The sequence below is a fragment of the Manihot esculenta genome, chromosome 5, assembly GCF_001659605.2.
Source record: "Manihot esculenta cultivar AM560-2 chromosome 5, M.esculenta_v8, whole genome shotgun sequence".
NCBI classification, from domain to species: domain Eukaryota; kingdom Viridiplantae; phylum Streptophyta; class Magnoliopsida; order Malpighiales; family Euphorbiaceae; genus Manihot; species Manihot esculenta.
Window position 1 is genome coordinate 14,717,798 of NC_035165.2, and position 72,089 is coordinate 14,789,886.

The 72,089-nt window shown below is 38.1% G+C and overlaps 2 protein-coding genes across 2 annotated transcripts; one reads left to right on the forward strand and one right to left on the reverse strand.

The window, feature by feature from the left end:
* Positions 1-15,601: 15,601 nt before the first annotated feature.
* On the reverse strand, positions 15,602-17,613 carry LOC110607570 (ethylene-responsive transcription factor WIN1). Its single transcript, XM_021746706.2, has 3 exons — positions 17,510-17,613; positions 17,087-17,303; positions 15,602-17,002 (listed from the first exon to the last, which is right to left on the reverse strand). Exon 3 carries the CDS (start codon positions 16,796-16,798, stop codon positions 15,839-15,841), a length of 960 nt encoding a protein of 319 aa, XP_021602398.1. The 5' UTR covers positions 16,799-17,002; positions 17,087-17,303; positions 17,510-17,613; the 3' UTR covers positions 15,602-15,838.
* Positions 17,614-18,914: 1,301 nt separating this feature from the next.
* Positions 18,915-22,334, forward strand: LOC110607572 (AP-3 complex subunit delta). Its single transcript, XM_021746708.2, has 2 exons — positions 18,915-21,640; positions 21,755-22,334. The coding sequence occupies exons 1-2, from the start codon at positions 19,123-19,125 to the stop codon at positions 21,991-21,993; spliced, it is 2,757 nt and encodes a 918-aa protein (XP_021602400.1). The 5' UTR covers positions 18,915-19,122; the 3' UTR covers positions 21,994-22,334.
* The last annotated feature ends 49,755 nt before the right edge of the window (positions 22,335-72,089 follow it).

Genomic DNA, 72,089 nt, shown 5'->3' on the forward strand with positions numbered 1-72,089 from the left:
TCTGAACGAACCTCCTGTAGTAACCTGCCAGTCCCAGAAAGCTTTTAATCTCAGTCACTGTCGTGGGTCTGGGCCAGTTAGCTACAGCCTCTATCTTCTTGGGGTCTACCTCAATACCCTCTGCTGATACCACATGTCCCAAGAAGGCAATGCTCCGTAACCAAAACTCACACTTCGAGAACTTGGCATACAAACCATGCTCTCTCAGTGTCTGCAGAACAATCCTCAGATGCTGGGCATGCTCCTCTGCATCTCTGGAATACACTAAGATATCATCGATAAACACAATGACAAAGTGATCCAGAAACTCACTGAATACCCTGTTCATGAGATCCATAAATGCTGCAGGGGCGTTAGTCAACCCGAACGGCATCACTAAGAACTCATAATGCCCATATCTGGTCCGGAAAGCTGTCTTAGGCACATCTGCCTCTCTGACTCTCAACTGATGATACCCAGATCTCAGATCTATTTTCGAGAAACAACCTGCTCCAGCTAGCTGGTCAAATAGATCATCAATCCGAGGTAAGGGATATCTATTCTTGATAGTGACCTTGTTCAACTGTCTGTAGTCGATACAAAGTCTGAGGGATCCATCCTTCTTTCTGACAAAGAGCACTGGAGCACCCCAAGGTGAGGTACTAGGGCGGATGAAACCCTTATCTACCAAGTCCTGCAACTGTGCTTTCAACTCTGTTAACTCTGCTGGCGCCATCCTGTAGGGAGGAATAGAGATAGGTCTAGTACCTGGTAGTAATTCAATTTCAAACCCTATCTCCCTATCAGGTGGTAGTCCTGGCAAATTGTCTGGAAACACATCGAGAAACTCTCGGACTACTGGTACTGTGGCTGGTTCCCTCACCTGACTGTCTAGCTCTCTCACATGAGCTAGAAACCCCTGACAACCCCTCCTAAGCAAACGACGAGCCTGAAGGGCTGAAATCATACCTCTGGGTGTACCTCTCCTGTCTCCTCTGAAGACACACTCTGACCCATCCTGGTCTCTGAGACTCACTAGCTTCTCTCTACAGTCCAACGTAGCACTATATGCAGATAGCCAATCCATCCCTAGAATGACATCAAAATCTGTCAAATCTAGAACCACAAGGTCAGCTGGAAGGCATCTACCCTCAATAAACACTGGACTGAAATGACAGACTGACACTGCCACTGATGGGTCACATCTAGGTCCACTGACCCAGAGAGGATACTCTAACTCAGAACTGATCAAACCCAATCGCTCTATGGCTCTCGAAGCAATAAAGGAATGAGAAGCACCGGGGTCCATCAAAGCATACACATCTGAACACCCAATGATGAGATTACCTGACACCACTGTGTTCGACGTGTTAGCCTCCTCCTGTGTCACTGTGAAAATCCGTGCTGGGGCTACCGGATTTCCACCTCGGGAACCTGCTGCTGAAGTAGAGGCTACCCCTCTCCCTCTACCTCTGCCACTAGTCTGAGGCATGACTGGAGCTGCTGGCCGTACAACTGGCTGTACCACACTGCCTGAACTCATCTGCTGGGATGGTGCAAAAGTCATCTGCGGACAATCCCGAGCAATATGCCCTTCCTGTCCACATCGAAAACAAGCTGTAGATCCCAACCGACAAACTCCTCCATGTGGTTTTCCGCATCGTCTGCAGACTGGAGCTGTGCCAGAGCTTGAGCCACTACCTATTCCCAGACCTGACTTGACTTTATTCCAGAACCCTTTCCTTGTTCCTCTCGCTCTATCCCATCTCTTACTGCCTGTAGACCCTGAACTGGGGGCCTTAGAACCCGAAGCTTGTGCCTTTGACTGTTTCTGAATATTTGCACTAGCTTCCATTTTCCTGGCTGCGTCTACTATCGTATGGAAACTCTCCTTTTCTGCTGGAAGAATCAAGGAAGCATACCTGGGATGCAATCTCATCGTATATCTCCTTGCTTTCTTCTGATCAGTATCATAGGCTTGACCCACGTACTGAAGCAGATCCAGGAACTTATCTGTGAATTCATCAACACTCATCTCATCTGTCTGTCGCAACTGTTCAAATTCAATTACTTTCATCTCCCTCGAACTGTCAGGAAAAGCCCACCCTGCAAACTCATTGGCAAACTCTTCCCATGACATGCTGTCCATTCTAGGCTCCACATAATTCTTAAACCAGTCTCTGGCCTTCTTGCATTTTATTGTGAAACCTGCCATCTCAATGGCTCTCCTATCATCTGCTCCCAATTCACTGGTGATCATCCTAACTGCTCTGAGGTAATCAAATGGATCATCTCCCGTATTGTATTTAGGAGCATCCAATTTCAAGTACTCCGTCATTTGGACTTTACCTCCAGATGAGCTAGGTTCATGTCTATCAACAACAGGGGCTACTGGTTCTGGTGGTAGTACTGGTTCAGTTAGTTCATTTGGCTCTAGGTGTGCTGCACTTGGATGTATAGGGGAAGAGGGATACATAGGATATGGTGGATATGATGGGTAATAATGAGGATATGGCATATATGGCATGTATGTAGGATATGGGTCAAAGCGAGAGTACTCCGACATACCCTCCATCGGATACTCTGGATCCTGAAACAAGGATGGATAGCCAAAACCTGAGGCCTGAGCACCTCCCTGCGACTCTCCCATACCTTCCTCAAAACTGCCTATACCCATGCTATCATCTCTAGACTGATCAATCTCCATCGCTTCCCTCCTTTCCTCTGATCTTCCTCCCCTAACTGTTCCTCTTCTGCTCTCGTCTACAGACCTTCTAGGGTCTATCGACGTACCTTCCCTGCTAGATCTCTGAGACCTTGCCCTTGGCAATGCAGGAGGACGAGCAGCTGGTCTCTCATTCTCTGGTGGGACTCCAGTCAATCGAGCTGATCGACGAGTTCCTCGCATCTTACTCTGGCAACACAACATATAACATACCACTTAGCACATAAACATCACATATCAAACATACACATACATTACTCATGGCATATCATAGCAGATAGGACTCAAGAACTTATCCTAGTGGACATGATATTTCCTATTGTGCTTGACCACTTCTAACCTGTCTGAGCCCAACACTGTCTCTATAGGTCCGATCATGTGAACCTAGGGCTCTGATACCAATCTGTAACGACCCCAAAATGGACCGTCACCGGCGCTAGGATTCAGGTCGGCTTAAGGCCGCCAGAACCCGTAGCAAGCCTGCTATACTCTCTGTGTACCTGTAAACCTCATACATGATCATACATAGTCTGTGAAAATAAAACTCTTTTCTGAACCAAGGCTTAACCTGTGCATGCACTATCTCTGTACTCTGTACTCATGTACTCTGTACTCTGTATCCCTGACTAGAGCTTGCTCTAGATGGGCTATCTCATACCTGTTAAGCCTGGTTTTCACATACAGGAAAACATATATACATATACAGATCATGTACAAAACATACATCACTAGGTCACTAGGTCAAGCAACAACTATTACATCTCTTTCATATTACACGTCCACTCTAAGCTATTACAGATCTCTTTACTTTTTCTGTACTCTGCTGGACTGTCCCTGTACACTGTACACTGAACCTGCAAAACTGGGGTAAGGGAGTGGGATGAGCTCTATAGCCCAGTGAGTAGAACAGTAAAACATCTCAGTAAAATATGATCTCATGGAATGCACCATATCACAGACAAGCCACATCACGAGTAAACCTGTCACCACATAGTCCCAGTAACTCTGTGCCAGGGCGTAGAATCGAGCACCTGGTCTTCCTGTCATATATGTATATGTGTATATAACACCTGTGAACTTACATTGCCAGGGCGTAGTCAAAGGCTCCTGGACTTTGCTATATACCTGCCAGGGCGTAGTCAAAGGCTCCTGGACTTCCTGTCTGAGACTATTGGATCATTCAGCATTTACTCACATCATCAAATAACAATGCAATGCAACAAAGTCGTGGCTACTAATGCAATCACCCTATGACATAAACATGATGCATGAGATATGCTAAAAGCAGTTTGTGGTTCAAGTAAAAGTCATAAGTTTAGTTCCACTCACCTCTGGCTCTGGACTGACTCACTCTGCAGGCTCTGAAACTCTGGAGCAGTACTCACTGCTGCTCTCTCTGGTTCCTCTGGTCTATACCTATACAGATAGACTCAAATGAGGGACCAAACTACTGTATCAATACCTCTATAAAACTACCCAAGAAACCCCTTCATCTCACTCTAAAACTCATGCAAACATGCAAAAGAAAAGCTGGACAGAACACTTTCGGCGGCAGGTTCGGCGGCCGAATGTCCTCTCCAGAGACGAAACTCAAGCACCTTCGGCGGCACCTTCGGCGGCCGAATCCCCCAAACAGAGCCGAACATGCAAAAACACTCGGGGGCAAGCTGTGGCAACCAAGTCACCATGCAAGAGGTTCGGCGGCCGAATAAACCTTCGGCTGCCGAACCTGAGTTCATCCAGAACTCAGCTTCAACGGCAAACCATCTCCTTCTTTCTTTCAACTTCTCCAAACATGCATACTTCAACTAGTCAACACACATATACTCCAGTATATGAGCACAGGGGTCCAAAACTAGCTAATAACCCCAAACAACAAATCAAACATAACACATAAACATGTATACATGCATAAATCATCAAAAACTACCATGACTTCCCTAAGCATGCTTCTCCTTCCTTCAACCCTTCAGAAAACATATACACAGGGTCTAAAACTGCCCTTACCTCTGGAAACAGGAAGATACACACACTGAACAAGGGAAACGGACCAACTCTTCTTTACCCTCACAAACTCTCTCTCAAAGTCACTTTTTGCTTCAAACCCTTCAAAACTTGGTGAATGAGCAAACTCCTGCATGAGCTGCTCAAAACACTTGCAGATGAGTCATAGAAGACGTGGCTAATTCATGGCAAGAATCTGAAGCCAACATCTGTCAAAACACATGACTCAGCTCACTAGCCAACTCAACTTCGGCTGCCCACTCACAGGCACAGGCATGCAACCTTCGGGGGCCGAACTTCCCTTCGGAAGCCAAACACTTTCGGCGGCCGAACTTACTTTCGGCGGCCGAACTTGGCTCAACTGCCTTAGGTCATTTCAACTCAAAACTCAAAACTAAAGAACGGTAAAAACCATAAAACACCTCATAACACATAGAAACCATAACTCCTACCCTTATATAGAATCCCAACACCCCGGAGTCCACCAAACAATAGGAATTCCGGTGCCGGATTCTAGCCGGGTATTACACCAGCAGCAGACCCTGATCGAGCAGCAGAGACAGATTTTGCACTTCCTTCAGCAGTCATCTGGAGTGCCACCTCCCCAGCCTCCTCAGTGATCTTTTTATTTATATAGTTGCTCTTATTTTTTTTTCTCCTCTTTTGGTATTGTGATGTTTTTTGTTTTTGATGATGTCAAAAGGGGGAGAATGGTATAATGGTACTCTTTTGGTTTTATGAATGTTGATACATTGATATGTATAATGGTAGTACTCTTTTGGTTTTATGGATGTTGATGCATTGATATCTATTTGACTCATCATTATTGTGCATAATTATAGCTCTTCTTGAGATGCATTTTTTGTTGGAACTTATTCATTCATATAGGATCCATTGCATCTCATTGCATTGAGTCAAAACCTCCCTTATGTGCCTTCTCACATTTTAAATATGGCATAAAGTATTTTTTGACAGGGGGAGCACATTAAAGGGGGAGTAATTTTTTTTAAAATGCACACACTACACTTATGATTATTATTTCATTGTTTACCAATTGTTTGTCATCATCAAAAAGGGGGAGATTGTTGAACCTAAATGTTCTAATCCTTATTTTGATAATTAATAAACAATTGGTGTGCTACTAATCATCCTCAAAGTGTTTGTGTTGAGCTTGTAGGTCCCTTACTAACAAGTATGAAATTGCTTCAATCTCAAAAGAGAAAAGTGCCTATTTTGGAAGCATACCACAAGAAAGGGATAAGAAAGTATTTTTGTTTATGCTTTGTTAAATTCTATTCATTGTGAATTTCAATTAATTAGGTGTGATGGCTCAAGGTTTCTTTCATTTCTAAAAGTTTTTTAGATATGGCCAAATCTTTAAATACTTGACTTTCGGGGACTAAAATGATATTTTCCAAAAGAAGTGTTTTTGAAATTATTCTTTATCAAAATCAAAGGTCTAAAAATATGGGTTACAAAAATTCGAACGGATTGAAAAATAGATTTTTATAGCCTAAGTTATGATTTTTCAAAGAATTTAATGAAATATTTTTTGCCCCCTAAAGCCAACTTTCGGCTTCCGAAAGTCAGGGACAGAGACAAAAGTCCCACATGTTCGGCCGCCGAAAGTGTGTTTTCAGCTAGCCCCCTAAAGTGCATCCTTCGGCTTCCGAAAGTGAGGAACAGAGACGAAAGTCCTGTATGTTCGGCCGCCGAACATTGGCTTTCGGCCGCCGAAGGTAGTTTGCTCCCTAAGCAAAATGTTTGGCTTCCGAAAGTGAAGGACAGAGGCAAAAGTCACCTATGTTCGGCCGCCGAACATTACCTTCGGCCGCCGAAAGTGTGCTTTTAAGTCTGCCTCCGAAGCCTAATGTTCGGCTTCCGAAAGAGAGGGACAGAGACGAAAGTCCCACAAGTTCGGCCGCCGAACTATGACTTTAGGCCGCCGAAAGTTCTTTTTTAAAGAGTGATGTTCTTCACCTTAATTGGTTCGGCCGCCGAACTTTAGCTTAGGCCGCCGAACCTGAATTTTTCTGAGAAAGATATAACGGTTATTTCTGAACATAAACGGCTCTATTTGCATTTAATGCACCTCCAACGGCCATATTTATGACTGAACTATAAATACAATGAGTTTTTGATATGAAAAGGTTACAACAACCATCTAAGCAAATATTTATTGAGATTACAGCATTTTTCATTCTCTCTCTCTCAAAACCTTGAGCCAAAGCATTAATTTCTTGAAAGCCTGTTTTGAGTTGTAATTGGTTGGCTTTTCAGAGTGAGTAAAGGTTGTTGAGAGATTCTGTTGTTGTGAGTGTGGCATTGAGCAAAGAATTGCTCTTGAGTGAAAAAGAGATTTGTAAAGAGCAAAGGCTTGCTCTAAGATTGTAAGGGTTTTATTCTTCACCCAAAGAAGATTTGATAGTGGAGTTGAACTCTCAAGGTGGACCTTGAGGAGAGGACGTAGGTTTGGGATAGCTGAACCTCTATAAATTCTTGTGTTGATTATCTTCTTCCTTATTGCCTTCTAATTTGTGCTTTTCCCTTTAAATTTTTTATAAACCCAATTCACCCCTCCTCTTGGGTTGCTTCAAGGGACAACACCCCTGAAGTTCCTGAATTTTAAAGGGATTTGTTCATCCCATTCCCCAGCTATAGCGTTCCTTATAGAGACTAAAAACAACTCTAAGGTGGTGAAGAAGTTTTTGCAACGTTGTGACAGTTAGAACATGGATTTTATTGAATCTCAAAGTACTGCAGGGGTCTGTGTGTTGCTTACAATCTACTTTTAATGTTTCTATTTTGTATAAAGGGTCTTTCTTTCTTTTTTTTTTATGCAAGGGTTAAAGATCACGTAAGGCATATGAGTGTGTCAAATGGTCCTATTTATGCCATATGCTTCATAATTTTGGCTTTGATCAGCAATGGATATTTTGGGTAATGGAATGTGTCAATTCAGTATCCTACAAATTTCAAATTAATAAACACAAATATAAAGTGCTTCACCCGAGTAGGAGTTTACGATTACTTTTGCCCTATCTTTTTCTACTTTGCATTGAATGTGATGATCTGAGATCAAATAGAATAGGGTTTTACAAGGGTTTTGTATTACTGAATAAGGCCTTAGCTTTCTGAGGAGGGGACTCCTCTTTTATACATTGTCTTGCTCGCTGGTGACGTGTAAAGGTCTCTCCAGGATTGGACCACGCGTCTCTGCCATGCAGATTCGGAGGTACTAGGGTATCAGCCGCCTGCTCCATGCGTAACGGCTTCTGATTCTCCTCGTGCGTACGTTCGAGCGGATCTGCCAGGCTGTCTAGTGAATACTTTTCTGGATCCTGGGCTGGGCCGAGAGTTGGGCCGGACGCTAAGCCTGAGTGAAGAGGATGGGTCGAGCCCGGCCTTGAGGGTTGGATGAGCCAGGCTTGTTATGTACATCAGGTGTGTGGGCCTCTACGTCATGGGCTTTGGGCTGTGGTCAAGCCCCTGGCCCGGGAAGAAGGAATCCAGCGGTCATCAGAATGATTTGCTCATATAATTAAATTCTCTCAAATTCAAGGATTATATGTATCTAGATATGGTCCTAACATCACCCATCTTTTATTTGCAGATGATTCTATTATGTTCTTTAAAGTTTCAGTCTCATATGCTAATCAGATAAAATAAATCCTTTATAGTTATGCCTAAGTGAGTGGACAGCTTATCAATTTTGAAAAATCAGCAATTGTCTTTAGCAAAAATACCTCAAGGGCTGTGAGGCAATAAATTTCAGCAATTCTTCATATTAGCAATATAAATGAGCAAGATAAGTTCCTTAGCCTTCCTTCATCCATCCCTATAGCTAAAAGCCAAATATTTGCAATGATTAATGATCAAATTATGAGCAAAACAACAAGATGGAAGGAATTGCTTCTATCTAAAGGGGGGAGGGGAGGGGTAAATAAACCCTCGTCAAAGCTATCCCTACCTATACTATGTCATGCTTCAAAATTTCTTTCTCTTTGTTGTAAGATCAACAACTTGCTATCTAATTTTTGGTGGGACTAGCAATAGAGTAAACGTCGAGTGCATTGGGTTAGTTGGAACATATTCTGTGCTCCAAAAACTCAAGGAGGATTGGATTTTCGAGACTTATAAGTTTTGAATATGGCGTTGTTGGCCATGTAAGGGTGGAGAATTCTTTCTAACCCAGATTCACTGTTAGCTAAAGTGCTCAAAGATAAGTATTTTCCTAATACCTCCTTTTTACAGGCTGGCAGAGGCAATAATCCATCTTGGGGCTGGCATAGTATTTTTAAGGGAGACAAATCCTAGAGAAAGGAACCAGGTGGAAGATTGTTAAAGGAGACCTAGTGATGTGCAAAATAGATTATTGGATCCCTGCTCCTTTCTCTCATAAGCCAAGAATTAAAATTGATCACAATCCTTCGATGAATTAGGTAATAGAACTCATTGACTAGGAGAATAATTGTTGAAATGAGCAGAGTGTAAGGGAAAACTTTGAACCACAAGAGGCAACCAACATCCTTTCTATTACAATCTGTTATACAAGAGGAGATGATCGCCAAGTTTGGCAATGTTGATAGGTTTGGAAGGTATACAGTTAAATCTGAATACTATCTAGCTCGAATTATCCAAAAAGAAAGGATCCAATCCACCATTGGAGGTCCATATTCTGATTTCAGAAGCTTAAACCCATCCTTTTGGAAAGGTGTTTGGAGACTGTCCCTATCGAGTAAGCTCTTGGTCTTTCTTTGGAGTACTCTTACTAAAACTTTGCCTATGAATAGGGTAATTAACAAAAGATAACCACACTTTAGTCCATTTTGTTATCTTTGTAGTCAATATGAATATGCTTTTCATACTCTTTTTAAATGCCTGAAATTTGTAGCCATTTGGATCCATTCTCTATTAAGAATGTGTTTTTCTCTCTTTCAAGATGCCCCTATGATGGATATTTGATCCAATATTTCCGCCTATTTGCAACAACAACATCAAGGACAAAATCTCCTTATTCAGGTAGTGTTTCTTCTATGGCATATATGGAAGTGAAGTAATGATCTTGTGTTCAACCAAAAAGACATGCCATATCAAAAGGTCATCTCGACTTTTTCAAGACATTATGAGAATTTTTCCCAAGCTCAAGAGCAATTTTCTACTCTATCAGCATGACATCTAGATGTTCATTTTTGAATTGCATCTACAATTGATACAATCAAGATCAATTTTGATGCAGGGGTGGATAAAAACAATAATAAATGTTCAATTGTTGTTATTGGTAGAAATTATCATAACATACTAATCATTTAGTCCTAAAAAACCTTTATTGATATCAAAGATCCTTTAATCCCGGAAACATTAGCATGTCGTGAAACTGTTTTTCTTTCTAAAGTTAAAGACTTAACTAGAATTACTTTGAAAGGAGATTCTAGCATTGTGATTGAAGCTTTAAAGGGTGGTACTTATTGATTCAAATCCAATAGGGTAAATTTCCAACAATAGTATGAAGCAACCTTATATTATTCAAATAGATCTAAAAGGAGTTTAAAATGATATTCATATAATTCAAATACACTTGAGGCATATTTCAATTTATATGGGGCATGTTTCAATTCATATGGGGGAATTTTGATGCAACACTTGCAATCATAGATTTAGGGAGTCTAATCAAGCCTATGGGCTAAAGCTACACAAAGGAAAACCTAAAGTAAAGATCAAGAAAATATTTTATGAAGATTTAGTTTAGTCATAATGGGCTTGCTATTTTTTATTATTTAAACACTTGCTTTATTTTGGTTTTGTTTGGACTTGTATTCTGGTCATATTTTATCTTTTAAGTTTTAGAGTGTTGGGTCATATTTTAGGTTTATATTTTAATACTTATGAGTTTTGATATGTTATTTTGATGTGTAATTTGGTTTAGACCTTGTGTGTGATTTGACCAAATTTAAGAACAATATCTTAGTATTTTAATTTTCACCTTACTATATAAGGATAAAAAACACTTGTAAGAGAGAACTTTTGAATCAAAATTTTCATAATCTTCTTCATGCCTTTGGCATGTACTGCTTGAGTGAGAGTGAGGATTTGTTTTCATCAATTGTATCAAGAATCTTGGCTAATTTATCAATTATTCATTGTGGCGTTTTTCGGATTCTCATCTAAATCCTTCGATCATTAGTGTTTCAGCTTCTCTAAGTGTGGGGTACCATAGGAGGCGGGTTTATCAAATCTTTGGATTCTATATCTACTTATGCGTGTAGGTTTGAGACTTGTGCCTTAAGGTTCCATGTCAGTTGATAACACATCAAACTCATAAGTATTAAAACATAAACCCAAAATATGACCCAATACTTTAAAACTTAAAAGATAAAATATAGGTAGAATACAAGCCCAAATAAAACAATTGTTTAAATAATAAAACATAGTAAGCCCATCACGAGAAAGTTGAATATTTACAAAAGTCTTTCTTGATCTTCACTTTAGACTTCCCTTTGTATAGTTTTGACCTATAGGCTTGATCAGACTCCTTAAGCCTATGATTACAAGTGTTGCACCAAATTTGCCTCATATGAATTGAAACATGCCCCAAGTGTAACATAGCAAGCCCAACATGAAAAGCTGAATTTTCACAAAAGTCTTTTTTGATCTTCACTTTATACTTCCTTTTGTATAGTTTTGACCTATAAGCTTGATTAGACTCCTTAAGCCTACGATTGCAAGTGTTGCATATAAAATTGCTCCATATAAATTGAAACATGCTCCAAGTATATTTAGATCATGTGAATATCATTTTGAACTCCTTTTAAACCCATTTGAATGATATAAGATTGCTCCACACCGTTGTTGAAAATTTGTCCTATTGAATCTATATCACTTGTCCCCTTTCTATTCAAGGAATAATCTATAATGTTTATCTTTAGCAAATGTCTTATATTCTTGTAGTTTCTCTCATGTTAACAGGATTTGCAATGTGTTTGCCCATGGAATTGCCTTTAGGATGTTTCTTTTAGATGCAATCCCATGGCAACTGTCCAATTACGTACTCACATATTTCTATTCCTAATGATCAATAAAATTCTTCTTTCGATAGAAAAAAAAAAATTATATTGACACATAATTTTCAAATTCCAAATATGATATTTATATAAAAGCAACTTAATTGAAATTAAATACAATTAATCTTAAAAAAAGGCTTGAATATTTCTTGTGTAAAATCAAATGACTTGCCATGGTAGAGAGGTTGCAGTTTGCATGAAATGAAGATAATGGAGATGTTGGGACATGAAAAGCACATTTAACCAACACCTTTGAAACATAAAAATATTTAAAAGTCTTAAGTATTACTTGTAAAAAAATTATAAGGTATAAAGAAAAAAAATTCACAACGATGTAATTATTTCATAATATTCTAAAGAATACATTAATTCAGTAATTTCCTTTCAAATTATAATTCATTGAATTTAGTTTTTTAATAGTTAATTAATATATAATGATTGTTTTAATTTTAATTGTTTTAAAAAATATATATTACTTAATAGTAAAATTTAAATTTGAATGGGATATGAATCTAACTAATTCAAAATTTAAAATTTTAATATTATTATTATTTTTCGGCCAATCAAAATAAAAGTCAATTTATATTAAATTCAACTAAGAATAATTTAGGGAATTTCATTTTTCTCACTTTCTATTTTTAAATATACCAGTGTTATATAAGTAATTTAAAAATAAATGAATTTGAGATTAGTTATTTAAAATTTTAAGTAATTTATTAAAAATCTTAATCAATCAACAATACCCAAACAGAGTTTGAAATCGTTGGACTAATGTTTTTTGAATTGAATTATACAACTTAATTAAAAAGTATTTAAATAGAAATATGATTAAAAATTTTAAATTTATAAATTCTATCATTAACATAAAATTTAAATTTAAATTAATTTAATTTTAACAACCTATTAAAATTCAATATTTTTTTTTAATGATAATATAGTTATTAGGACTATTTGGTTTTGATTCTTATTAAGAATGAGAACCATAATCAAATTTTTAATTTTTTATTTTTAAAAATTGATATAAACTAACCATCGTTTAAAATAAATTATGAGCTGTCGTCTAATATAGCTAGGCCTGTGCAATCGGTCGGTTCAGTTTCGAACTGAACCGAACCGAAAAAACCGAAAACCGAAGTGTTAAAATTTCAAAAACCGAAAAAACCGATTATGATGATATAACCGAACCGAACCGAACCGATAAAATCGGTTCGGTTCGGTTCGGTTCGATTCAAACCGAAATCTGCAATTTTTTAAAAAGTGATGAAATGCAACTATGAGATTGGAAGCAGAGGAGAATTACTCAAAAGTATTAAAATTCACAATAAAACAAAATTAACGAACCAGTGGATGAGGATAAGCCCTTCTCTCTCTCTCTTTAATCATCAAAACTGATTTTTAATTATTTTATTTTATTTTCTCTCTCTAACAACCTCCATATTTATCAGAAGAAATCTACAAATGGGATCTCCATTTCTGTTTCTTCTGTAATCTGTAATCTGTAATCCATTTCTTGAAGAACCCCATCTCTCAAATTCTTTATCTTTGCCTTCTTGTTTCAAATCTCAATGTCTGCAGCTTTAGACAGTAGTAGAGGGATGAGAGAGATCCAATCTTCTGGATATGTCCGCGGAGGGATCGTCTGCGTCGCCACGCCCGGGATCTTCGACTCGTTGCCGGAGAGTAGATTGGTAGATAAGGAGGAGGAGGAGGAGGCAGAGGCGGAAGTGAATGAATGTAGCTCATCGGCGTCCTCAACGACGTCGTCCATCGGAAAGAATAGCGATCTGTCGGGGAGAGAGTCATTAGATGGTCATGGTCGACGAGAAAGAGAAAGAGAATAATGGGTTTAGAGGATTCGTCGTCGTTAGGATTCGTCGTCGTTGGGTTTGGGGTGCTGGCCTGGGTTGGGTATCAGAGGGGGAGGGGGAGGGCTAGGCTCACGAAATCGGTTATTTCGGTTTGATCGGTTATTTAACACGTTTAAATCGAACCGAACCAAAAACCGAATAATTTTAAATATATTAACCGAACTAAACCGATCATCCCGATTAACCGAACCGAAAAACCGAAATTAATCGGTTCGGTTCGGTTTTTCGGTTTAAACCGAAATATGCACAGGCCTAAATATAGCTAGGTGATAATATTATAATAAATTGAAATAATATTATAATAAACTGATATACAGTCTTATTCGGAGAAAGGAAAATCTCTTATACCATAAAATTCGATCCTTTATTAAGATTCACTCTCTTTTAAAAATGTTGAATTTTTACATAAAATTACTGTTAGCAGGAACAATCCGGCAAATACTCATTATACTTGTAATCACGAGATCTTCGATTAATTAACCGGTTGAATTCCTTATTAATTGGTCTACACTAATCAAATTTTTAGTAAATACTATAATTAATTTCATTTTCTTCCTGTATAAAAATTAATGATCGTAGAAATAAAAATATGCATTCTCACACAATTACTCTTGAATTATAAATAATTTTTACATTTATTCTTTTTTTTTTCAATTTACTGATTTAAACGTTGGAGTGACTGTCTTAGATGTCAACTATCTCACACTCTCTTTTTTGCAATAGGTGGAGTGATTCGGTACGGTTTCGATTCAATATGGTTTTGATAAAATCCTAAACAATTTTGATACGGTTCAATTCAATTTTGATTATTACTTTAATTCTTTTTAAACTTTGATTTTAATTTTAATTCAAATCTTAAATTTTACAAATAAAATTATAATATTTATACCTTCATTTGAAAATAATAAACTAATATCAAAATAATAATAATAATTGATAATACTAACATTTAAACAATAATAATATCCATATTAATATATATTCTATACGATTTTCAGTTAAAATATTACATTATTTTATTATAATTATTAATTATATATTTTTAATGAAAAATACATGTATAATTAATTTATAAACATATATTATTAATATATGATTCACTTTTATTTATATATATATATATATGATAAATTATGATTAACTAATTAAATTATTTAAACCATATTATTACATTTTTTTATAATAATTAGATTATATGATTATTTTATAATATTTTTAGTAACTATTTAATAATTAAAAAAATTTAACTATTTAATAATTAAAAAAATAGAGTCATATTTACATTATATAAATAATTTAATTTATAAAAATAGTTAAGTAGTATTGAATATAAAAATAATCAAAAGAGAATATATATATACATGGAACTAAATTTTTATTAAAATTGAAATAACTCTCAAATAACTATTTTGTTTGTACTTTACTTATTTACAATTTTCTACTATATATTATTTAATAATTTATAAAATTAAAATTCATTAAATAGAATCTTATAGTTTTAATAATATAAATAATAAGATTATATTAAAACTATATAAAATGTAAAATATAATACTAAAATTATATAATATTACCATAATATCACTCAAATTATTTAAAAAATATATATATAATTAAATTTTTAATACGATTCTGATTTGATTTCGATATAATTTTTGAAAAGAAACTAAAATTAAAATTAAATAATTAAATAAGTTTGAGTTGATATAAAAAAATTAAAATCAAAATTAAATAATTAAATAAATTCGATTCGGAATAATTCAATTCCTGACAATACAAATTAATGTAATTTTTTGATTCAGTTTAAAACCGTGGACAGCTCTAGCCCGAGAGCTATACATCTTAAAAAGTATCATTATTCTCTCCTTCCAAAAACTTGGAGGTCTATGACTAGTGCATCTCTGAGTATTCAGATTCTCAATATGAAATAAGAGGGATCATATTGTTTTATTATTGCAGTCAAATTAGGCTTAAAAAGTTCTGCATAGTAAATTTACTCAATAATTTAGCTTATCATCGAGTTGAAAAAAAAAAAAGAAAGGAAACATCTTGGGTGGCTCTTGAAATCACAAACAAAACCCCCAAGAAACTCTCTTTTCCCCTCACTGAGGACAAAGAATCTAATCTCTCCTCTTCCCTGTAAAATCAAATATATACATACTATCACTATCTGTGATTCATATATGCAGAATACTTAAAGCTTATGGGCATGCAAAGTTGAGAGTGTCCTCAACAAAAGCAAGAGTCTCAAGTTCTTCAATGTTCGGAAGATCCAACACTCCATCAAGGGAAAAATCTCCAACCTCATCATTGCTTTTAGCCATAAAAAAATCTTCTGCACCGTCGAAAAATTTCTCAAAATCATTCCCAAATTCTGGGTAGCAATCAATACCCAGAAAATCCTGACTAATTGATGGTGATAGCAATGGCTCATCCCAAAATTTAGAAATAGATAGATCCTCTGTGAAATAATCTTCCACCAAATTCTCCAAACTGCATTCTTTCACTGCCTTCTGTAAACTGATTTCTTCTTTAATTGAACTTTCAACTCCATGAACTTGTGAGCTTGTATTGGAGACGTCAAGCACAGAAGATGGTGATGGGTGCGAAAACATATCACCGGATTGTTCCGGTACAGCTTTTGAATCATTTAGTGAACTGTTGAGTTTATTTTCTTCCATCATTCTCTCAAATTCCTCCTCCTTTTTCCTGTAAGCAGCAGCAGCTTCCTCTTCTGTATCATAGGTACCAAGCCATATGCGAACTTTTCGAAATGGATCTCTAATTTCTGCTATATACTTCCCCCATGGCCTTCGTCGAACGCCCTTGTAATTAGAGGACGCCATTCGAGTTTTCTTGTTTTCACCACAATTAGTGGTGCTTCTGACTTTGTCCCCATTGCTATTGTGTTGTGAAGAATCTTCAGCAACTGGTTCACATGGCAGGATTGAGAGAGTAATCTCTCTAACAATACGCTTACCGGTGCTCAATCTGTCAATCCTCTCAATGAATCCTTCATCTTCATCACTTGAAGAGTCTGTGGCCTCAGGATCATGGTATATTATTCTTACTTTTCTTAAACTTTTTTCCATGCCTAGTTTCTTTTTCTCTTCCTCGGAATTCAAATTTTGATCCAAAATTGGCCCTCTAAGGCCTGGCATTATACGAAATTCAATTTTATAGAGAAAACCCTTAATCCCAGAAAGGATATTAACAAAGAAAAACAAAATTGAAACGGGAAAATAGGAAAGCAAATCTTTGATAACCTTGATTATCAAGTAAACACCAAACCCCTAAAACCCAAAATTGAAAATAGTAAACGTTTGGTTAGACAATCTTTCAAGCAATCTACCCAAGAACAACACCTGCAAAAAAAAAAAAGACAAAATAAAGATCTAGACAATAATCTAAACCGATAATGCTCAGAAGAAAAGGAAAACAAACGTTACCGCTTTGATCTTAATCGGAAGCCGATGATCAAAAAGGTCTGATTCTTCTTCTTCTCAAGGGACCAAGATTGCTTGCAAAAATTGAAAAAATGGCAGAAAGAGATGGAAACAGAAAGGAGAGAAACCCAGAGCTTCTTTGGAGCTCCAGACAACAGATCAAACCCAGACGACATAAATCCTCTGTTTCTCACTCTGTCTTTCTCGATCAAGAAAGAGTCTGAAACAAACGGTTAAGTATAATTTAATTCAAATTAATCACAAAAATATTGTCTAAGTAATTGGGAGATTTGTTTCCAAAAGAGAAACAAATATCACTAAAAATCTGGAAACAGAACATAAAATCAAATTAAAAATTGGAAACACAGAGTAAAATCAAAGCAGAATAAATAAACTATTTGTGAAATTTGATATATGGGTTCTTACAGAGAGCTGATGAATCGCTCAGCTTGGAGCTCTCAGCTTCTCTCCCAGCCCAGAAATTGTGAAGGTGAAGTGGAAAGTGAGAGACAGAGTCCTCTGTTACGTGGGAGAGAGGAGACTTTGAACTGAAATAGGAACTTGCAATGGGCCCACTTTAAGCCTTGTGTGCGCCAAGCAGGACCACCTCAGCTTCCCATCCAAACTTAATTTGGATAAATATAACTCTTTCCTTTTTTAAAACATAAAAATAAAAAGGGAAAATCCTATTGAATTTGAAAACTTATTTAATTTTAATTATTTTTTAAGTTTTTTTTTAGTTACATTTATCCATATATTTTTTTAAAATATTTTATTAGGTATTTCAATTATATCCAAGATGATAAATTTTACTTGATTATATAAACAATTCTTTCCTAAATTATGGGAGTTTGTTGGATTAAATTGTATAATTTGCTTATTAATTTATCATTTGAAATTTTTATAATAATATTTATATATATTTTCGTTTAAAATTAAAATTTAAATATTTTTTAAAAATATTAAAATTTTTAAATAAAAAATATTAATGAAAAAAATATTTTTTATATAAATTATTAATTAAAATATATAAAATTAAATTAATTTAAATTTTATTCGAATAATAATTAGATTTGAAACAGATTTGAATAATTTAAATTAAATTTTAATTAAATATTAACGATATAAATCGATTTTAAATTTAAATAGACTAATTTACACAAATATATCTTTATATCCTAATTTTATGATAATCACTTTTAAGGAAAAAAGAAGAATATTACCATCTAGTATATAACACTAGCCTCTTACAAAGTATGAGTTGTGTTATTCCATTCATAAGTTGTAAAATTAAGTCTCAATTTTTCTATTTTTTTTAATTTCTTATATTTAATACAAAAAATTATCAAGGTTATTTGATTAAAATTCTTAATATTTTAATTAATTTACAATATATAAAATATAGACAAAGGAAGAATAATTAAACTAGTGAATAAGTTCTTATAAATTTTTATTAATATCAGTAATATAAATTAAAATTTTAATTTATTATAAATTCTATTTAAATAAGAAATTTGATTATGATTATTAATATTAATAAAATTAAAAATAAAAATTTGATTATTAATATTAATATGATTATTAACATTCTATTTAGTTGATGATTTAAAATTTAAATTTAATCGAAATTATAAAAAGCGATAACAATATGGGCTTTAAAGCCCAACCAAATTCCTCAAAAACCAGAACTATATTCAAACTGTTAAAAATGTTCTGATTTTCAATTCGATCCAATAGATTCCAATACAAATTTATTAATAAAAAATTTAAATTATTGGATTTAATATAAAATATTATAATAACAAATTTTTATTTAACTTGGAGAGATTTAGAGGAGAGCCGAGTGAAATCGCATCGCAACAGCCAGACTCAAATTTTCGAGCTTTGATTTGACACACTTCCCCAAAACCAACATATTCTTCTACCAACCCTCGACTCAAATTATCCCATCCATAGCCAATCTTTTCTCAAACCCCTTCTTCTTGATTATGTATATATTCAACCCTTAAATCAATTTTCCAATTCTCTACTTCTCTCTAATGGCATCCCCTTCACTCATGGACACTCTTTTTCAACGCTCATTAGACGATATAATCAAGGGCCTCCGCCACCAACAGACCGGAGAGTCTCCTTTTATTTCCAAAGTCGTTGAAGAAATCCGGCGCGAGATCAAATCGACCGACTTGCACACCAAATCTATAGCTCTTCAGAAACTTACTTATCTCAATTCCATCCATTTTGTTGACATGTCATGGGCTGCTTTTCATGCTATTGAATGCATATCCTCTCCCAATTTCTCACACAAGAAGATTGGTTACCTCGCGATCTCTCTTTCCTTTAATGAATCCACATCGGTCATTTTGTTGATCACCAACCAGTTGCGGAAAGATCTCAAGAGCAATAATGAGTTTGAGGTGAGTTTGGCTCTTGATTGCTTATCCAGAATTGGTACTGCTGATTTATGCAGGGATCTTACTCCTGAAGTTTTCACTTTAATGACGAGTTCTAAGGTTTTTGTTAGAAAGAAAGCTATAGGTGTTATTTTGAGGGTTTTTGGGAAATACCCAGATGCAGTTAGGGTGTGTTTTAAGAGACTGGTTGAGTGTTTAGATGGTACTGATTCACAAATTGTTTCTGCTGTTATTGGGGTGTTCTGTGAACTTGCTTCCAAAGACCCTAGATCCTATCTTCCCTTAGCACCCGAGTTTTATAGGATTTTGGTTGATTCAAGGAACAATTGGGTATTGATTAAAGTGCTAAAGATTTTTTCTAAGTTGGCCCCTTTGGAGCCTAGGTTGGCTAAAAGGGTTGTTGAACCAATTTGTGAGCATATGAGGAGAACTGGGGCCAAATCTTTGATGTTTGAGTGCATCAGGACTGTGGTGACTAGTTTTACTGACTTTGAATCTGCAGTGAAGCTTGCTGTTGCAAAAATTCGCGACTTTTTGGTGGATGATGATTCCAACCTTAAGTATCTTGGATTGCATGCGCTGTCAATTATAGCACCAAAGCATCTGTGGGCAGTGTTGGAGAATAAAGAGGTTGTTATTAAGTCTCTGAGTGATGATGATCCTAATGTAAAACTTGAGTCTTTGCGTCTTGTTGTGGCAATGGTGTCTGAGAGTAATGTGGTGGAAATTTGCAGGGTTTTGGTGAATTACTCGCTCAAAGCAGATCCTGAGTTCTGCAATGAGATTCTTGGTTCAATTTTATCTAAGTGTAGCCAGAATGTGTATGAGATCATAGTTGACTTTGATTGGTATGTATCACTACTTGAAGAAATGTCTAGGATTCCACATTGCCAAAAGGGGGAAGAAATTGAGAATCAGCTTATTGATATAGGTATGAGGGTCAAGGATGTCAGACCCGAGCTTGTTCGTGTTGGTCGCAGTCTGCTTATTGATCCTGCATTACTTGGGAATTCTTTCTTGTGCAGGATCTTATGTGCTGCTGCTTGGGTGTGTGGGGAGTATGTGGAATTTTCAAGGAACCCAGTTGAACTTGTGGAAGCACTCCTACAGCCTCGTACTAGCCTCTTGCCTCCATCAATTAGAACTGTCTACATACAGTCTGCTTTTAAAATCTTAATATTTTGTCTACATTCATACCTCTTACAAAAGGAAAATATTGGCAACGATGTGGCATCCGAGGTGCTGGGTTTAAAATCTCAAGGTGAATGCATAGGAAATTCTGCTTTAGTAACGGGCAAAGCACCTGCCTGTCAAGAACAGGATGAAGGGTTCACTCCAAGGGATCCAAATAAATCATATGAAGATCTTTCTATTATAAATGATGGGGACGGTCAGACATCTGCTCTCCTGGAGAAAGGTTTCACACATGAATCTGTTATTAACCTGTTAAACTTGATTGAAGTGGCCTTGGGCCCACTATCAGGAAGCTATGATGTTGAATTACAGGAGCGAGCTCAGAATGTCCTTGGATTTGTTGACTTGATAAAGCAAGAAATACCCAATCATTTGGTTTCCAAGAGAGCATCCAAAATTGTTGACTTAGTGCATGATGCCTTCAATGAGGAGCTTGGTCCAGTCTCAGTAAATGCTCAAGAGAAAGTTCCTATACCAGATGGATTAATGCTAAAGGAGAATCTTTCTGACTTGGAAGCAATTTGTGGAAATGTACAGTTACCTTCTACAATTTCATTTTCTCTGGGTAGTCCTTTTGGGGAGAGTGTTGTTGCTTCTGTCTCTATCCCCCAAAGCAAAGAAGAGTCAGAAACATCAAGTGAGTCCACATCTTTGCTTGCAGAACACCGCAAGCGACATGGATTGTACTACCTTCCATCAGACAATAAAGAAAGTTTATCAAATGATTATCCACCTGCAAATGACCCTAAATCCAGTGATAACACCAATGATGATGCTCAAGATCTAGTTAAGCTTACTGGCCAATCACTTCTCACAAAGAAGAGGACAAGCCACGCAAAGCCTAGACCTGTGGTGGTGAAGTTGGATGAAGGAGTTGTAGCACCAATCATTGCCAAGAAACCAGATACAAACGATGATTTGCTTTCTGATGCTGTCCGAGATATTTTGTTAGGTAATGTAGCCACACCTGCTTCGTCCCAAAGTAGTACATCTGATAAATCATCTAATAAAAGAAAAGGGAAGGAGAAACTGAATATTAATCTTTCTGAACCGAGAGAAATTTTAGTTGTAGAAAAGCCTGATCTTGGAAATCCAAGTTCACGAAGAAGCAAACACCGGAGCCACGGCAAAGATAAAAGCAGAAAAAGTCCAGACAAAAAGAAATCTGATGAAATTGGAGATCATGGGGATAAAGGAAAGCAGAAGAGTAGACATCGCCATAGTAAGCATAAATCAAAACAAAGAGCTGAAGGGCCCTTAAATGTGGTTGCACAAACGCCAGTAATTCCTGATTTCCTTCTATAACATTGAAATTATGGATCAATTCTCCTGTGCCAAGAACATGGTTAGTTTATTCCCCTGTATTCTACTGTATGGACTGGTATTTTTTTGGCTTCTTTTTCCAGATTTGGTACATTGATTTTTGGTCTGTCTCACTTTGCTTGCTTATCTTATTTTAAGCCTGGGGTTTGTTTTACATGTTACACGTTGTGAAAAAAGATCTAGATAGTGAAATGTAGTTGTTGATATTGACAATTCCAAAAGAGACAAGAAGTAGAAAAGGGAAAAATAGTGACATTCAATTCTTGTTGAAGTTTGAAATTAATGAGATTTACAAATCTGGTTGTGCTGTGGTGCTTGCTCAATGATGACTGAAATACTGTTAAAAATGAGCAACTAAATAGATTTAATATTTAAAATTCGTTATTAGTAGTTAAATTGAAGGATAAAATTGTATATTTTCCTTTATATTATTACATTATAAATTAAACTTATTTTATATTAATTAATAAATAAAGCTTTCATTTATATAGGAATGTGCTACCATAACATAGTACAATTCTCAATTTTTAAACTTCACTTTTTACTTAAAATATGAGTTTAGAGAGATAATGTGTCTAAATTAATAACATTTTTCTAAAATAATATTTTCAATAATAAAAAAATAATAATTAGACAATAATTTTTTTATTAACGGGTTGGATTTTGAAAATTATAACTAATAATGAAAAATAATAATATTGATTTTTAAATTTAAAAATTCAATTAAATCCAATAAAAATGCAAAATTCCTTTGAATCAATAGAACATGATTTAATATAAATTTAATTATATATATATATATATATATATAAAAGCTCCACATGGATATTGACAATTTTCTCTTATTACTTTAGAAAAATAATTTTGGTATTTAAATATTTTTTTGAATAATGTAAGAATTATATTTATAAGGCTAAAAGAGACTCAAGAAACTGAGGGATTTAAAGACTTGTATGCAGTCCAAACTAAACTAGAAAAACAAAATACAACCAAAATCAAAATACCCATCCTCAACAAATTCAATTGAGAAATCATCCCTCACCCAGCAAACAATCCGACCTCTAAAACAATAAAAATGAAAACAAATCAAAGTCAATAACTATAACAAGAGAAAATCAAGACTGAATGATTATTCTTGCCCAAAAATATAAAAAATTAAAATAATTTTAAAAAAATAAAAAAAAATAAAAAACAAAACCATCGGCGAACTCAACTAGAAAATAACCTACACTCAGCTATCCGCTGTCTTCCTCTTCTAACTCTTACTTTTTTTTTTTTTGCATTTAAATTTCATAATTTCATGATGATACTTAAACAATATGATAAATACGAGAAGAATCAAGGAATTCTTCCATTGTAAATAAAATGATAATATATTCCTAAATTAAACAATAAACCACGTTAATTTTTATTTTTTTATTTATTCTCTAAATTATTATTTAAAATAATTAGCTTAAAATTAAATAAGAGAGGAAAATAACATTAAATATGAGAAAAAAAATTTAAAATTTAAAAATTAACATAAAAGAGAAATAAAATTTTTAATGGAGAAAGCTCCATATGGATATGTAAATACAGAGAGTGGTAAGACCTGCAGTGTGAGTAGAGAAGGAAGTGTATGTGCCAACCCTAGAAATTTAAGATGAATATGTTTAGGAGAAATAGATCTTCTAGGTCTAGGAGACCAGACGACGAACTCATAAATGATTTAAATCTTAATATAGATCATAATCAAACGATATTATCAAGAGAAAATATATGGAATGACCAACAATTAACAAATTGGAAACCTCCAAAGACACCAGTAGATACAATTTATAAAACAGGTATATTAGATTTCAAATCAATTAGAGCAATTAAAATAAAAGAAAAAGTTATACCCTTATATGCTGATAAACAATCTATGAGTTTATTAAGTCAAAAAACGATACTAAAATATTTAAACCAAGGTTATAAATTTATGCATATAGGATTAATACAAATTGCTATAAAACCTTTAACAGTTGAAGGATTAAATACCAGTATACATGTAGTTTTACGCGACTGTAGACATAGGAATTATAAAGATTCACTATTAGGATTATTTGAAACAAGTCTAACAAATGGACCAATTTATTCAAATTGTTTTCCCAATTTTACCATATCATTAACAGACCCTCATATAATGAAAATTCTAACCTTAGAAATCCTAACTCATAATTATAATATGCTAAAAGGATCTCACATATATGAAATATTTTATAGATTGAATTATAAAATAATGAATACAGGTCTATGTCCTAATGCTGTAAATCATAAAAGGACAGATGGAGAAACAATATTTTGGGAAATTGATCAATCCAAAGCCAATATAACTATCCCCAGAACTATACAATGGAAAGATGTAACTTTACCAGAAATATGGAAATATCCAGTCAAGACCATTCCTAACACACCTTTTAAAGAAAATAAAGAAATAGACTATATCATTCAAAATGATGATGGATCACTAGAATTAAAGTATAAAAGATCAAACTCTTTTAGACAAGCAACTCCTAATATATACCAACCCTCTCGACAATCTTTAGATACATCTCGTAGACGACATAGTATAGAAATACAACCAGATAATAGTATATCAGAAGACTCTACTATGCCTCTTCCACAATATCAAGGACCTTTTGTCGGCGAAACTTCTGGAACTAAACCGCTCGAAGAAACATTTGACCAACATACTAAACCACAACCCACTACGCACGGTATCAAAATACAAGAAGGTGTTTATAGACAAGGCCAATTTAGTCAACCCTATGAAGATAGTGATTTTACTTTAAATACCTTAACTCACGTTTTTACCCTTGATAAGGACCAAATTCAAGCTGACTATATGTCAGATCAAAACCAGGGGAAAAGAGACCTATTTTTGCAAACCTATTCCAGAAAAGAACAAAGTCTCCTTAAAAAACAATTCTTTACATTTTGTGAACAAGTTGAAAAGACTATCCCATTTTTAATTTCAAATTTGTGAAATAAATATTAAATACATAAATTTATCATTTTAATTCAAATTATAGCTTTTTCTATTTAATTTTATTTTTTAACCATGAATTTATAACTCATACTTTTCGATTTATTCTATATTTTAGTGATTCAAATCATTCATAATATATAATTAAATAATTAATAATTTAATATTGATTAAAATATGTTATTATAATTTATCTTTTAAATATTTTAAAAAATTTAATGATATTACAAGAATAAAATATCAAAAATGGTATGTAAAAATAAATTTAACAATAAAAGATTTTACATTAGAAACTATAGCTATGTTAGATTCAGGTGCGGACATGAACTGCATAGATCAAGGAATCATACCAAGCAAATACTTTCATAAAACTAAACAAACGTTATCGGCAGCTAATTCAACTAAAGTCAAAATAAATTACAAAATACCTAGTGCACATATTTGTAACAATGGAATATGTTTCAAAACCAGTTTCATGTTAATTGAAAATCTCAATACACAAATTATTCTAGGAAATCCATTTTTACAAATGTTATACCCCTTTAAAGTCACACAATTAGGTGTAGAATTAAAAATAGACAATATAGAACAACTGCTAGAAAAAATTGACCAAAGTAAATTATCTTCCTCAGAATTAGATGATGAATATAATAGTGATACTTCACTAGACACAATAAGTAGTTCCGATAGTAACCATGATTGTCAAGGAGAATTTTGTAATTGCAACAATAAAATAAACGTTTTAACAGAATATAAACAAGTATTAGAACAAATAGAACAAGTACAAGATTCCAATATTAAACGAAAAATGTTTAAAAAATTAACAAAATTAATGAATGAAGAAATAAAACAAGAAAATGAACCACCAACTAAGTTTGAAGATATTGAACAATTATTTAAACAGAAAAAACCCACAAAGACCATTTCTTCTATGGATCTACAATCAGAAATAAAACTATTAAAATCAGAAGTGAGACAATTAAAGTTAAGATGTGATTATCTAGAACAAAACCAAAAATTTCCAGCATAGAAATTTTCTCAATGTATTCAGTTTATGAAATCATATGTAAGGAGACTGAAGTTTACTACAACTCAGTCGTAGCAGTATATTTTTAAGTATTTGTACAAAGTAAGTTTGTAATTTGTATTTGTACTTTTTATACAATATACAATTGTTATAAAGTAAGACCGTGTTGACGGCAACCATTTCTTTCTCTCTTCGCTCTTCACTCTGAGTTAATTCTGGGACTCCAGATTAACAGTGCAGGAACCTTGACCTAAAATCAATTTGCATTTCATATGATAAGTATGCTCTGTGGTTGCGGTTTATACCGATCTTCCACACCAGAAATTGTGTTGCTCATTTGATAACTTAAAATTAAAATGGAAATAGAAATAACTGAATATTATTGCTATACTTGTAATCTTTATTATACTGTCATAACAATTATTAATATTTGTAATGGTATTAGTGCTTATATTCAATTAAGATATGCACATACTTATCCGAATAATTACTAACAATGAGATTTATTAAATCTGCATTAGAAAAGCTAAGTTTAATAGATTTAACAAATAAAAGAGAAGTAGAAGCATTCAAAAGGAATATAATTGAACAAGGAAGATTTATTAGTGATTACCATGTTATCAACCATAATGAATATTGTGACTGTAGAGAAATTGAAAGAACATTAGAATTATTTAATTCTATGCTTATGTATCTTGAAGTATTATTAAGTAATAATAATTTTTAAAACTATGTTTATTACACTGTATGTATTTTTATACTTATCTAGTATGATGTATGTATGGACCATTGTGTGTATACTGTATGCCTTCTGTTGTAACTATTGGTATTTTGCTGACAATTGGTATTAATACACTAAAAAATATAAAATCGTAAATCATATTAAATCGTAAATCATATTAAATCATACCTGGGAGCGTAAAATGAAAAATGGGATAGTCTTTTCAACTTGTTCACAAAATGTAAAGAATTGTTTTTTAAGGAGACTTTGTTCTTTTCTGGAATAGGTTTGCAAAAATAGGTCTCTTTTCCCCTGGTTTTGATCTGACATATAGTCAGCTTGAATTTGGTCCTTATCAAGGGTAAAAACGTGAGTTAAGGTATTTAAAGTAAAATCACTATCTTCATAGGGTTGACTAAATTGGCCTTGTCTATAAACACCTTCTTGTATTTTGATACCGTGCGTAGTGGGTTGTGGTTTAGTATGTTGGTCAAATGTTTCTTCGAGCGGTTTAGTTCCAGAAGTTTCGCCGACAAAAGGTCCTTGATATTGTGGAAGAGGCATAGTAGAGTCTTCTGATATACTATTATCTGGTTGTATTTCTATACTATGTCGTCTACGAGATGTATCTAAAGATTGTCGAGAGGGTTGGTATATATTAGGAGTTGCTTGTCTAAAAGAGTTTGATCTTTTATACTTTAATTCTAGTGATCCATCATCATTTTGAATGATATAGTCTATTTCTTTATTTTCTTTAAAAGGTGTGTTAGGAATGGTCTTGACTGGATATTTCCATATTTCTGGTAAAGTTACATCTTTCCATTGTATAGTTCTGGGGATAGTTATATTGGCTTTGGATTGATCAATTTCCCAAAATATTGTTTCTCCATCTGTCCTTTTATGATTTACAGCATTAGGACATAGACCTGTATTCATTATTTTATAATTCAATCTATAAAATATTTCATATATGTGAGATCCTTTTAGCATATTATAATTATGAGTTAGGATTTCTAAGGTTAGAATTTTCATTATATGAGGGTCTGTTAATGATATGGTAAAATTGGGAAAACAATTTGAATAAATTGGTCCATTTGTTAGACTTGTTTCAAATAATCCTAATAGTGAATCTTTATAATTCCTATGTCTACAGTCGCGTAAAGCTACATGTATACTGGTATTTAATCCTTCAACTGTTAAAGGTTTTATAGCAATTTGTATTAATCCTATATGCATAAATTTATAACCTTGGTTTAAATATTTTAGTATCGTTTTTTGACTTAATAAACTCATAGATTGTTTATCAGCATATAAGGGTATAACTTTTTCTTTTATTTTAATTGCTCTAATTGATTTGAAATCTAATATACCTGTTTTATAAATTGTATCTAATGGTGTCTTTGGAGGTTTCCAATTTGTTAATTGTTGGTCATTCCATATATTTTCTCTTGATAATATCGTTTGATTATGATCTATATTAAGATTTAAATCATTTATGAGTTCGTCGTCTGGTCTCCTAGACCTAGAAGATCTATTTCTCCTAAACATATTCATCTTAAATTTCTAGGGTTGGCACATACACTTCCTTCTCTACTCACACTGCAGGTCTTACCACTCTCTGCCCAGTCAAGACCATTCCTAACACACCTTTTAAAGAAAATAAAGAAATAGACTATATCATTCAAAATGATGATGGATCACTAGAATTAAAGTATAAAAGATCAAACTCTTTTAGACAAGCAACTCCTAATATATACCAACCCTCTCGACAATCTTTAGATACATCTCGTAGACGACATAGTATAGAAATACAACCAGATAATAGTATATCAGAAGACTCTACTATGCCTCTTCCACAATATCAAGGACCTTTTGTCGGCAAAACTTCTGGAACTAAACCGCTCGAAGAAACATTTGACCAACATACTAAACCACAACCCACTACGCACGGTATCAAAATACAAGAAGGTGTTTATAGACAAGGCCAATTTAGTCAACCCTATGAAGATAGTGATTTTACTTTAAATACCTTAACTCACGTTTTTACCCTTGATAAGGACCAAATTCAAGCTGACTATATGTCAGATCAAAACCAGGGGAAAAGAGACCTATTTTTGCAAACCTATTCCAGAAAAGAACAAAGTCTCCTTAAAAAACAATTCTTTACATTTTGTGAACAAGTTGAAAAGACTATCCCATTTTTTACCTATTTAAAATATTTTCATGAGAAAAAATTAAATGTATTGGAAAAGAAAATACATAAATGGCACAAAGTAAATAATGAAGGAGGAGTTAGTGATCTAGCCCACGAATGTGAAAAACCACCACTTGACAGAGTATTTCTCAAAAAGAACCAAATAGCTCATGGAATGCAACCAATTGTAAAAACTGACAATATTGAAGAAAATCACATAAGAGAAATCAGCCTACAAAACAATTGGACCAACGTATCGTTACATATCATAGGCCAACAATTAGATAGGATAGAAGAAAAAATAGATAGAAATCATGAAGAAATTACAAATATAGAACATATAGAAACACCCCAATCACCATCTCCCATAATATCCAAACCAAACACAATATATTTATCTCAGAGATATAGCAACCCAAAACCATATGATATAGATCCAGAGAAAAAACCCATTAATAAACCTTTCACCAAAATGATACCTCCATCACAAAATCCCATAGAAATAGTAACTCTAAAGCCAAAGACTGAATTACATGACATGTCAAAATTCTTGCAGAAAATTATAAGTGAACAAAGTACTGCTCAAAAATCCAGTGTAGCAGGAGGCATTAAAATAAAAGAACCTACACAAAGTCGGATACCAAGTGAAAGCATTAACAAAGACAAAAATAAAATAACAATTTTAACTGAATATAATGAAACCTCTTCATCAGAAGATGACATTATAAACAATCCCTTAGAAGCATCAGACTCTGACCAAGACAATGACATTCCTTTAAATACTATAAACAAAAGACAATATGAAACTAGACCAGATGATTTAAAAATCTTAGATAGAAAACAAAAACATTATAATGCAAAAAGTATTTATGAATGGAATATAGATGATCTATCAGAAATAGAAATAATACAAATAACCAAAGAAATGGTTATAGTAGGAAATATTTATAAACAAAGAGTCGGCATTACAGAAAAAGATGCCGCTGAAAATATAATACTAGGTTTTACAGGAGAATTAAGAACATGGTGGGACAAATTATTAAGCAATGAAATAAAAACAAATATATTAAATGCAAGAAGAATAGATAATACTACTGGCGAGCCAGTTATTGACCCAACAACAGGACAACCACAAGCTTTTGTATTAGCTTACCTCGTTTATAATCTTATATCTCATTTTATAGGAGACTTAGATTTATATACAGAACGAAATAGTGAAATCTTACAAAACCTCAAGTGTAGAAAGTTAGAAAATTTTAGATGGTATAAAGACAATTTTTTAAAACGAGTTTATGCCTTAGCCGAACCAAATGCCTATCATTGGAAAGAAAAATTCTTAACAGGACTACCAAGATTATTTGCCACAAAAGTAAAAGAAACAATTGAACAAAAATTTGGTCAAATATCATATGACGATTTAACATATGGCGATTTAATAACATGTGTCAATCTAACAGGAATAAGATTATGTAGAGATATGAAGCTACAACAAAAATTAAAAATGGAAAATAGGCAATCCCGGAAAGAATTAGGAAATTGGTGTGAACAATTTGGATTTGGAACCATGCAGAAACAAAAACATAAAAGATATAAACCTTTTAAAAATAAAATATATAAACAAGACAAGTACCCTAGGAAACCATATAATAAATATAATAAACAGATGACGAAAAAACCTTTTACAAGGCGACCCTTTAAAAGAAATAATTATAAGAAAAACAATTTTAAAAGATCCAATAATAAATCCAATATCACTTGTTATTTATGTAATCAAAAAGGACATTATGCGAAAGAATGTCCTGCAAGAAGAAAAATACATGAATTAGGTGTAGAATTAAAAATAGACAATATAGAACAACTGCTAGAAAAAATTGACCAAAGTAAATTATCTTCCTCAGAATTAGATGATGAATATAATAGTGATACTTCACTAGACACAATAAGTAGTTCCGATAGTAACCATGATTGTCAAGGAGAATTTTGTAATTGCAACAATAAAATAAACGTTTTAACAGAATATAAACAAGTATTAGAACAAATAGAACAAGTACAAGATTCCAATATTAAACGAAAAATGTTTAAAAAATTAACAAAATTAATGAATGAAGAAATAAAACAAGAAAATGAACCACCAACTAAGTTTGAAGATATTGAACAATTATTTAAACAGAAAAAACCCACAAAGACCATTTCTTCTATGGATCTACAATCAGAAATAAAACTATTAAAATCAGAAGTGAGACAATTAAAGTTAAGATGTGATTATCTAGAACAAAACCAAAAATTAACACAATATGTAGAACAAGAAAAAGGACAAACCTCAGGGAAAGATAAGATAAACGAAGAACAAAAACCCTTAGTCATAACTTCCGACAGTGAAGGAGAAACAGCATTAAAATTTAATGATATTACAAGAATAAAATATCAAAAATGGTATGTAAAAATAAATTTAACAATAAAAGATTTTACATTAGAAACTATAGCTATGTTAGATTCAGGTGCGGACATGAACTGCATAGATCAAGGAATCATACCAAGCAAATACTTTCATAAAACTAAACAAACGTTATCGGCAGCTAATTCAACTAAAGTCAAAATAAATTACAAAATACCTAGTGCACATATTTGTAACAATGGAATATGTTTCAAAACCAGTTTCATGTTAATTGAAAATCTCAATACACAAATTATTCTAGGAAATCCATTTTTACAAATGTTATACCCCTTTAAAGTCACACAATTAGGATTAGAAACCAATGTATTAGGACAAGATCTTATATTTAAATTCTTAACACCTATTAATTACCATGATGTTAATTCAGTCCAACAAGAGAACATAAGTAAAATTAATAATGTAGAAAATCAAATAAAATTTTTAAAGAAAGACTTACATTTTATTAGAATAGAAGAACAGTTAGAAAATCCAAATATTAAACAGCAAATTAAAACACTTCAAGACCAATTTGAAAAAGACCTATGTTCCGAATTACCAACAGCATTTTGGAATAGAAAACAACACATAGTAACTTTACCATATGAACCAGACTTTAAAGAACAAGATATACCCACGAAAGCAAGACCTATTCAGATGAACCAAGAAATGTTAGAATTCTGCAAAAAAGAAATTCAAGATCTATTAACAAAAAAGTTAATTAGACCAAGTAAATCACCATGGTCATGTGCAGCCTTTTATGTAAATAAAAATGCTGAGATAGAAAGAGGTGCACCACGATTAGTAATTAATTATAAACCATTAAACAAAGTTTTAAGATGGATTAGATACCCCATACCAAATAAACAAGATCTTTTAAATAGATTATATAAAGCAGAAATCTTTTCAAAATTTGATATGAAATCGGGTTTCTGGCAAGTACAAATAGATGAAACAGATAAATACAAAACAGCATTTACTGTACCCTTTGGACAATATGAATGGAACATTATGCCATTTGGCTTAAAAAATGCACCAAGTGAATTCCAAAAGATCATGAATGACATTTTTACACCATATAATTTTATAATAACATATATTGACGATGTTTTAGTATTCAGTGAAAACCTTAACCAACATATGAAACATCTACATATATTTTATAAAATCATAAAAAGAAATGGTTTAGTATTATCCAAACCAAAAATGAAATTATTTCAAACAAAAATTCGATTTCTAGGCCATGAAATCTATCAAAATACTATAGTACCAATTCAGAGAAGTATAGAATTTGCTGACAAATTTCCAGATATAATTAAAGATAAAAATCAATTACAAAGATTCTTAGGATCTTTAAACTATATTGCAGACTTCTTACCTAACTTGAGAATATTATGTAAACCTTTATATAATCGATTGAAAAAGAATCCTAAACCATGGACAGAAAACCATACAAAACTCATACAAGAAATCAAAAAACATGTAAAAACATTACCATGTTTAAATATCTGTAATCCTAATATTCCCAAGATAGTAGAAACCGATGCATCCGACCAAGGTTTTGGTGGCATATTAAAACAAAAGATAAATAATAAAGATCATATTATAAGATATTATTCAGGTGTTTGGAATCCAACACAAGAAAAATATTCTACCATAAAGAAGGAAATTTTATCAATTGTTTTATGTGTTACAAAATTCCAAAGTGATTTACTAAATCAGAAATTTACTATTCGAGTTGATTGTAAAGCTGCTAAAGATGTTTTGACCAAAGATGTAAAAAATCTTGCAGCCAAACACATATTTGCTAGATGGCAAGCATTTTTGTCTATCTTTGAGTTTGATATTGAACATATTAAAGGAATTGATAATTCCATAGCTGATTTTCTAACAAGAGAATTTTTGCAGGGAACAGCATGAACAAAGGCAAGGATCCAGATGAGACATCCAAAATTTCTTTAAGACAAAAGACCAATGAGACACAAAGAATAAATGTCAATTTATTTTCGGGACAAAGTTCTAGACCAAATGTAAATGCATCATCCTCAGGACTAAGTCCTAGACAAAATACATACCTGCATAAACCCATGTTTACTAGTAGTACCAGTATAATAAATAGGCCTCTTAGCCCAATGTCCAGTGCCCTTATTACAAGACCAAGTTCTCCCCAATCCAGCTCACAATTTACTTTGTTAAATAAATTCTCTCCCTTGCAACCACAAAAATTAATTACCCCTTCGACCTTTAAACAAGTTGTTACTGGCCAAAGTTTAAGCCCAACATATTCTCCAACACAATCACTGCAAATAAACCAACCTGAATATAGTTATAAAACCATTGAAGATGTTATTTTAACCATTGAACCAGAATACTGGTCACAAAATCCAAACCTTAATGTTTACCAACTTTGTGAATCCATATTCCCAAAAACCCATTACTATATCCCTGATAATTTTGCCAAAAACCAATCCTTTTATGAAACCATCCTTGTTCAAACAAATTCTATTCTTATGTATAATAACTTTGATCCCCATATTAAACATAAAATCAGATATTGTAAAGTACGAATAATCAGAGTATTGACCATTTCTGATTGGGGACAAGAACCCCATAAAAGTAAAGATATTTCTTTATCTCATGGACAAGTGACCAAATTTAATTATTATGATTACCAAACTGCTTGGGAACGCACGTTCTTAAAACAAAATGATCAATTATCAATTTCATTTTTCTTTTACATATCTGATGATTTTTCTTACCCTATACCATATTGGTTCCACCAATGGTGGAATAAATTTGGCCTTGACCTAACCATTATACCAGAACCAATTGTATCAGCCCAAGACCAATTTTTTGAAAACTCGCAACTACCAGAAAATATCCTGCTATCTCCTAAATGGTTGATTTATTCTCACATTTTCCACATACCATGGATTTACATGTCAGAATACCAAATTAAAGACTATACCCTAAACAACTTCCAAATACCCAATTTAGTCCGCAAACACAAAATTAAGTGGTGGCCTAAAACAGATCTAGCCAATTGCGGACCAAAAGCTGTTGACCATTTCTTTGACTCACAACCACAATATGCCAAAAAATTAAGTCCAATGCAAGTTACCAAACAGGAAACATTTTTTGCCAGAAAACAACAGATGATGGCCCAAATGGCCAAATGTGTCTCTGAAGAGGAATATGACAAATTGATCGAAGAAATAAAAGAGACAAGAAGCTCTGTCTCTTCCCCAGTGGATTTATCTATCGACAATGATGATTTTTTCACACAAGCAGAACCATAAAATCCATATGAAAAACGACAATTAGCAGACAATGACTCAGCAAATTATTCATGCACAAACGTAAGCCATGACGTCACACAGCACTCACCATCAGACATATGGGACCCACATCAATACAGGCAGACCAAGTGGCAGACAAAACAAAATGGTGGACCCCACAATGCACTCACCCAGACAAGTGGCAGACAAAGCAACATGGTGGACCCCATAACACACTCACCCAGACAAATGGCAGACAAGGTGACTGTAGAATGACTCAGCGTTCACACTACTATTCATACTACTGTGGATGACCGCTGAATTTCATTTAATAAATTTTGAAGTCCGACGCCTATAAAAGCAGACATCCAGACCAGTTGAAGACACACCAAAAATTTCCAGCATAGAAATTTTCTCAATGTATTCAGTTTATGAAATCATATGTAAGGAGACTGAAGTTTACTACAACTCAGTCGTAGCAGTATATTTTTAAGTATTTGTACAAAGTAAGTTTGTAATTTGTATTTGTACTTTTTATACAATATACAATTGTTATAAAGTAAGACCGTGTTGACGGCAACCATTTCTTTCTCTCTTCGCTCTTCACTCTGAGTTAATTCTGGGACTCCAGATTAACAGTGCAGGAACCTTGACCTAAAATCAATTTGCATTTCATATGATAAGTATGCTCTGTGGTTGCGGTTTATACCGATCTTCCACACCAGAAATTGTGTTGCTCATTTGATAACTTAAAATTAAAATGGAAATAGAAATAACTGAATATTATTGCTATACTTGTAATCTTTATTATACTGTCATAACAATTATTAATATTTGTAATGGTATTAGTGCTTATATTCAATTAAGATATGCACATACTTATCCGAATAATTACTAACAATGAGATTTATTAAATCTGCATTAGAAAAGCTAAGTTTAATAGATTTAACAAATAAAAGAGAAGTAGAAGCATTCAAAAGGAATATAATTGAACAAGGAAGATTTATTAGTGATTACCATGTTATCAACCATAATGAATATTGTGACTGTAGAGAAATTGAAAGAACATTAGAATTATTTAATTCTATGCTTATGTATCTTGAAGTATTATTAAGTAATAATAATTTTTAAAACCATGTTTATTACACTGTATGTATTTTTATACTTATCCAGTATGATGTATGTATGGACCATTGTGTGTATACTGTATGCCTTCTGTTGTAACTATTGGTATTTTGCTGACAATTGGTATTAATACACTAAAAAATATAAAATCGTAAATCATAGAATTAACTCAGAGTGAAGAGCGAAGAGAGAAAGAAATGGTTGCCGTCAACACGGTCTTACTTTATAACAATTGTATATTGTATAAAAAGTACAAATACAAATTACAAACTTACTTTGTACAAATACTTAAAAATATACTGCTACGACTGAGTTGTAGTAAACTTCAGTCTCCTTACATATGATTTTATAAACTGAATACATTGAGAAAATTTCTATGCTGGAAATTTTTGGTGTGTCTTCAACTGGGCTGGATGTCTGCTTTTATAGGCGTCGGACTTCAAAATTTATTAAATGGAATTCAGCGGTCATCCACAGTAGTATGAATAGTAGTGTGAACGCTGAGTCATTCTACAGTCACCTTGTCTGCCATTTGTCTGGGTGAGTGTGTTATGGGGTCCACCATGTTGCTTTGTCTGCCACTTGTCTGGGTGAGTGCATTGTGGGGTCCACCATTTTGTTTTGTCTGCCACTTGGTCTGCCTGTGTTGATGTGGGTCCCATATGTCTGATGGTGAGTGCTGTGTGACGTCATGGCTTACGTTTGTGCATGAATAATTTGCTGAGTCATTGTCTGCTAATTGTCGTTTTTCATATGGATTTTATGGTTCTGCTTGTGTGAAAAAATCATCATTGTCGATAGATAAATCCACTGGGGAAGAGACAGAGCTTCTTGTCTCTTTTATTTCTTCGATCAATTTGTCATATTCCTCTTCAGAGACACATTTGGCCATTTGGGCCATCATCTGTTGTTTTCTGGCAAAAAATGTTTCCTGTTTGGTAACTTGCATTGGACTTAATTTTTTGGCATATTGTGGTTGTGAGTCAAAGAAATGGTCAACAGCTTTTGGTCCGCAATTGGCTAGATCTGTTTTAGGCCACCACTTAATTTTGTGTTTGCGGACTAAATTGGGTATTTGGAAGTTGTTTAGGGTATAGTCTTTAATTTGGTATTCTGACATGTAAATCCATGGTATGTGGAAAAGGTGAGAATAAATCAACTATTTAGGAGATAGCAGGATATTTTCTGGTAGTTGCGAGTTTTCAAAAAATTGGTCTTGGGCTGATACAATTGGTTCTGGTATAATGGTTAGGTCAAGGCCAAATTTATTCCACCATTGGTGGAACCAATATGGTATAGGGTAAGAAAAATCATCAGATATGTAAAAGAAAAATGAAATTGATAATTGATCATTTTGTTTTAAGAACGTGCGTTCCCAAGCAGTTTAGTAATCATAATAATTAAATTTGGTCACTTGTCCATGAGATAAAGAAATATCTTTACTTTTATGGGGTTCTTGTCCCCAATCAGAAATGGTCAATACTCTGATTATTCGTACTTTACAATATCTGATTTTATGTTTAATATGGGGATCAAAGTTATTATACATAAGAATAGAATTTGTTTGAACAAGGATGGTTTCATAAAAGGATTGGTTTTTGGCAAAATTATCAGGGATATAGTAATGGGTTTTTGGGAATATGGATTCACAAAGTTGGTAAACATTAAGGTTTGGATTTTGTGACCAGTATTCTGGTTCAATGGTTAAAATAACATCTTCAATGGTTTTATAACTATATTCAGGTTGGTTTATTTGCAGTGATTGTGTTGGAGAATATGTTAGGCTTAAACTTTGGCCAGTAACAACTTGTTTAAAGGTCGAAGGGGTAATTAATTTTTGTGGTTGCAAGGGAGAGAATTTATTTAACAAAGTAAATTGTGAGCTGGATTGGGGAGAACTTGGTCTTGTAATAAGGGCACTGGACATTGGGCTAAGAGGCCTATTTATTATACTGGTACTACTAGTAAACATGGGTTTATGCAGGTATGTATTTTGTCTAGGACTTAGTCCTGAGGATGATGCATTTACATTTGGTCTAGAACTTTGTCCCGAAAATAAATTGACATTTATTCTTTGTGTCTCATTGGTCTTTTGTCTTAAAGAAATTTTGGATGTCTCATCTGGATCCTTGCCTTTGTTCATGCTGTTCCCTGCAAAAATTCTCTTGTTAGAAAATCAGCTATGGAATTATCAATTCCTTTAATATGTTCAATATCAAACTCAAAGATAGACAAAAATGCTTGCCATCTAGCAAATATGTGTTTGGCTGCAAGATTTTTTACATCTTTGGTCAAAACATCTTTAGCAGCTTTACAATCAACTCGAATAGTAAATTTCTGATTTAGTAAATCACTTTGGAATTTTGTAACACATAAAACAATTGATAAAATTTCCTTCTTTATGGTAGAATATTTTTCTTGTGTTGGATTCCAAACACCTGAATAATATCTTATAATATGATCTTTATTATTTATCTTTTGTTTTAATATGCCACCAAAACCTTGGTCGGATGCATCGGTTTCTACTATCTTGGGAATATTAGGATTACAGATATTTAAACATGGTAATGTTTTTACATGTTTTTTGATTTCTTGTATGAGTTTTGTATGGTTTTCTGTCCATGGTTTAGGATTCTTTTTCAATCGATTATATAAAGGTTTACATAATATTCTCAAGTTAGGTAAGAAGTCTGCAATATAGTTTAAAGATCCTAAGAATCTTTGTAATTGATTTTTATCTTTAATTATATCTGGAAATTTGTCAGCAAATTTTATACTTCTCTGAATTGGTACTATAGTATTTTGATAGATTTCATGGCCTAGAAATCGAATTTTTGTTTGAAATAATTTCATTTTTGGTTTGGATAATACTAAACCATTTCTTTTTATGATTTTATAAAATATATGTAGATGTTTCATATGTTGGTTAAGGTTTTCACTGAATACTAAAACATCGTCAATATATGTTATTATAAAATTATATGGTGTAAAAATGTCATTCATGATCTTTTGGAATTCACTTGGTGCATTTTTTAAGCCAAATGGCATAATGTTCCATTCATATTGTCCAAAGGGTACAGTAAATGCTGTTTTGTATTTATCTGTTTCATCTATTTGTACTTGCCAGAAACCCGATTTCATATCAAATTTTGAAAAGATTTCTGCTTTATATAATCTATTTAAAAGATCTTGTTTATTTGGTATGGGGTATCTAATCCATCTTAAAACTTTGTTTAATTGTTTATAATTAATTACTAATCGTGGTGCACCTCTTTCTATCTCAGCATTTTTATTTACATAAAAGGCTGCACATGACCATGGTGATTTACTTGGTCTAATTAACTTTTTTGTTAATAGATCTTGAATTTCTTTTTTGCAGAATTCTAACATTTCTTGGTTCATCTGAATAGGTCTTGCTTTCGTGGGTATATCTTGTTCTTTAAAGTCTGGTTCATATGGTAAAGTTACTATGTGTTGTTTTCTATTCCAAAATGCTGTTGGTAATTCGGAACATAGGTCTTTTTCAAATTGGTCTTGAAGTGTTTTAATTTGCTGTTTAATATTTGGATTTTCTAACTGTTCTTCTATTCTAATAAAATGTAAGTCTTTCTTTAAAAATTTTATTTGATTTTCTACATTATTAATTTTACTTATGTTCTCTTGTTGGACTGAATTAACATCATGGTAATTAATAGGTGTTAAGAATTTAAATATAAGATCTTGTCCTAATACATTGGTTTCTAATCCTAATTGTGTGACTTTAAAGGGGTATAACATTTGTAAAAATGGATTTCCTAGAATAATTTGTGTATTGAGATTTTCAATTAACATGAAACTGGTTTTGAAACATATTCCATTGTTACAAATATGTGCACTAGGTATTTTGTAATTTATTTTGACTTTAGTTGAATTAGCTGCCGATAACGTTTGTTTAGTTTTATGAAAGTATTTGCTTGGTATGATTCCTTGATCTATGCAGTTCATGTCCGCACCTGAATCTAACATAGCTATAGTTTCTAATGTAAAATCTTTTATTGTTAAATTTATTTTTACATACCATTTTTGATATTTTATTCTTGTAATATCATTAAATTTTAATGCTGTTTCTCCTTCACTGTCGGAAGTTATGACTAAGGGTTTTTGTTCTTCGTTTATCTTATCTTTCCCTGAGGTTTGTCCTTTTTCTTGTTCTACATATTGTGTTAATTTTTGGTTTTGTTCTAGATAATCACATCTTAACTTTAATTGTCTCACTTCTGATTTTAATAGTTTTATTTCTGATTGTAGATCCATAGAAGAAATGGTCTTTGTGGGTTTTTTCTGTTTAAATAATTGTTCAATATCTTCAAACTTAGTTGGTGGTTCATTTTCTTATTTTATTTCTTCATTCATTAATTTTGTTAATTTTTTAAACATTTTTCGTTTAATATTGGAATCTTGTACTTGTTCTATTTGTTCTAATACTTGTTTATATTCTGTTAAAACGTTTATTTTATTGTTGCAATTACAAAATTCTCCTTGACAATCATGGTTACTATCGGAACTACTTATTGTGTCTAGTGAAGTATCACTATTATATTCATCATCTAATTCTGAGGAAGATAATTTACTTTGGTCAATTTTTTCTAGCAGTTGTTCTATATTGTCTATTTTTAATTCTACACCTAATTCATGTATTTTTCTTCTTGCAGGACATTCTTTCGCATAATGTCCTTTTTGATTACATAAATAACAAGTGATATTGGATTTATTATTGGATCTTTTAAAATTGTTTTTCTTATAATTATTTCTTTTAAAGGGTCGCCTTGTAAAAGGTTTTTTCGTCATCTGTTTATTATATTTATTATATGGTTTCCTAGGGTACTTGTCTTGTTTATATATTTTATTTTTAAAAGGTTTATATCTTTTATGTTTTTGTTTCTGCATGGTTCCAAATCCAAATTGTTCACACCAATTTCCTAATTCTTTCCGGGATTGCCTATTTTCCATTTTTAATTTTTGTTGTAGCTTCATATCTCTACATAATCTTATTCCTGTTAGATTGACACATGTTATTAAATCGCCATATGTTAAATCGTCATATGATATTTGACCAAATTTTTGTTCAATTGTTTCTTTTACTTTTGTGGCAAATAATCTTGGTAGTCCTGTTAAGAATTTTTCTTTCCAATGATAGGCATTTGGTTCGGCTAAGGCATAAACTCGTTTTAAAAAATTGTCTTTATACCATCTAAAATTTTCTAACTTTCTACACTTGAGGTTTTGTAAGATTTCACTATTTCGTTCTGTATATAAATCTAAGTCTCCTATAAAATGAGATATAAGATTATAAACGAGGTAAGCTAATACAAAAGCTTGTGGTTGTCCTGTTGTTGGGTCAATAACTGGCTCGCCAGTAGTATTATCTATTCTTCTTGCATTTAATATATTTGTTTTTATTTCATTGCTTAATAATTTGTCCCACCATGTTCTTAATTCTCCTGTAAAACCTAGTATTATATTTTCAGCGGCATCTTTTTCTGTAATGCCGACTCTTTGTTTATAAATATTTCCTACTATAACCATTTCTTTGGTTATTTGTATTATTTCTATTTCTGATAGATCATCTATATTCCATTCATAAATACTTTTTGCATTATAATGTTTTTGTTTTCTATCTAAGATTTTTAAATCATCTGGTCTAGTTTCATATTGTCTTTTGTTTATAGTATTTAAAGGAATGTCATTGTCTTGGTCAGAGTCTGATGCTTCTAAGGGATTGTTTATAATGTCATCTTCTGATGAAGAGGTTTCATTATATTCAGTTAAAATTGTTATTTTATTTTTGTCTTTGTTAATGCTTTCACTTGGTATCCGACTTTGTGTAGGTTCTTTTATTTTAATGCCTCCTGCTACACTGGATTTTTGAGCAGTACTTTGTTCACTTATAATTTTCTGCAAGAATTTTGACATGTCATGTAATTCAGTCTTTGGCTTTAGAGTTACTATTTCTATGGGATTTTGTGATGGAGGTATCATTTTGGTGAAAGGTTTATTAATGGGTTTTTTCTCTGGATCTATATCATATGGTTTTGGGTTGCTATATCTCTGAGATAAATATATTGTGTTTGGTTTGGATATTATGGGAGATGGTGATTGGGGTGTTTCTATATGTTCTATATTTGTAATTTCTTCATGATTTCTATCTATTTTTTCTTCTATCCTATCTAATTGTTGGCCTATGATATGTAACGATACGTTGGTCCAATTGTTTTGTAGGCTGATTTCTCTTATGTGATTTTCTTCAATATTGTCAGTTTTTACAATTGGTTGCATTCCATGAGCTATTTGGTTCTTTTTGAGAAATACTCTGTCAAGTGGTGGTTTTTCACATTCGTGGGCTAGATCACTAACTCCTCCTTCATTATTTACTTTGTGCCATTTATGTATTTTCTTTTCCAATACATTTAATTTTTTCTCATGAAAATATTTTAAATAGGTAAAAAATGGGATAGTCTTTTCAACTTGTTCACAAAATGTAAAGAATTGTTTTTTAAGGAGACTTTGTTCTTTTCTGGAATAGGTTTGCAAAAATAGGTCTCTTTTCCCCTGGTTTTGATCTGACATATAGTCAGCTTGAATTTGGTCCTTATCAAGGGTAAAAACGTGAGTTAAGGTATTTAAAGTAAAATCACTATCTTCATAGGGTTGACTAAATTGGCCTTGTCTATAAACACCTTCTTGTATTTTGATACCGTGCGTAGTGGGTTGTGGTTTAGTATGTTGGTCAAATGTTTCTTCGAGCGGTTTAGTTCCAGAAGTTTCGCCGACAAAAGGTCCTTGATATTGTGGAAGAGGCATAGTAGAGTCTTCTGATATACTATTATCTGGTTGTATTTCTATACTATGTCGTCTACGAGATGTATCTAAAGATTGTCGAGAGGGTTGGTATATATTAGGAGTTGCTTGTCTAAAAGAGTTTGATCTTTTATACTTTAATTCTAGTGATCCATCATCATTTTGAATGATATAGTCTATTTCTTTATTTTCTTTAAAAGGTGTGTTAGGAATGGTCATGTCACTCTCTTTCTCAAGCTCATAGTTGCCCTCACTCAGTTATCACAGGTCTCATCCGGCTTTCACTGGTCTTGTCCGAATTCCATCTATCTCTAAATGTCATCCCTCAGTTCTTACTCTTTTGCTTGCTTCAAGTTGTGTCTCAATTTTTGAGTACTTCAAAAATTCAAATAATTAAAATTTTTGAACAGTAATTTATGATTTATGGATATAAATTGTAGCTGGGTTTGAAATCCCTTCAAATGTGAGTGTGCTTTGCAGTTGAATTTTATAATTTTTTGATTTTTATCTAATTATGGAAGTCCTTGATTTGCTTTGTTGCTAATGATATACATATATTTAAAAAAAAATCCTGAAAGAATAACTATGAACCTGGGCGCATTTCTTTAATCAATGAGAAATAGAAATAAAAAATGGAATAGTTATCATCTTCAGTTCAGTTTTTATAATTTTAATAAATTTTTAATTTTTGATTTTTTCAGTTTCTAATATTGACAGCCAAACTGAAGTGAAGATTACACGTGATAATTATTCTTGATTTTAATTCAAAGAGTTACTGCACAGGGGATTACCATTGGCAACCGCCAGCACCACAGAGTGCTAAACTGAACGTGGATGGCTCTTGGCATAAGTATGATCGTTTGGCATATGGCGGAGGCTTGTTACGGAACTTGTTTGGTCTTTGGATCACTAGTTTTACAACACATTTTGGGAAAATGTGACTGTCGGGGTTAAAGGTTTGGTCTATCCATAAAGGTATTATCTTAGCTGCTAGTATTCAACTGGACAAGGTCCATATTGAAACTGATTGCTCGGAAGCTATTAAGATGATAAATGGCAAATCTTCTCCATCAAATGACCAGTTCGTCAAGGGATGGATCCACACAAAGGCTAAAGAGATTATGGGCCTTTGAACTTTTTAAGATTATTTAGGTATACTTAGATAATTTTTTCTTAATTCTAAATAAATAAGAAAAAAATTATTATTGAATTTTTTTAAAAAAATTATTAATTTATCCAATTTAAAAATTATACAATTAAAGTTCTTTTATATTTTATAAAATCAAATTCTTTGATTCTTCAATAAAAAAAAATCAATTAATCCGTCTTAACCTATCTCTATATTATTTATTTTCTTATAATTTTAATTACATATATTATTTAGTATATATAAATTGAAATATATATACTATTTAATCTTATGAATTCTCCTTCCACTTATACAAAGTATCAACATCGAACTGCAAAGGACGACCTAACAAAATTTCATAACAATCCATATCCACAACATCACAATTAACAAATTCAGTATAAGATTTATCGATCGAGATAGGTACGCTGCAGATTCTGTTGACCTCAATTTTCGGACCTTCCTTAATCCATCCGACTTTGTATGGCGAAGGGTGTGGCTAAAGCTGTACAATCGGTCGGTTCGGTTCGGAACCGAACCGAACCGATAAAATCGAAAACCGAATCGTTAAAATTTTAAAAACCAAAAAAATTGATTATAAGGATATAACCGAACCGAATAGAACTAATAAAAATCGGTTTGGTTCAATTCGGTTTGGTTCAAACCGAAATCTGCAAAGGAATTATTAGTTTCTGTAAATTAAATAGCAAGAAATTTCTATAACACCAACCACTGAAGTTGCTAAATCCCTATAGAAAAAGCATAAAATTTATACATTTGAACCTAATTTTACAACACCACACAAGAATAAAAAAAAAAAAAAACCAGAAACTTCACATTTAAAATGAGGAGGAAACTAAAAATGTTATTTAAATACATTTTAACTTCACATTTAAAAACCAGACCTTCTGGGTCCTACCGTTGTTCCTTTTTTCCTACTCTGTCTTGTCTCTTTTGCGTGCTCTCAGCAGAGCGAGGATGCTGTCGTGATGCTTAAACTCAGAGACAGCCTCGGCAATCCGTCAAATTTAGGATGGTTTGGTTCTGACCCATGTAGCAGCTGGGCCCATGTGGCGGCGAAACTCAGTAAATCAATAGGGAGGGAAAGAGATCGATAGGAAGCGATTCGTGACTTCGTTCAGCAGATCGACGAGAAAGAGGACACTGAAAGAGGATAGACAGTTGACGGTCGACGGCGACACTCAGAAAATCGACGGGAAAGAGGTTGATGGTCGACAGTCGACGGTCGACGAGAAAGAAATTGACGATCGACATGAAAGAGAAAGAGATTAATGGGATTTGATGATTGATTTGTTAGGGATTCGACTATGAGAGTGTGGAGAGGCCAGGGGGAGTAATCGAGAGAATAGGGATTCGGGGGAGGGGGGAATTGGGAGATTGGAGAATGTGGAGAACGCCTGGAGCCGAAAGGGATGGAGGGGGGTTGGGGTGTTGGGTTGGGTACGAGAGGCTAGGGGGAAGACTCGGGCTTGGGCTTGGGCCTAGCCACTCAATCAGTTTTTTCGGTTTGATCGGTTATTTAACATGTTTAAACCAAACCAAACAAAAAACCACATAATTTTAAATATATTAATGTAATACCCGGCTAGACTCCGATATCGGAATTCCTACCGTCCGGTGGAAATCTCGGATGTCGGAGACCTCTAGAAGGGTAAAACCATGTTTTCATGAAATGTTTTAATGTTTTGGTGATTTTAAGTAAAGAGGAAATGAGTTTTTGAATAAAAACACCCTTGGAGGAAACTCAGGTTCGGCCGCCGAAACTCAAAGTTCGGCTGCCGAACATGCATGCATTTCGGGTGAGCCTTAGGCCCCTGAAGGCATAAGTGAGGGGAGTCCAGGTTCGGCCGTCGAACCTCAAGTTCGGCTGCCGAACATGGCATGCATGTGGAGGCACATTTGGCCGCCGAACGTGGCCTGGACAGCCACTATAAAAGGGTCCCTTAGCCGAAAACGGGCGAGCTTTTTCCCCATTTTCGGCCAAGGTGAGCTCTCCGCCGTCCCCCACCGATCTATGATGTTTTTCCTCTAGATCTTTCAAGTTTTTCATTTGTTTTAACTTTGTTTTGAAGATTTGAGCTTTTGAGCAAAGTTTTGGAGCTTGGAGGTTCAAGAACCCAATCTCTCCCACCTCCGAGTTTTAGGTCGTCTCTCTCTCGATCTTCAAGAGGTAAGAGCCGATCTTAAGCTCATTGTATGTTTTAAGTAAGTTTTATGAAGTTCATGGGGTAGAAAATGCATGAGTAAGCTTATGTTGAGTTTATGAGTTTTTGATGAGTTTTTTAGCATTGTGGCTTGTAATGTGCGTTTGATGTGTTGTAGTTGGGGTTTAAGGTAGTTTAAGACCCCTAGGAGCTTGTATGCATGTTTTGGTTGAGCTAAATGCATGATGGTTTGAGTTTGGAGGCATTTGTGCATGTTTGAACCAAGTTTCTGCCCTTTGGGAGAAACCAGGTTCGGCAGCCGAAGGGACTTTCGGCCGCCGAACCCTCTTGAGGAGGCAGCCTTCGGCTGCCGAAGCTTGCCCCCGAAAGGAGACTTTCGTCTCTGTCTGGGAGTTTCGGCCGCCGAAGGTGCCGCCGAACCTGCCTGACTTTCGGCTCTGGAGGGACTTTCGGCCGCCGAACCTGCCGCCGAAAGTGCCCTGTCCAGGCCTCCTTTGCATGTTCTTCTATGGTTATTTCATGATGTTTTAGGGGGTTTTTGGGGGATATTTTTAGAGTTATGTTCTAGTTGTTTGGTCCCTCATTTGAGTCCACATGTGTAGGTTCGGACCCGAGAAACCGAGGATCCCAGCAGTGAGTCAGTTGCTTCAGTCAGTGTCAGAGCTAGCCAGAGGTGAGTGGGATAACTCTTATGCTCTTAAGTAAATAAATCAGTTTTGAGCATGTTCATGCATCACGGATGCCATGTGATATTTTAGGTTGTTTGCATTAGAAATCACGAATATGTTGCATTGCATAATATGTTGTTGATGTGGATGTATGTTGAATGATCCATTAGCCCTCATATGTTATGACATGATGATATGGTATGGAAGTCCAGGTGTGGCCTGCACTACGCCCCTGACACTATGTAAGAGAAAGACTGGACGTGGCCTGCACTACGCCCTCGGCACCATGGATTATGTATGTTATGTTATGTATAAGAGAAAGACCAGGTGTGGCCTGCACTACGCCCCTGGCATGATTGGAATATGTAGAGGGCTAAATGGTGACAAGTTCATCCTTGATATGATTAGTTGTGATGTGATGCATTCCATGATAGCATGTGTTTTAAATGCTTTATGATTCTGCTCACTGGGCTCTAGTAACTCACCCCTCTCCCAAATTCCCCAGGTTTGCAAGTACGGGTTAGACAGAGAAGTCAAGAAGAGTAATGAAGTCTTATGCATGTAATAGTTAGAATGTGGACATGACAGATTGTATAATGATGTATGGATATGTAATGTAACGATATTAAGGTCAGAAGTGTGCTTGACCATAGTATATTGTAATCCCTTTTTGATACATAATCTTAATGTTTATTGATGTCTATGTTTAGCCAACTCAACACTTGTTATGCCACCCATTGGGGGCATTGATGAGATCCCACAGAGGGGTCAAGTTTATGATTATGGCTATGTTCAGTGCATGCACAGGTTGAGTTTGGTGTATGATAGAATGTATGAAAGGAAAGTTTTAAATTTTTATGTATGTTTGTTGATCATGTATGGGATTAAATAGGTTTACAGGTTGCATGTCAGGCTTGCTACGGGTCCCGGCGGCCTTAAGCCGATCTGGATCCTAGCACCGGTAGCGGTCCGATTTTCAGGTCGTTACAGAATGGTATCAGAGCCCTAGGTTCATATGGTCGGACCTAGAGTGTCGGGCTCATAGATGTTATAGAAGGTCAAGCACAATAGGAGGATCATGTCCACTAGGATAGGATGTGAAGTCCTGTCTTGCATGATGATGTGAAATGCCATGTTTATATGCATGTGCATTAATGATATGCTATGATGTGTGATGTGGGTTCATGTGTGCCCACATGAACCATATGATGCTAATGTTTATATGATGTGTACTGTTTTTCAGAAAACAGGATGAGAGGAACTCGTCGATCAGCAAGATTGACTAGAGTACCACCTGAGGATGAGGGCACGAGCGCCCGTCCTCCAGCATTGCCTAGGGCAATGTCTAGTAGGTCTAACAGAGAAAGAGCAGTAAGAGACCCTAGAAGGTCTTTGGATCTGGGTAGAAGCAGATCAGTCCGAGGAACAGTTCAGGGAGGAGCGTCAGAGGACTTGGGGGATGATATGGATGTAGAGCAGAGGAGGGATGGCAGTTTGGGAGTTAGCATGTCAGAAGAAGGAATGGGAGAATCCCAAGGAGGCACTCAGGCCTCGGGATTTGTTCAGCCACCTTACTACCCACCCTTCTCACAAAACCCTGGGTATTCGATGGGAGGCACATCGGACTACCACAGCTTTAGCCCTTATCCCACACAGATGCCATACCCACCTTATTATCCACCATATTCACAATACCCAATGTATCCACCCCCACCTTACTATCCAAATCCAGCAAACCCTACCCCAGGGGATGCTGCACCTCCTCCTCCTCCAGCTGAACCAGCAGCCCCAGTTACTCAACCTTCTAGACCTAGCTTAGTCAGTGGGAGCAAGGTCAAGATGACCGACTACATGAAGTTGGGTGCTCCCCAGTATGAAAAAGGGGATGACCCATTTGTGTATCTTGAGAGGGTCAAGGTGATCACAGATGAGATTGGGGCTGATGATAGTAGAGCCATTCAGATGGCCGGGTTCACACTTAAGTGCAAGAAGGCATGAGAGTGGTTCAAGAATTATGTGAACCCGAAAGTGGATAGCATGTCTTGGGAGGAGTTTGCAAACGAGTTTGCAGGATGGGCTTTCCCAGATAGTTCAAGGGAGCTGAAGATGATAGAGTTTGAGCAGTTGAGGCAGACTGATGAGATGGGTGTAGAGGAGTTCATAGACAGATTTTTGGAGTTGTTGCCATTTGCAGGGCAAAACCTTGATTCAGACCAGAAAAGGTCAAGGAGGTATATCATGAAACTCCACTCCAGATATTCCTCCTTGATCCAGTCAACAGATAGGGAGAGCTTCTATGCCATAGTGGATATGGCCCGGAAAATGGAGGCTAGTGCCATCGTTCAGGGGACAGTTAAACAGTCAGTGGCACAGCCTTCTGGTTCTAAGACCCTAGGCTCTTCTTCAATGAGTGCAGCAGCTTCAGGTAGTAAGAAGTGGGACAGAGGTCCCAGGAAGTCTAAGAAGAACAAGTTCTGGAACAAGGTTAAGTCCAGTCTGGGACTAGGGAGTGGCTCAAGCTCTGGTGCGGATAATGCAGTTTGTGCAAGGTGTGGTAAGCCACACAAGGGAGTATGTCGGTTCGGGACGACAGCCTGTTACAGATGTGGTCAGGAGGGGCATATGGCTCGAGAATGTCCAAGAGCAGTCCCGATGGCTCAGTCCCAGCAGACAGCTTCAGGTAGTGTAGCGCAGCCAGCAGCTCCAGCCATGACTCAGGCCAGTGGCAGAGGCAGAGGGAGAGGGACAACCTCTTCTTCAGCTGGTTTCAGAGGTGAAGGTCCATCAGCTCCAGCACGGATCTTCACGATGACTCAGCAGGAGGCAGATGCATCTAACACCGTGGTGGCAGGTAACTTAGTCATTGGTTGTTCAAATGTGTATGCCTTGATGGACCCGGGCGCATCTCACTCTTTTATTGCACCGAGAGCCGTCCAGAGGTTAGGGTTGATGATCTCTGAGTTAGAGTGTCCTCTCTGGGTCAGTGGACCCAAGTGTGATCCATCTGTGGCAGAGTCAGTCTGCCAGTGTAGTCCTGTGTTTGTTGAGGGAAGATGCTTGTCTGCCGACCTTATGGTTCTAGACTTGACAGATTTTGACGTCATTCTAGGGATGGACTGGTTATCTACCCATGGTGCTACCTTGGACTGCAGGGACAAGGTAGTCAGGTTCAGAGGTCAGGATGGGTCAGAGGTAGTCTTCAGAAGAGACAAGAGGGGTACACCTAGAGGTCTGATATCAGCTCTTCAGGCTCGTAGGTTGCTTAGGAGGGGATGTCAGGGGAATTTGGCTCATGTGAGAGAGCTTAGCAGTCAGGTTAGAGAGCCCGCCTCGATGCCAGTGGTTAGAGAGTTTCTAGACGTCTTCCCAGACGAGTTGCCAGGTTTACCACCTGCTAGGGAGATAGAGTTCGAGATAGAATTGATGCCTGGAACCCGACCGATCTCTATCCCTCCCTACAGGATGGCTCCAGCGGAGTTGAAGGAATTGAAAGAACAGTTGCAAGAGCTGGTAGACAAGGGCTTCATCCGACCGAGTACCTCACCCTGGGGTGCTCCAGTCTTGTTTGTCAGAAAGAAGGATGGATCCCTTAGACTTTGTATCGACTACAGACAGTTGAACAAAGTCACTACCAAGAACAAGTACCCTTTGCCAAGGATCGACGATCTATTAGACCAGCTAGCAGGAGCGGGTTGTTTCTCCAAGATAGATCTGAGATCTGGGTACCATCAGCTGAGGATCAGAGATGAGGATGTGCCAAAGACAGCTTTCAGGACCAGATATGGGCATTTTGAGTTCCTTGTAATGCCGTTCGGGTTAACCAACACCCCTGCAGCATTCATGGATCTCATGAATAGAGTGTTTAGCCAATACCTGGATCACTTCGTTATTGTCTTCATAGATGATATCTTAGTGTATTCCAGGAATGCAGAGGAGCATGCCCATCATCTGCGGTTGGTTTTGCAGACCTTGAGGGAACATGGCTTGTATGCCAAGTTCTCTAAGTGTGAGTTCTAGCTGAGGAGCATTTCGTTCTTGGGGCATGTAGTGTCAGAGAATGGGATAGAGGTGGACCCCAAGAAGACAGAAACTGTGGCTAACTGGCCTAGACCCACTTCAGTGACGGAGATCAGGAGTTTCTTGGGTTTGGCAGGTTACTACAGGAGGTTCGTTCAGGACTTCTCAAAAATAGCAGCTCCTCTGACCAGACTAACCAGGAAGAATCAGAAGTTTCTGTGGACCGACCAGTGCGAAGAGAGTTTTGAAGAGCTTAAGAAGAGGTTGACTTCAGCACCAGTTTTACCTCTGCCATCTAGTGATGAGGACTTTACAGTCTTTTGTGATGCGTCCCGTGTGGGACTGGGTTGTGTACTGATGCAGAGTGAGAGGGTGATTGCTTATGCTTCTAGGCAGCTAAAGAAGCATGAGTTGAATTACCCCACACATGACCTTGAGATGGCAGCAGTAATCTTTGCGCTCCAGATGTGGAGGCACTACCTCTATGGGGTAAAATGTGAGATCTTCACAGATCATAAAAGCCTGCAGTACATCCTGAGTCAAAGAGATTTGAATTTGAGACAGAGGAGATGGGTAGAGCTGCTGAGTGACTATGATTGCAAGATTCAGTATCATCCAGGTAAGGCGAATGTCATGGCAGACGCCCTAAGCCGAAAGTCACTAGGCAGTCTATCCCACGTCACGGCAGAGAGGAGACCAGTGGTGAAGGAGTTTTACAAGCTCATTGATGAAGGTCTACAGTTGGAGTTGTCTGGTACCGGTGCTTTAGTGGCCCAGATGAGAGTGACACCTGTGTTTCTGGAGCAAGTGGCTCAGAAACAACATCAGGACCTAGAGTTAGTGAAGATTGCCAGGACTGTTCAGTCAGGCAAAGACAGTGAGTTCAGATTTGACAGTAAAGGGATCCTCCGCTATGGGAGCAGACTATGTGTACCAGATGACATAGGGCTAAAAGGAGACATTATGAGGAGGCTCATAATGCAAGATACAGCGTTCACTCGGGAGCCACCAAGATGTATCAAGATTTGAAGAAGGTTTATTGTTGGCCAGCGATGAAGAAAGAAGTGGCACAGTTTGTGTCAGCCTGCGAAGTGTGTCAGAGGGTGAAGCTGGAACATCAGAAGCCGGCTGGAATGCTTAACCCGCTACCTATTCCAGAATGGAAATGGGAGAATATAGCTAAGGACTTTGTAGTGGGGTTACCGGCGACGTCCAACAGATTGGACTCCATATGGGTGATTGTGGACAGACTCACCAAATCTGCTCACTTCATCCCTGTCAGGAGTGGCTACTCTGTGGACAAGTTGGCACAGGTATATGTGGATGAGATCGTCAGGCTGCATGGGGTTCCTGTTTCGATAGTGTCGGATAGAGGGCCCCAGTTCACCTCCAGATTTTGGCGGAGTCTGCAGAATACTATGGGTACTAGATTGGATTTCAGTATTGCCTTCCACCCCCAGACGGACGGACAGTCCGAAAGGACCATCCAGACTATCGAGGATATGCTTAGAATGTGTGTGCTGGACTTTGGCGGTTCTTGGAGGCAGCATCTACCTTTGGTGGAGTTTGCCTACAATAACAGCCATCATGCTAGCATCGGGATGGCTCCATATGAAGCTTTATATGGGAGGAAGTGCAGGTCACCTGTTTGCTGGGAGGAAGTTGGAGAAAAGGCCTTGGCAGGGCCTGAGCTAGTAGAGATCACCAGCAGGGTGGTACCCATAATCAGAGAGAGAATCAAGACTGCTGCAAGCAGACAGAAGAGTTATGCAGACGTCCGCAGAAGACAGGTAGAGTTTCAGGAGGGGGATCTGGTATTGCTCAAGGTGTCTCCAATGAAAGGAGTGGTTCGCTTTGGGAAGAAAGGTAAACTAGTCCCACCCTTTGAAATCTTGCAGAAGATTGGGAATGTGTCGTACAAGCTAGATTTGCCTGCTTCAATGGCGAGAATCCATCCGGTTTTCCATGTTTCAATGTTGAGGAAATTTGTGTTAGATCCGGGCAAGGTTCTTAGTGAGCCTGATGTGGAGATCCAAGAGGATCTCACCTATGTTGAGCAGCCAGTACGGATCATAGACACCCAGATCAGAAAGCTGAGAAACAAGGAAATCCCGATGGTGAAAGTCCTATGGAACCACTACAATATGGAAGAGTGCACTTGGGAGACACGGGAGTCCATGCTCCAGCAATACCCTTATCTTTTCTGAGGTTAGTTCCCTGTGAGTTTTATATGCTTTGCATGTTGGATATGTGTGTGCCATGTTATGTGCTAGTTGAGGAACATTCGGGGACGAATGTTCTTAAGGGGGGGAGAATGTAATACCCGGCTAGACTCCGATATCGGAATTCTTACCGTCCGGTGAAAATCTCGGATGTCGGAGACCTCTAGAAGGGTAAAACCATGTTTTCATGAAACGTTTTAATGTTTTGATGATTTTAAGTAAAGAGGAAATGAGTTTTTGAATAAAAACACCCTTGGAGGAAACTCAGGTTCGGCCGCCGAAACTCAAAGTTCGGCCGCTGAACATGCATGCATTTCGGGTGAGCCTTAGGCCCCCGAAGGCATTAGTGAGGGGAGTCCAGGTTCGGCCGCCGAACCTCAAGTTCGGCCGCCGAACATGGCATGCATGCGGAGGCACATTCGGCCCCCGAACGTGGCCTGGACAGCCACTATAAAAGGGTCCCTTAGCCGAAAACGGGCGAGCTTTTTCCCCATTTTCGGCCAAGGTGAGCTCTCCGCCGTCCCCCACCGATCTATGATGTTTTTCCTCTAGATCTTTCAAGTTTTTCATTTGTTTTAACTTTGTTTTGAAGATTTGAGCTTTTGAGCAAAGTTTTGGAGCTTGGAGGTTCAAGAACCCAATCTCTCCCACCTCCGAGTTTTAGGTCGTCTCTCTCTCGATCTTCAAGAGGTAAGAGCCGATCTTAAGCTCATTGTATGTTTTAAGTAAGTTTTATGAAGTTCATGGGGTAGAAAATGCATGAGTAAGCTTATGTTGAGTTTATGAGTTTTTGATGAGTTTTTGAGCATTGTGGCTTGTAATGTGCGTTTGATGTGTTGTAGTTGGGGTTTAAGGTAGTTTGAGACCCCTAGGAGCTTGTATGCATGTTTTGGTTGAGCTAAATGCATGATGGTTTGAGTTTGGAGGCATTTGTGCATGTTTGAACCAAGTTTCTGGCATTTGGGAGAAACCAGGTTCGGCAGCCAAAGGGACTTTCGGCCGCCGAACCCTCTTGAGGAGGCAGCCTTCGGCTGCCGAAGCTTGCCCCCGAAAGGAGACTTTCGTCTGTCTGGGAGTTTCAGCCGCCGAACATGCATGAGTTTCGTCTCTGTCTGGGAGTTTCGGCCCCGAAGGTGCCGCCGAACCTGCCTGACTTTCGGCTCTGGAGGGACTTTCGGCCGCCGAACCTGCCGCCGAAAGTGCCCTGTCCAGGCCTCCTTTGCATGTTCTTCTATGGTTATTTCATGATGTTTTAGGGGGTTTTTGGGGGATGTTTTTAGAGTTATGTTCTAGTTGTTTGGTCCCTCATTTGAGTCCACCTGTGTAGGTTTGGACCTGAGGAACCGAGGACCCCAGCAGTGAGTCAGTTGCTTCAGTCAGTGTCAGAGCTAGCCAGAGGTGAGTGGGATAACTCTTATGCTCTTAAGTAAATAAATCAGTTTTGAGCATGTTCATGCATCACGGATGCCATGTGATATTTTAGGTTGTTTGCATTAGAAATCACGAATATGTTGCATTGCATAATATGTTGTTGATGTGGATGAATGTTGAATGATCCATTAGCCCTCATATGTTATGACATGATGATATGGTATGGAAGTCCAGGTGTGGCCTGCACTAAGCCCCTGACACTATGTAAGAGAAAGACCGGACGTGGCCTGCACTACGCTCCTGGCACCATGGATTATGTATGTTATGTTATGTATAAGAGAAAGACCAGGTGTGGCCTGCACTACGCCCCTGGCATGATTGGAATATGTAGAGGGCTAAATGGTGACAAGTTCATCCTTGATATGATTAGTTGTGATGTGATGCATTCCATGATAGCATGTGTTTTAAATGCTTTATGATTCTGCTCACTGGGCTCTAGTAGCTCACCCCTCTCCCAAATTCCCCAGGTTTGCAGGTACAGGTTAGACAGAGAAGTCAAGAAGAGTAATGAAGTCTTATGCATGTAATAGTTAGAATGTGGACATGACAGATTGTATAATGATGTATGGATATGTAATGTAACGATATTAAGGTTAGAAGTGTGCTTGACCATAGTATATTGTAATCCCTTTTTGATACATGATCTTAATGTTTATTGATGTCTATGTTTAGCTAACTCAACACTTGTTATGCCACCTATTGGGGGCATTGATGAGATCCCACAGAGGGGTCAAGTTTATGATTATGGCTATGTTCAGTGCATGCACAGGTTGAGTTTGGTGTATGATAGAATGTATGAAAGGAAAGTTTTAAATTTTTATGTATGTTTGTTGATCATGTATGGGATTAAACAGGTTTACAGGTTGCATGTCAGGCTTGCTACGGGTCCCGGCGGCCTTAAGCCGATCTGGATCCTAGCGCCGGTAGCGGTCCGATTTTCGGGTCGTTACAATTAACCGAACCAAATTGACCATTCTGACTAATCGAACTGATAAACCAAAATCAACCTGTAATACCCGGCTAAAGTCCGGCATCAGAATTCTACTTTCCGGTGGAATGTAGAATGTCGGAATCCGCTAGAAGGGTAAGAATTATGTTTTTTCTAAAATATTTTAGTATGTCTTATAGTTTTAAAGTGAAAAAGAAATGAATTTTTGAAAGAAAAGAACCAAGGAAGAAATGTCAGGTTCGGCCGCCGAAAGTGAGGTTCGGCCGCCGAACATGCATGAGTTTGGAATCACGATTAGGCCGCCGAAGGTGGTCTGGCCAGCCACCTATAAAAGGCCCTCAGTCGGTGAATGGATAAGAATTTCTTTTTCTTTTCACAAACAGAGGTGAGACCATGTCTTCCTTGGGTATTCTACATGTTTTCATCAAATCTTGCAAAGTTTTGATAGTTTTTGATGTTGTTTTGAAGTTTTAGAGCTAAAAACCCAAGTTTTAAAGTTTGGAGACTTTGGGAGAGAGTTGCTCCATATCTCCACGTTTGGATCGTTCATCTTCTTGTTTTCAAGAGGTAAGTGAAGATCCTGAGCTTCTTTTCATGATTTATGAAGGTTTTATGGAGTTTGTGGGTAGAGATGCATGATTAGGTTAAATAGAGTGTTTTAGTGTTATTTTGATGAAAGCATGTATGTATGTTGTGTTGTGTTGTTTGTTGGGGTTTTAACCTAGTTTTGGACCCCTTTGTGCATATACTTGGGTATATGTATGTTGAGGAATAGTGGTTTTTGTGTTTGGGTAAGATTGGAGAGGTTTGGCAGGAGGCAGAGCAAGGTTCTGCCTTACTGGAGAACCCAGCTTCGGCAGCCGAAGGAAGGTTCGGCCGCCGAACATGCTGAGGAGGTGGCTTCGGCTGCCTAAGCTTGCCCCCGAAAGTTTGGACTTTCGGCTCTGGAGGGGGTTTCGGCCGCCGAAGGTGCCGCCGAAGGTTAGGGACTTTTGTCTCTGGAGAGGACTTTCGACAGCCGAAGTACCGCCGAAAGTGCTTGAGGTTCGGCTCTGGAAGGAACTTTCGGCCGCCGAACCTGCCGCCGAAAGTGCCATGTCCAGCCTTCCTTTGCATATTTTACATGATTGTTTTAGGATGTCTGAGGGGGTTTTTGGGGAGTATGATAAAGATAGTTCTGAGTTAGTTTGGTTTCTCATTTGAGTCTACCTGTGTAGTATAGGAACGGACCAGAGGAACCGAAGAGAGCAGCAGTGAGCATTGCTTCAGAGTTTGCAGAGTCAGTTCAGAGATAGCCAAAGGTGAGTGGAACTAAACTTAATTCTTTTAAATTGAGAAATTGAATACTTTTAGCATATTTCATGCACCATGATTATGCAATAGGTTGATTGCATTAGAATTCACGAATATGCTGCATTGCATTCTATGTTGTTGATGTGGATGAGAGTGGATGATCCAATAGTCTATGAGAAAGACCAGGTGCCCATTCTACACCCTGGCACGAGATATGAGAAAGACCAGGTGCCCATTCTACGCCCTGGCACGTTAGAGGCGTCGGGACTATTGGTGACATGTTCATCCTTGCTGTGAATTGTCTGTGATATGATGCATTTCATTTAAGCATGATTAACTATATGTTTTACTGTTCTACTCACTGGGCTATAGTAGCTCATCCCACTCCCTTAACCCTAGTTTTGCAGGATCAGAGTGCAGGGGGAGTCTAGTGAAGGCATGAAGAGTAAAAGCGTGTTGTAATAGCATAGTGTGGGCATGTAATATTTGTAAAGCGATGTATAGAGTTCAGTAGTGTGCTTGACCTATTTGTATTGTAAATCCCTTTTTATGCTTGGTCTGTTTATTTTATGCAACTGTTTTTGTAATACCCGGCTAGACTCCGGTATCGAAATTCCTACCATCCGGTGGAATCTCGGATGTCGGAAATCTCTAGAAGGGTAAAATCATGTTTTTATAAAATGTTTTAATGTATTTTATGGTTTTAAGCAAGAAAGAAATGAAGTTTTGAATGAAAATAGCCTTGAGAGGAAGACTCAGGTTCGGCCGCCGAACCTCAAGTTCAGCTGCCGAACATGCATGCGCTTCGGGAGCGCTTTAGGCCCCTGAAGGCATAAGTGAGGGAAGTCCAGGTTCGGCCGCCGAACATGGCATGCATGCGGAGGCACGTTAGGCCCCCGAAAGTGGCCTGGCCAGCCACCTATAAAGGGGTCCCCATGTCCGAACGGGTGAGCTTTTCTCCCCGTTTTCGGCCAAGGTGAGTTCTCCGCCGTCCCTCATCGATTTTGAGCTTCTTCCTTCGAATCTTCATGATTTTTGTAATACCCGGCTAGACTCCGGTATCGGAATTCCTACCGTCCGGTGGAATTTCGGATGTCGGAGACCTCTAGAAGGGTAAAACCATGTTTTCATGAAATGTTTTAATGTTTTTGATGATTTTAAGTAAAGAGGAAATGAGTTTTTGAATAAAAACAACCTTTGAGGAAAGCTCAGGTTCGGCCGCCGAAACTCAAAGTTCGACCGCCGAACATGCATGCATTTCGGGTGTGCCTTAGGCCCCCGAAGGCATAAGTTAGGGGAGCCCAGGTTCGGCCGCCGAACCTCAAGTTCAGCCGCCGAACATGGCATGCATGCGGAGGCACATTCGGCCCCCGTACGTGGCCTGGGCAGCCACTATAAAAGGGTCCTTTAGCCGAAAACGGGCGAGCTTTTCCCTGTAACAACCCGGAAATCCGACCCGTTACCGGCGCTAGGATCCAGATCGGCTTAAGGCCGCCGGGACCCGTAGCAAGCCTACATACCTCCTGTAAACCTGTGGAATCCCATACATAACAACATATACATGATCTGTAAAAATTTTTCTTTTCTTTTATCCAAGCAAAACCTGTGCATGCACAAAATCATACATAAACCCACACTGGAGTCCTCATCAAATACTCCAATGGGGTATCATCATCATACATATCAGCTTGGATAATCATGGTCATTAACATCATTACTCATTAAACACTCTGTACATAATGGGGATTCACACACCTCTAGGTCAAGCACTACTATAATCCTCAATACATCATCATTACATATCATAATTGTATAAGACATTACATTACAATTTAATCATGTCCACTGCTAGCTATTACATAACCATGACTTTACTCTATCCGACTTCCTGCTCTATCCTGTACCTGCAACTCTGGGGATAAAGGAGTGGGGTGAGCTACTAGAGCCCAGTGAGCAGAATAATAAAACATCAATTTAAATCATGCTTTCATGTATGCGCCATAACACAAACATTTCACAACAAGGATGAACTTGTCACCATTTAGCCCCTATCTTTCTTACTTATACATGCCGGGGGCGTAGAGCCGTAGCAGGCACACCCGGACTTCCATAATCAGTCATAGTGCCAGGGGCGTAGAGCCGTAGCAGGCACACCTGGACTCACATAGGCTATCATGACATAAAAGGGCTAATGGATCATTCAACATTCATCCACATCAACAACAAAGTATGCAATGCAACATATTCGTGAATTCTAATGCAAACAACCTGATATATCTCATGGCATTCATGATGCGTGAATCATGCTAAAACATTTCATTAATTTGCTTTAAAACTTAAAGTTTATTCCACTCACCTCTGGCTAGCTCTGAAGAGACTCTGAAGCAGCTGGCTTACTGCTGGGGGTCTCGGTTCCTCGGGTCCGAACCTACACAGGTGGACTCAAATGAGGGACCAAACATACCTGAATATGACTCTAAAATACTCCCCAAAAACCCCCTAAAACATCCTGAAAACATCACATGAAAACATGCAAGAAATGGCTGAACAGGGCACTTTCGGCGGCAGGTTCGGCGGCCGAAAGTCCCTCTGCAGCCGAAAGTCATGCAGGTTCGGCGGCACTTTCGGCGGCCGAACCTCCCAGACAGAGACGAAACTTGAGTTTCGGGGGCAGGCTTCGGCAGCCGAAACTGCCTCCACAAGGGGGTTCGGCGGCCGAAAGTCACTTCGGCGGCCGAACCTGAGTTTCTGCCGAAGGGCAGAAACTTGGCTCCCTTGTGTCCACAGCCTCCAAAACACCTCAAAACATGCATAAACTTGTTTCTACACATGCATACACATCATACATCACACCTAGGGGTCTCAAACTATAATATACCCCAACTACAACACTTCAAACAACACATTTCCAACATACATTGTTCAAATCACAACATAAACCCATAAACCTAACAACAAGCCTAAACATGCATTCTACCCCATCAACTTGTATAAAACTTTCATAAAACATAAAAGAAGCATAGATCGAAGCTTACCTCTTGAAGATCGAGAGGAAGAACGACCCTAGCTCGGAAAATGGAGGGATTTAGCTCCAAGACTTCCAAGCTTCAAACTTGCTTAAAAACACTCAAAAACCTTTGTGGAACCTTAAAACTCAAAGAAAATGGTGGGGATTGAAGGAAAAACACAAGATTTGGGAGAGGGAGGTCGGAAGCTTGCTGCGGCTGAAAATGGGAGAAAACTCTCTCATTTCGGCTAAGTGCCCCTTTTATAGGTGGCTGGCCAGGCCACGTTCGGGGGCCGAAAGTGCCTCCGCATGCATGCAAGGTTCGGCGGCCGAACATGAGGTTCGGCGGCCGAACCTGGACTTCCCTTACTCATGCTTTCGGGCGCCTAAAGTCCCTCCGAAAGCATGCATGTTCGGCGGCCGATCTTTGAAGTTCGGCGGCCGAACCTGGGTTTTTCCTCCAAGGATTTTTCATGCAAAAACTCATTTAATTTCATACTTAAAACCATTAAAATACATGAAAACACTTCATAAAATCATAGTTTTACCCTTCTAGAGGTTTCCGACATCCGAGGTCCCACCGGACGGTAGGGATTCCGATACCGGAGTCTAGCCGGGTATTACATTCCCCATTTTCGGCCAAGGTGAGCTCTCCGCTGTCCCTCACCGATCTTTGATGTTTTTCCTCTAGATCTTTCAAGTTTTTCATTGTTTTAACTTTGTTTTGAAGATTTGAGCTTTTGAGCAAAGTTTTGGAGCTTTGAGGTCCAAGAACTCAAATCTCTCCCAACTCCAAGTTTGGTCGCCTCTACTCTCGATCTTCAAGAGGTAAGAGTCGATCTCTAGCTTATATTATGTTTTAAGTAAGTTTTATGAAGTTCATGGGGGTAGAATGCATGTTTAGGTTATAGTTATGTTTATGGGTATATATGTATGTTCATGAACAATGTGGCTTGTAATGTGTGTTTGATGTGTTGTAGTTGGGGTTTAAGGTAGTTTAAGACCCCTAGGAGCTTGTATGCATGTTTTGGTTGAGCTAAATACATGATGGTTTGAGTTTGGAGGCATTTGTGCATGTTTGAACCAAGTTTCTGCCCTTTGGGAGAAACCAGGTTCGGCAGCCGAAGGGACTTTCGGCCGCCGAACCCTCTTGTGGAGGCAGCCTTCGGCTGCCGAAGCTTGCCCCCGAAAGGAGACTTTCGTCTTTGTCTGGGAGTTTCGGCCGCCGAAAATGCCGCCGAACATGCATGAGTTTCGCCTCTGTCTGGGGTTTCGGCCGCCGAAGGTGCCGCCGAACCTGCCTGACTTTCGGCTCTGGAGGGACTTTCGGCCGCCGAACCTGCCGCCGAAAGTGCCCTGTCCAGCCTTTCTTTGCATGTTTTTGCATGGATGTTTTGAGGAGTTTTAGAGGGTTTTGGGGGATGTTTTTAGAGTTATGTTCTAGTATGTTGGTCCCTCATTTGAGTCCACCTGTGTAGGTTCGGACCCGAGGAACTGAGGACCTCAGCAGTGAGTCAGCTGCTTCAGTCAGTGTTAGAGCTAGCCAGAGGTGAGTGGAATGACTCTTATGCTTTTAAATAAATAAATAAACCAGTTTTGAGCATGTTCATGCATCACGGATGCCATGTGATATTTTAGGTTGTTTGCATTAGAAATCACGAATATGTTGCATTGCATAATATGTTGTTGATGTGGATGAATGTTGAATGATCCAGTAGCCCTCGTATGTTATGACATGATGATATGATATGGAAGTTCAGGTGTGGCCTGCACTACGCCCCTAGCACTATGTAAGAGAAAGACCGGACGTGGCCTGCACTACGCCCCCGGCACTATGGATTATGTATGTTATGTTATGTTATGTATAAGAGAAAGACCAGATGTGGCCTGCACTACGCCCCTGGCATGATTGGATTATGTAAAGGGCTAGATGGTGACAAGTTCATCCTTGATATGATTAGTTGTGATGTGATGCATTTCATGTTATCATATGTTTTAAATGCTTTACTATTCTGCTCACTGGGCTCTAGTAGCTCACCCCTCTCCCAAATTCCCCAGGTTTGCAGGTACGGGTTAGACAGCGAAGCAAGAGGAGTAAGGAAGTCTTATGTATGTAATAGTTAGAATGTGGACATGACAGATTGTATAATGATGTTTGGATATGTAATGTAATGATATTGAGGTTAGAAGTGTGCTTGACCATAGTATAATATAATCCCTTTTTGAATCATGATCTTAATGTTATTGATGTCCATGTTTAGCCAACTCAACACTTGTTATGCCACCCATTGGGGGCATTGATGAGATCCCATAGAGGGGTCAAGTTTTTGATTATGTATATGTTCAGTGCATGCACAGGTTGAGTTTGGTGTATGATAGAATGTATGAAAGAAAAGTTTTAAATTTTTATGTATGATTGTTGATCATGTATGGGATTAAGCAGGTTTACAGGTTGCATGTCAGGCTTGCTACGGGTCCCGGCGGCTTTAAGCCGATCTGGATCCTAGCGCCGGTAGCGGTCCGATTTTCGGATCGTTACAGAATTGTATCAGAGCCTGGTTCATATGGTCGGACCTAGAGTGTCGGGCTCATAGATGTTATAGAAGGTCAAGCACAGTAGGAAAGGTCATGTCCACTAGGATAGGATGTGGAGTCCTGTCTTACATGATGATGTGAAATGCTATGATATGCTATGATGTGTGATGCGGGTTCATGTGTGCCCACATGAACCATATGATGCTAATGTTTATGTGATGTGTACTGTTTTTCAGAAAATAGGATGAGAGGAACTCGTCGATCAATAAGATTGACTGGAGTACCACCTGAGGATGAGGGCACGAACGCCCGTCCTCCAGCATTGCCTAGGGGAATGTCTAGTAGGTCTAGCAGAGAAAGAGCAGTAAGAGACCCTAGAAGGTCTTTGGATCTGGGTAGAAGCAGATCAGTCAGAGGAACAGTTCAGGGAGGAGCGTCAGAGGATATGGGGGATGATATGGATGTAGAGCAGAGGAGGGATGGCAGTTTGGGAGTTAGTATGTCAGAAGAGGGAATGGGAGAATCCCAAGGAGGCACTCAGGCCTCGGGATTTGTTCAGCCACCTTACTACCCACCCTTCTCACAAAACCCTGGGTATTCGATGGGAGGCACATCGGACTACCACAGCTTTAGCCCTTATCCCACACAGATGCCATACCCACCCTACTACCAACCATATTCACAGTACCCAATGTATCCACCTCCACCTTACTATCCAAATCCAGCAAACCCTACCCAAGGGGATGCTGCACCTCCTCCTCCTCCAGCAGAACCAGCAGCCCCAGTTACCCAACCTCCTAGACCTAGCTCAGCCAGTGGGAGCAAGGCTAAGATGACTGACTATATGAAGTTTGGTGCTCCCCAGTATGAAAAAGGGGATGACCCGTTTGTGTATCTGGAGAGGGTCAAGGTGATCACAGATGAGATTGGGGCTGATGATAGTAGAGCCATTCAGATGGCTGGGTTCACACTTAAGTGCAAAAAGGCACGAGAGTGGTTCAAGAATTATGTGAACCCGAAAGTGGAATGCATGTCTTGGGAGGAGTTTGCAAACGAGTTTGCAGGATGGGCTTTCCCAGATAGTTCAAGGGAGCTGAAGATGATTGAGTTTGAGCAGTTGAGGCAGACTGATGAGATGGGTGTAGAGGAGTTCACAGACAGATTTTTGGAGTTGTTGCCATTTACCGGGCAAAACCTTGATTCAGACCAGAAAAGGTCAAGGAGGTATATCATGAAACTCCACTCCAGATATTCCTCCTTGATCCAGTCAGCAGATAGGGAGAGCTTCCATGCCTTAGTGGATATGGCCCAGAAAATGGAGGCCAGTGCCATCGTTCAAGGGTCAGTCAAACAGTCAGTGGCACAGCCTTCTGGTTCTAAGACCCCAGGCTCTTCTTCAATGAGTGCAGCAACTTCAGGTAGCAAGAAGTGGGACAGAGGTCCCAGGAAGTCTAAGAAGAACAAGTTCTGGAACAAGGTTAAGTCCAGTCTGGGACTAGGGAGTGGCTCAAGCTCTGGTGCGGATAATGCAGTTTGTGCAAGGTGTGGTAAGCCACACAGAGGAGTATGTCGGTTTGGGACGACAGCCTGTTACAGATGTGGTTAGGAGGGGCATATGTCTCGAGAATGTCCAAGAGCAGCCCCGATGGCACAGTCCCAGCAGACAGCTTCAGGTAGTGTAGCGCAGCCAGCAGCTCCAGCCATGACGCAGGCCAGTGGCAGAGGCAGAGGGAGAGGGGCAGCCTCTTTTTCAGCAGGTTTCAGAGGTGAAGGTCCATCAGCTCCAGCACGGATCTTCACGATGACTCAGCAGGAGGCAGACGCATCTAACACCGTGGTGGCAGGTAACTTAGTCATTGGTTGTTCAGATGTGTATGCCTTGATGGACCCTAGTGCATCTCATTCTTTTGTTACACTGAGAGCCGTCCAGAGGTTAGGATTGATGATCTCTGAGTTAGAGTGTCCTCTCTGGGTCAGTGGACCCAAGTGTGATCCATCACTGGCAGAGTCAGTCTGCCAGTGTAGTCCTGTGTTTGTTGAGGGAAGATGCTTGTCCGCCGATCTTGTGGTTCTAGACTTGACAGATTTTGACGTCATTCTAGGGATGGACTGGTTATCTACCCATGGTGCTACCTTGGACTGCAGGGACAAGGTAGTCAGGTTCAGAGGTCAGGATGGGTCAGAGGTAGTCTTTAGAGGAGACAGGAGGGGTACACTTAGAGGTCTGATATCAGCTCTTCAGGCTCGTAGGTTGCTTAGGAGGGGATGTCAGGGGTATTTGGCTAATGTGAGAGAGCTTAGCAGTCAGGTTAGAGAGCCCGCCTCGGTACCAGTGGTTAGAGAGTTTCTAGACGTCTTCCCAGACGAGTTGCCAAGTTTACCACCTGCTAGGGAGATAGAGTTCGAGATAGAATTGATGCCTGGAACCCGACCGATCTCTATCCCTCCCTACAGGATGGCTCCAGCGGAGCTGAAGGAATTGAAAGAACAGTTGCAAGAGCTGGTAGACAAGGGTTTCATCCGACCGAGTACCTCACCCTGGGGTGCTCCAGTCTTGTTTGTCAGAAAGAAGGATGGTTCCCTTAGACTTTGTATCGACTACAGACAGTTGAACAAAGTCACTACCAAGAACAAGTACCCTTTGCCAAGGATCGACGATCTATTCGACCAGCTAGCAGGAGCGGGTTGTTTCTCCAAAATAGATCTGAGATCTGGGTACCATCAGCTGAGGATCAGAGATGAGGATGTGCCAAAGATGGCTTTCAGGACCAGATATGGGCATTTTGAGTTCCTTGTAATGCCGTTCGGGTTAACCAACGCCCCTGCAACATTCATGGACCTCATGAACAGAGTGTTTAGTCAGTACCTGGATCGCTTTGTTATTGTCTTCATAGATGATATCTTAGTGTATTCCAGGAATGCAGAGGAGCATGCCCATCATCTGCGGTTGGTTTTGCAGACCTTGAGGGAACATGGCTTATATGCCAAGTTCTCTAAGTGTGAGTTCTGGCTGAGGAGCATTTCGTTCTTGGGGCATGTATTGACAGAAAATGGGATAGAGGTGGACCCCAAGAAGACAGAAACTGTGGCTAAATGGCCTAGACCCACTTCTGTGACGGAGATCAGGAGTTTCTTGGGTTTGGCAGGTTACTACAGGAGGTTCGTTCAGGATTTCTCAAAAATAGTAGCTCCTCTTACCAGACTAACCAGGAAGAATCAGCAGTTTCTATGGACCGACCAGTGCGAAGAGAGTTTCGAAGAGCTTAAGAAGAGGTTGACTTCAGCACCAGTTTTAGCTCTGCCATCTAGTGATGAGGACTTTACAGTCTTTTGTGATGCGTCCCGTGTGGGACTGGGTTGTGTACTAATGCAGAATGAGAGGGTGATTGCTTATGCTTCTAGGCAGCTGAAGAAGCATGAGTTGAATTACCCCACACATGACCTTGAAATGGCAGCAGTAATCTTTGCACTCAAGATGTGGAGGCACTACCTCTATGGGGTAAAATGTGAGATCTTCACGGATCATAAAAGCCTGCAATACATCCTGAGTCAAAGAGACTTGAACTTGAGACAGAGGAGATGGGTGGAGCTGTTGAGTGACTAGGATTGCAAGATTCAGTATCATCCGGGTAAGGCGAATGTCGTGGCAGATTTGACAGTAAGGGGATCCTCCGCTATGGGAGTCGATTGTGTGTACCAGATGACATAGGGCTAAAAGGAGACATTATGAGGGAGGCTCATAATGCGAGATACAGCGTTCACCCCGGAGCCACCAAGATGTATCAAGATCTGAAGAAAGTTTATTGGTGGCCAGCGATGAAGAAAGAAGTGGCACAGTTTGTGTCAGCCTGCGAAGTGTGTCAGAGGGTGAAGCTGGAACATCAGAAGCCGGCTGGAATGCTTAACCCGCTACCTATTCCAGAGTGGAAATGGGAGAATATAGCTATGGACTTCGTAGTGGGGTTACCGGCGGCGTCCAACAGATTGGACTCCATATGGGTGATTGTGGACAGACTCACCAAATCTGCTCACTTCATCCCTGTCAGGAGTGGCTACTCTGTGGACAAGTTGGCGCAGATATATGTGGATGAGATCGTCAGGCTGCATGGGGTTCCGGTTTCGATAGTGTCGGATAGAGGGCCCCAGTTCACCTCCAGGTTTTGGCGGAGTCTGCAGAATGCCATGGGTACTAGATTGGATTTCAGTACTGCCTTCCACCCCCAGACGGACGGACAGTCCGAAAGGACCATCCAGACTATCGAGGATATGCTTAGAATGTGTGTGCTGGACTTTGTCGGTTCTTGGAGGCAGCATCTACCTTTGGTGGAGTTTGCCTACAATAACAGCCATCATGCTAGCATTGGGATGGCTCCATAAGAAGCCTTATATGGGAGGAAGTGCAGGTCACCTGTTTGCTGAGAGGAAGTTAGAGAAAAGGCCTTGGCAGGGCCTGAGCTAGTAGAGATCACCAGCAGGGTGGTACCCATAATCAGAGAGAGAATCAAGACTGCTGCAAGCAGACAGAAGAGTTATGCAGACATCCGCAGAAGACAGGTAGAGTTTCAGGAGGGAGATCTGGTATTGCTCAAGGTGTCTCCAATGAAGGGAGTGGTTCGCTTTGGGAATAAAGGTAAACTAGCTCCGCGATACATCGGACCCTTTGAAATCTTGCAGAAGATTGGGAATGTGTCGTACAAGCTAGATTTGCCTGCTTCAATGGCAAGAATCCATCCGGTTTTCCATGTTTCAATGTTGAGGAAATTTGTGTCAGATCCGGGTAAGGTTCTTAGTGAGCCTGATGTGGAGATCCAAGAGGATCTCACCTATGTTGAGCAGCCAGTGCGGATCATAGACACCCAGATCAGAAAGCTGAGAAACAAGGAAATCCCGATGGTGAAAGTCTTATGGAACCACCACAATTTGGAAGAGTGCACCTGGGAGACACGGGAGTCCATGCTCCAGCAATACCCTTATCTTTTCTGAGGTTAGTTCCCTGTGAGTTTTATGTGCTTTGCATGTTGGACATGTGTATGCCATGCTATGTGTTAGTTGAGGAACATTCGGGGACGAATGTTCTTAAGGGGGGGAGAATGTAATACCCGGCTAGACTCCGGTATCGGAATTCCTACCGTCCGGTGGAATTTCGGATGTCGGAGACCTGTAGAAGGGTAAAACCATGTTTTCATGAAATGTTTTAATGTTTTTGATGATTTTAAGTAAAGAGGAAATGAGTTCTTGAATAAAAACAACCTTGGACGAAAGCTCAGGTTCGGCCGCCGAAACTCAAAGTTCGGCCGCCGAACATGCATGCATTTCGGGTGTGCCTTAGGCCCCCGAAGGCATAAGTGAGGGGAGCCCAGGTTAGGCCGCCGAACATGGCATGCATGCGGAGGCACATTCGGCCCCCGAACGTGGCCTGGGCAACCACTATAAAAGGGTCCCTTAGCCGAAAATGGGCGAGCTTTTCCCCATTTTCGGCCAAGGTGAGCTCTCCGCCGTCCCTCACCGATCTTTGATGTTTTTCCTCTAGATCTTTCAAGTTTTTCATTGTTTTAACTTTGTTTTGAAGATTTGAGCTTTTGAGCAAAGTTTTGGAGCTTTGAGGTCCAAGAACTCAAATCTCTCCCAACTCCAAGTTTGGTCGCCTCTACTCTGGATCTTCAAGAGGTAAGAGTCGATCTCTAGCTTATATTATGTTTTAAGTAAGTTTTATGAAGTTCATGGGGGTAGAATGCATGTTTAGGTTATAGTTATGTTTATGGGTATATATGTATGTTCATGAACAATGTGGCTTGTAATGTGTGTTTGATGTGTTGTAGTTGGGGTTTAAGGTAGTTTGAGACTCCTAGGAGCTTGTATGCATGTTTTGGTTGAGCTAAATGCATGATGGTTTGAGTTTGGAGGCATTTGTGCATGTTTGAACCAAGTTTCTGCCCTTTGGGAGAAACCAGGTTCGGCAGCCGAAGGGACTTTCAGCCGCCGAACCCTCTTGTGGAGGCAGCCTTCGACTGCCGAAGCTTGCCCCCGAAAGGAGACTTTCGTCTTTGTCTGGGAGTTTCAGCCGCCGAAAATGCCGCCGAACATGCATGAGTTTCGCCTCTGTCTAGGAGTTTCGGCCGCCGAAGGTGCCGCCGAACCTGCCTGACTTTCGGCTCTGGAGGGACTTTCGGCCGCCGAACCTGCCGCCGAAAGTGCCCTGTCCAGCCTTTCTTTGCATGTTTTTGCATGGATGTTTTGAGGAGTTTTAGAGGGTTTTGGGGGATGTTTTTAGAGTTATGTTCTAGTATGTTGGTCCCTCATTTGAGTCCACCTGTGTAGGTTCGGACCCGAGGAACCGAGGACCTCAGCAGTGAGTCAGCTGCTTCAGTCAGTGTCAGAGCTAGCCAGAGGTGAGTGGAATGACTCTTATGCTTTTAAATAAATAAATAAACCAGTTTTGAGCATGTTCATGCATCACAGATGCCATGTGATATTTTAGGTTGTTTGCATTAGAAATCACGAATATGTTGCATTGCATAATATGTTGTTGATGTGGATGAATGTTGAATGATCCATTAGCCCTCGTATGTTATGACATGATGATATGATATGGAAGTCCAGGTGTGGCCTGCACTACGCCCCTGGCACTATGTAAGAGAAAGACCGGACGTGGCTTGCACTACACCCCCGGCACTGTGGATTATGTATGTTATGTTATGTTATGTATAAGAGAAAGACCAGATGTGGCCTGCACTACGCCCCTGGCATGATTGGATTATGTAGAGGGCTAGATTGTGACAAGTTCATCCTTGATATGATTAGTTGTGATGTGATGCATTTCATGTTATCATATATTTTAAATGCTTTACTATTCTGCTCACTGGGCTCTAGTAGCTCACCCCTCTCCCAAATTCCCCAGGTTTGCAGGTACGGGTTAGACAGCGAAGTCAAGAGGAGTAAGGAAGTCTTATGTATGTAATAGTTAGAATGTGGACATGACAGATTGTATAATGATGTTTGGATATGTAATGTAATGATATTGAGGTTAGAAGTGTGCTTGACCATAGTATAATGTAATCCCTTTTTGAATCATGATCTTAATATTATTGATGTCCATGTTTAGCCAACTCAACACTTGTTATGCCACCCATTGGGGGCATTGATGAGATCCCATAGAGGGGTCAAGTTTTTGATTATGTATATGTTCAGTGCATGCACAGGTTGAGTTTGGTGTATGATAGAATGTATGAAAGAAAAGTTTTAAATTTTTATGTATGATTGTTGATCATGTATGGGATTAAGCAGGTTTACAGGTTGCATGTCAGGCTTGCTACGGGTCCCGGCGGCCTTAAGCCGATCTGGATCCTAGCGCCAGTAGCGGTCCGATTTTCGGGTCGGTACAATTTTCTTATGAGTTTTCACTTGGTTTGAAGATATTTGAGCAAAAGAGCAAGTTTTGAAGCTTGGAGACCAAAGAGTTGATTTCTCCCCATCTCCAAGCTAGGATCGTCTTTCCTCTCGATCTTCAAGAGGTAAGCTTAGATCCAACCTTCCTTGTATGTTTTAAACAAGTTTTATGAAGATCTATGGGGTAGAAATGCATGTATAAGTTTATGTTGAGTTTAGGGGTTTATATTGAGTTATTGTGCAATGTGAGTTGTATATGCATGTTTGATGTGTTGTAGTTGGGGTTTAGGATAGTTTGAAGCCCCTAGGAGCTTATGTATGTGTGTATGCATGTTGTAGAGTAAGGAAATGCATGTTTGTATGGATTGGGAGGCATTTGTGCATGAAAGAGGCTGAGTTCTGCCCTTTGGAAGAACTCAGGTTCGGCAGCTGAAGGGACTTTCTGCCGCCGAACCTGCCTGTGGAGGCCAGCCTTTGGCTGTCGAACCCTGCCCCCGAAAGTGGACTTTCGGCTCTGGAGGGAAGTTTCGGCCGCCGAAGGTGCCGTCGAACATGCATGAGTTTCGTCTCTGGAGGGAACCTTCGGCCGCCGAAAGTGCCGCCGAAGGTGCATGACTTTCGGCTCTGGAGGGCCTTTCGGCCACCGAACCTGCCGCCGAAAGTGCCCTGTGCAGCCCTCCTTTGCATATTTTCTATGATTTTTTTGAGGTGTTTTAGGGGGATTTTGGGGAGTATTTTAGAGTAATGTTCTTGTATGTTTGGTCCCTCATTGGAGTCCACCTGTGTAGGTTCGGACCCGAGGAACCGAGGACCCCAGCAGTGAGTCAGCTGCTCCAGTGTCTGGTCTGAGCTAACCAGAGGTGAGTGGAATAATTCTTTATGGTTTAAAGTAAATAACGAATATTTCAGCATGATTCACGCATCATGGATACCATGTGATATGTTAGGGTGTTTGCATTAGTATTCACGAATATGTTGCATTGCATATTATGTTGTTGATGTGGATGAATGTTGAGTGATCCATTAGCCCTCGTATGTTATGTCATGATATGATGATGATACGGTATGGAAGTCCAGGAAGACCCATTCTACATCCCTGGCACTATGTAAGAGAAAGTCCAGGAAGACCCATTCTACATCCCTGGCATCTTGGAATGTTATGATATGTTATGTAAGAGAAAGACCAGGACCCATTCTACGTTCTGGCACTAATGGAAATGTAGAGGGCTATTGGTGACAAATTCATCCTTGATGTGACTTGTTGTGATGTGATGCATTTCATGAAAGCATGAACTCTTAATATAATGTTTTATTATTCTGCTCACTGGGCTTTTTAGCTCACCCCTCTCCCTTAACCCCAGGTTTGCAGGTACGAGATAGACCAGGAGGTCAGCTAGAGTAAAGTTATGATCATGTAATAGTTAGTGGTGGACATGATAAATATTGAAATGTAATGTTTAGTACAGTCATGTAATGAATAGTATTAATCAGTTATGTAATGTAATGATGTTATTGAGGATAGAATTGTGCTTGACCCTAGTATGTTGTTAATCCCTTTGAGTACATGATTTTAATGATGCTTATGTAAACCAAACTTAATTCATGTTATGTCACCCCATTGGAGCATTGATGAGGACTCCAAGGAGGGGTTAATGTTTATGATTATGTTTATGAATAGTGTATGCACAGGTTGAGTTTGGTGATTGAATGAAAAGAAAAGTTCAAAATTTTTATGTATGTGTTGATCATGTATGGGATTAAACAGGTGTGCAGGTTGTATGTTAGGCTTGCTACGGGTCCCGGCGGCCTTATGCCGATCTGGATCCTAGCGCCGGTAGCGGTCCGGATTCCGGGTCGTTACAGATTGGTATCAGAGCCCTAGGTTCATATGATCGGACCTATAGAGGATGTCGGGCTCATAGATGTCCTAGAAGGTCAAGCACAATAGGAAAATCATGTCCACTAGGATAGGATGTAGAGTTCTGTCTTGAATGATGATGTGAAATGCCATGATTGTATGCATGTGCATTGATGATATGCTATGTATGTGATGCATGTGGTGCGGGTTCATGTGTTTGCACATGAACCATTTGATGCTAATGTTATGCTATGTGTGCTGTTTTTCAGTAAACAGGATGAGAGGAACTCATCGATCTGCACGATTGACTGGAGTACCACCGGAGGATGAGGGCATGAGTGCCCGTCCCCCTGCATTGCCAAGGGCAATGTCTAGCAGGTCTAGCAGGGAAAGAGCAGTGAGAGACCCTAGAAGGTCTTTGGATATGAACAGAAGCAGATCAGTAAGGGGAACAGTTCAAGGAGGAATGTCAGAGGATGTGGGGGATGATATGGATGTAGATCAGAGGAGGGATGGTAGTCTTGGAGTGAGTATGTCGGAGGAGGGTATGGGAGAGTCCCAAGGAGGCACTCAGGCCTCGGGATTTGTTCAGCCACCCCAGTACCCACCCTTTTCTCAGAATCCCGGGTATTCGATGGGAGGTACATCGGATTACCCCAGCTTTAGCCCTTACCACTCACACATGTCATACCCACCTTTCTACCCACCATACCCACAGTACCCTATGTACCCACCCCCGTCTTTCTACCCAGGTACAACAAACCCTACCCCAGGGGA

Excerpts from the sequence above, each read along its gene's own strand:
- LOC110607570 (XM_021746706.2), bottom strand. The coding sequence starts at position 16,798 with ATGCCAGGCCTTAGAGGGCCAATTTTGGATCAAAATTTGAATTCCGAG.
- LOC110607572 (XM_021746708.2), top strand. The coding sequence starts at position 19,123 with ATGGCATCCCCTTCACTCATGGACACTCTTTTTCAACGCTCATTAGAC. Across the intron at positions 21,641-21,754 it reads TGTCCGAGATATTTTGTTAG|TTGTAGAAAAGCCTGATCTT; the intron begins GTAATGTAGCCA and ends GAGAAATTTTAG.